At 33.8% G+C, this 72,089-nt stretch overlaps 1 protein-coding gene across 1 annotated transcript; it reads right to left on the minus strand.

Moving 5' to 3' along the window:
• Positions 1-20,729: 20,729 nt before the first annotated feature.
• Positions 20,730-48,244, minus strand: LOC126883562 (uncharacterized). The gene is made up of 2 exons (XM_050649202.1): positions 45,886-48,244; positions 20,730-20,809 (listed from the first exon to the last, which is right to left on the minus strand). Exons 1-2 carry the CDS (start codon positions 48,242-48,244, stop codon positions 20,730-20,732), a joined length of 2,439 nt encoding a protein of 812 aa, XP_050505159.1.
• Positions 48,245-72,089: the final 23,845 nt, after the last annotated feature.

The following is a 72,089-nucleotide window of genomic DNA, read 5'->3' on the forward strand; positions in this document are numbered from 1 at the left end:
AGTGAAAACTTAGTCTTTTGCTAGCAGTTGCCGCTAGGGCATCTATGCCATTTCGTTCGTTGCAATTCGGGACTGCACGCTGGGGTTTGTTTTGGTTGGATCAGGGAGAGCAGCATATGTGCCTCCTGATGAGAGACTAATAAGTTTCGAAACCGGTAGAGGTGCTTGCAGCACTCTCTGATTGGACTGGAATATGGTTCGGCTGTATTTTCGTTTTGCAACGAAATTGAGAATGGTTATTCATTTTTTATTTACATTTACTCTGTGTGGGGTATGAAGGGAACCAGTCTCGTTGGAACTTTACCGCGCTGAGCAGATGGGACGTGAATTGTAAATTGTAGAATTCCCTCATCTTCCTTAGTCTCAGCATCCGTATGGCTTGCAAATTGTAGAAGCCTCGGAGGTGTAACCAGAGAAGGTTCCCATTGTTTTCATTCTGGTGGGATATGCTATATGCCATTAGAGTGAAAACTTAGTCTTATGACATAAATAATTAAAATCCCCAGAGCCGGAAACCAGAGTGGGGAAGGAAGGTAGTTATAAGGGGTCAAATTCTGCGTGGCCGAGAAAGGGGTGGGGCAGGGGTGAATATAAAAAAATGTAAGGAGTTTTTTGCAACCTTCGTGATTGAGATAGTGCACCAAAATTTGGGAATAAGCAGACCATGACATAACTAAGTAATATCCCTAGAGGCAGAAACCAGAGTGGCGGACGAGGGTAGTTATAAGGAGTAAAAGTCGCGGTTTTTATTATTTTTTTTGTGGCGCTCATGATGGAGATAGTGCACCAAAATTTGGGAGTAAGTAGGATATGACGTAACTAAGTAAAATCTTCAGGGGCGGAACGCTGCTTGGGGTACAAAGGGGTGGTAGGCAGGGGTGAGTATAAAAATATATGGGGTTTTTTTTGCCGTCCATGATCGAGATAGTGCACCAAAATTTGGGAATAAGTAGATCATGACATTACTAAGTAAAATCTCCAGGGGCGGAACGCCGCGTAAGGGACAAATGTTGTGCCGGGTCACAAAAAAAATAATACACACTGCGAATTTGGCCCCTTAAAACTACCCTCATCCCCAACTCTGGTTTCCGGCTCTGGGGATTTTACTTAGCTAAGTCATGGTCTACTTATTCCCAAATTTTGGTGCACTATCTCAATCTAGCACGTCGCAGAAAACCCCTTATATTTTTTAAAATCACACCTACCCCCAACCCTTTATCGGCCACGCAGCGTTCCACCCCTGGAGATTGTACTTAGTTACCTCATGACCTACTTATTCCCAAATTTTGGTGCACTATCTCGATCATGAGCGTCACAAGAAAAATAATAAAATCGGCGATTTTGACCCCTTATAACTACCCTCATGCCCAACTCTGGTTTCCGGCTCTGAGGATTTTACTTAGTTATGTCAAGGTCTACTTATTCCCAAATTTTGGTGCACTCTCTCAATCACGAACGTCGGAAAAAAACCCCTTATATTTTTTGTATTCACCCCTGCCCCACCCCTTTGTCGACCACGCAGCGTACCACCCCTGGAGATTTTACTTATTTACGTCACCTACTTATTCCCAAATTTTGGTGCACTCTCTCGATCATGAGCGTCACAAAAAAAATAATAAAAACGTCGACTTTGACCCCTTATAACTACCCTCATCCCCAACTCTGGTTTCCGGCTCTGGGGATTTTACTTAGTAATGTCATGATCTACTTTTTCCCAAATTTTGGTCCACTATCTCAATCACGAACGTCGCAAAAAACGCTTTATATTTTTTATATTCACCCCTACCCCCACCCCTTTGTCGGCCACGCAGCGTTCCGGCCCTAGAGATTTTACTTAGTTACGTCATGACCTACTTATTCCCAAATTTTGGTGCACTATCTCGATCATGAGCGTCATAAAAAAAATAAAAAAATCCGCGATTTTGACCCCTTATAACTACCCTCGGCCCCCACTCTGGTTTACGGCCGTTGGTGAAAGTCATGTACACAACTAATTCAACATATCCCCGTATAGTTTTTCCATATTACTTATCACGCACAAAATCCGCTTCTATCTCTCCGACTATCATAATACAAAATACTAAATTTTATAAAAGTTATACTTTCAAAATTATATCGAAACTAGCCACATAATTAATGAGAATCTAACAATCAGCGAACAATGGGAAATGTGTAAAAATAATATTAAAGACGCAGCAAATAATATTCTAGGGACAGAAAAACCACCATCACGCAATGACTGATTCGATGCTAAGTGTGAGGACATTACAACAAGAAAGGACGATGCATATAAACTAATGCAGCAAAGAAGATCCCGAGAAAAACAACAAACATATAAAGACCTTAGAAGAGAAGAGAAGTTCATTCATAGAAGAAAAAAGCAAATTTATGAAAATAGAATACTGGAAGAACTTAATGCATTAAAAAAGGAAAATCAAACAAAAAAATTCTATAAAACTCTGAATAATGCAAGAAAGGAATTCAAACCAAGGCTAAGACTATGTAAGGATAAGGAGGGGCACATACTCAATACAAAAGAAGAAATATTGAAAAGGTGGGTGGAACACTATAAAGAACTACTTACTATCGAAGTAGAAGATCCAAATCAACCACCCTCAGGAGCAAGCAACAATAAACCATTAGAGCCTCCATCAATTCAAGAAGTACGGGATGCAATAAAACACCTAAAAATTAATAAATCTCCAGGAAGTGATGGTATACTCGCGGAAATTATTAAATATGGAGGTGCTACTCTGGCTAATCAAATATATAAAGTAATACTGAGAGCCTGGAATAAGGAACAAATCCCGGAAGAGTGGTGTATTGGAATTGTTTGCCCGCTACACAAATAGGTGATCAATTGGAATGTAGGTAGTATGAAGTAGGAATGACCCTCCTTAATACAGGTTACAAAATATTTTCGACTATCTTATATGGTCGCCTAAGTGCACATTCAGAGGAGTTTTTTGGAGAATATCAAAGTGATTTTAGGCCTGGTCGATCAAGAACAGACCAGATCTTTGTGATAAGGCAAAAACTGGAAAAAGCCAATGAATTCAATATCACACATACCTTCTTTTCGTAGATTTTAAATCGGACTATGATAGTGTCCTAAGAAATAAATTGTATGAAGCCATGGATGAATTCCACATCCCTGATAAACTAATAAGATTGGTTAAGGCTACAATGCGTAAATTTGTTTGCAAAGTCGAAATATAGGGCGAACAATCACAGGCTTTTGAAATGCATGTTGGGCTGCGACAGGGAGATGCGCTGGCTTGTCTCCTCTTCAACATAGCTCTGGAAAAGGCGGTCAGAGATGCCCGAATAGACAACAGAGGAAATATTTTTAATAAATCACCACAAATTTTGGCATATGCAGATGACGTGGACCTAGTTGCCCGCACAACACGCAAGCTAGAAGAAATGTATACCACCTTCTCAAATGCCTCAAAAAATATGGGCCTACAAATAAACGAGGAGAAAACTAAGATGATGGCATCAACACCCAACAATACAGCCAGAAACATCGGTCACCAATTCACGGTTGATAACTGTACCTTTGAAGTGGTGGACAAATTCACATACTTGGGCTCTCTGATCACCAAGGGAACGTAATGACGGAAGAAATCAAGCGAAGGATAATCCTAGCAAACGATTGCTATTTTGGACTGAGTAGACAGATGAGAAGCAGAAACTTAAGCCAAAAAACAAAAATAACCATATACAAAACCCTTATATGTACAACCAGTGTTGACATATGGATGAGAGACATGGACCATCTCCAAGGCAGATGAAAACCTTCTGCTTATATTTGAACGAAGGATCCTGAGAGGAATATTCGGCGGCATCTGTGAAAATGGTGTTTGGAGGAGGAGATACGAGGAACTACGAGGTATACCACAGATATAAACATACATTTCGTGGTAAAGGCGTAGTATCTCTTATAAGAATAGGAAGACTAAGATGGGCAGGACATCTAGCAAGATCACAGCAGAACAACCCCCTAGAAGAATCCTTATGTCACAACCTGTGGGAAGTAGAAATGGGGGAGGCCAAATCTGAGATGTAAGGATGGTGTAGACGAGGATGGGAGAAAAATAGGCGCAGCAACGGCTTGATGTTTTAGGTCATCTACACATCTCATGTGTGGTCTCCCTCTTTTTCGTTTGTATGTCCATGGTCTCCACTTTATAATAGGGAGTGAATACGATGGTAAAAATGTATAAGTAACAAATAATTGGTTAGAAACTAAAGAAAATAAACCTCTTTTTGTTGTTCCGAACAGATTTTAATAATAATCCAACAGGAAAAAAAATTAAAACACTGATTAACAGTAATTATCTTTCGTAATAAATTACATATGCAAATGCACTCCTCACCATCTCGTATATTTATTCCGGCGGCATTTACTTACACGTTTATAGGTACAAAACGTATTTCTTCTTATTTTACGTGGCAAGTGTCAACGGTGGCAGCGGCTCGGCAAAGCCACAAAAAGGCGCGACTACCTTCATTTGTTCTTATTTTGATAACGACCGTTAAGGCGTCGAGCGTAATTAGCTAAAAAATATTCGGCGGTTAAAAATACACTTCCTGGTAACATTTCTGTAAGTTAAAAGAAGATCCAATTAGTAAGGAAAGTGGTCTTTGATTTTTTATGGTTAAAAGATGTTAAAATTTCGTATAAACTTTTCGTTACTCGAGTGAGATCATGGTCTCACCTGGGAGGTCCCTTATTTTTTATCCTTTCCGTATCTTGTATTAAATAATCTTGTTTTTTCAATGATCCTATCTCTCTCATGCTATTCTATCTAACTAAATGCCCAGCTCTGTGATGACTACCGACTTAAAAGCGTGATCAATCATATCAGTAAAGCGTTTACCAAGAGCATTCATAGAAGAATATGTGATAAATGTGAGTCAAATATTGATCGCAGTTTGGCTTTCGGAAAGCACTTGAAGAGTACAGGGGAAAACAAGGAATGTCACTTTTTCATGAATTTTGGCTTTTCTCGCCATGTGGTAGCAAAAACTGAGTACATACTATCAACAAACCTATCGATTCAGGACAAAAACCAGAAAGATCAGTCTATATAAATTTTCTAAAAATTTGTATCCAGGTGAAGACCCAGGATTGACCGCACGCCACTGAACAAAAATAAGGAAAGTTAGCAGTTTTTTGGTGCATTATTAAATTAATAAGTTAATATAGATTAATATTATATTAAGATTATAGAATACAAACTGCTAGAATTCTGCTAAGAATCTCGTAATAGACCGTTCTTTAACGGTAAAATATTGCAAAACCTCTAAATTTTAAAGAACTGCTTGGATTGACATGAAATTTGGCATACACATAGCTAACAAGTCAAAGAAAAAAAGTGATATTGTGCCGATATGTGCTTTTGCCCTGGGGGTGGTTTTCACCCCCTTTTGGTGGTGAAAAAATATTCGTTTAAAGTAAGTCAGGAAATGAATAAACTGACTAATTTTAAGTAACTTTTGTTCTATAGAGTTTTTTCACTAAGTCAATACTTTTCGAGTTATTTGCCAGTGAATATGTTCATTTTTTCAACAAAATAACCACGCTTTTAGACGGTTTTTCGCAAATAACTCAAATAGTAAGTATTTTGTCGAAAAAACATTTTTAGCAAAAATATAGCATGTAAATAATTTAAAAAAAATGGTGTATATATCACGTCTCTATACCTAGTACAAGCAGAGTTATAGCTAGTGAAAAATAGGTTCATATTCGTCAAATTCCAAATGGAATACTTTAACGTCAAATAACCAAAAATGAAGCACATTTCGGGGAAAACTCATTACTTTTTTAAAGTGTTTATAAAAAGCTTCAATTTTGTTTTATATAAAAAATGTCTAGCGTCAAAAGTAAACAAGTTACACTCAAAATAAAGTTGGTCCCTTTTTGTTTTAGTAAAAAAATCGAGAAAATCACCCCTAATTAGTATCTTAAATGAACTTAATCGTTACGACTTTACAAGTTTCTTGACTCGTGTATGTATTGTTTATATGATCTGTAAGTTTCATTGGTTCAAAGTCCTTATTATTGAAAGGGCTGTAGTTAAAAGGGGTTGAACGAGTAACTGATCACGAATATGTGCAAATTTAGAAACACCAAATCTTAATCAATTTTTGTCTAACATAAAAACACAAGAATACATGATATTCAGAAAAGCAATGCTGACTTTTTTTGTTTTTCGAGATTTTTGGTATCTAACAATTTTTAAGTTATTTTGAAAAAGAGCATATTTTTCAAAATTAAAATTTTTAAAAATTTTATTTTGAAACCAAATTTTTTCAAAAATAGGCACTTTGAATCAATGAAACTTACAAATCGTATAAACACAACATAAGTAAAATAATTTGTGAAGCGGTAACGATTAATTTCATTTAACTTGCTAATTTGGGGGTGGTCTTCCCGATTTTTTTTTGATAAAACAAAAGGGACCAACTTTATTTTAAGCGTAACTTGCTTTAATTTAATGCTAGAAACTTTTTGTAAAAACAGAAATAAAGCTTTTTTCAAACACTTTAAAAAAGTTATAATGGGTTTTCCCCAAAAAGTGCTTAATATTTTGGATATTTCACGTCGAAATATTCTATTTGAAATTTGGTGAATATGAATCTATTTTTCATTGGCTAAAACTCTGGTTCTACGAGATCCAGAGACCACCATTTAACACCATTTTTGCTAAGAACGATTTTTTCGAGAAAATACTTAGTTTTTGAGTTATTTGCGAAAAACCGCCTAAAAATGTGGTCATTGTGTTGAAAAATGAACATATTCACTCGCAAATAACTCGAAAAGTGTTGACTTGGCGAAAAAGCTCTATAGAACAAAAGTTACTTAAAATTAGTCAGTTTACCCATTTCCGGACTTATTTTGTTATTCTTTTGTTCTTTTATGTGTTTATATATTTTTTGTTAATATCTTGCCTGTATATGTAATAGAACAGAAGATACTGAATTTTTTCTGTTGTGGTGGGAAGACTAATTTCAGGGCTATCTTGTGCAGTTTTTATTTTAAAATTTTGTTTATTGTTTGTTTTTTGTAACCAGTGTTCACAGCTATTTGCTTAACGATATTTAATTCTATCTCGAAGTTATTTTTTGACATAGGAATTTCTGTTAATCTATGTTATATGCTATGATATACCAATTTATGTTGTGTAGGATGGGATGCTCGTTTGCAGATTCGCGTAATACATGGAGCTGTAAGTGGGCTTATGGGGATCAGTCATCAAGAACCATCATGTCTGAAGTACTCTACTTGATAATGAGTTGGTATGGAAATTTTTGTCGCGAACTAATAATTTATTTTGCGAAAACAGTAGTTTTTATTCTTTCATTTAAGGGGGTAGGCGCAAAATCTATGGCCAATGATATACAGGGTGTCCTGAAAAGACTGGTCATAAATTATACCACACATTCTGGGGTCAAAAATAGTTCGATTGAACCTAACTTACCTTAGTATTAGTATAAATGTGCTAATAAAAAAGTTACAGCCCTTTGAAGTTACAAAATGAAAATCGATTTTTTTCAATATATCGAAAACTATTAGAGATTTTTTATTGAAAATGGACATGTATCATTCCTATGGCAGAAACATCTTAAAACAAAATTATAATGAAATTTGTCCACTCTATAAAAAATGTAGGGGGATTTTGTACCCTTAAACCCCCCCCCCCAAACTTTTGTGTACGTTCCAATTAATTCATTATTGTGGTGCCATTAGTTAAACACAACGTTTTAAAATAAAAACTTTTTTGCCTCGTAGTTTTTTTTTCGATAAGCCAGTTTTATCGAGATGCGGCTTCTCTTTCAATATATTTACGTAAAAATTTTATGGGGGATTTGTTCCTTTAAACCTCCCAAATATTTGTGTACGTTTCGATTAAACTATTATTGTGGTACCATTAGTTAAACACAGTGTTTTTAAAACTTTTGCCTCGTAGCATTTTTTTTATAAGTCACCTTTTATCGAGATGTAGCTTCTTTTTCAAAATATACCTAAAAATGTAAATTATAAATAAATTTTCAGATTATTAACAGTACTTAACCATATATGTGGTGTAGGTACCAAATATGTGGTAGGTTCGACAAATGTTCAAAATATCTCGATAAACACTGGCTTATCGAAAAAGTACTAGGAGGCAATAAAGTTTTAAAAACATTGTGATTAACTAATGGTGCCACAATAATAATTTAATTGAAATGTACACAAAAGTTTGGGGGGGTTTAAGGTAACAAAACCCCCATAAATTTTTTATGGGGTGCACAAATTTTACTTTAATTTTTTTTAAGATGTTGCTGCAATAAAAATGCCACGTGCCCATTTTCAATAAAAAATCTCTCAGAGTTTTCGATATATGTAAAAAAATCGATTTTCATTTTGTAACTTCAAAGGGCTGTAACTTTTTTGTGTGCACTATTGTACATAGGTAAGTGAGGTTCAATTAACCTGTTTTTGATCCCAGAATCTGTTTTATAATTTATGACCAATCCTGAGAAAATTAATAAATATTTTTGAAAAATTTAAACGCAGAATTAAAGATTACATTATTAATGAGGGCCGAAAGTCCATTAGAATAAACAAAAAGTTACTTTTGAATGAAATATTTGAAATTAAAAATCAACTAAATTTTCTCTTTTTTTCACGCATGTAACTTATTAAAATAAACAGTAGTTTTCAGGGACTTTCGGCCCTCGGTAATAATGTAATCTTTCATTCTGCGTTTAAATTTTTCAAAAATTAGTTTTCTCAGTATTCGAACAAAATAAATGCATTTAAATCGCATTGGACCAAGATTTTGCGCTTACCTCTTTAAAAAAAATTTCTAGGGATTAGAATATTTGTAGTCAAAGAGATCATTATTTCACTGTCACTCTTTAAAAACTTAGTATGTAATTTTGATTCATGTTATATTCACTGTAAGTGCCAAATAATTATTTCAATGCTGTTTTAAGGAGATATTATTTTGATGATTGTATACAGGGTGTCCAGAAACTCTACCGACAAACGAAGACAGGAGATTCCTCAGATAATTTTAAGATATTTTAACCCAATTCACCTAGTCCGAAAATGCTTCCTAAAGGAACTAGAGCTCTTTTAAGATGGCGTCTTGTAAGTAGTTTTTCTTAAATAACTCCAGAATGCTTCTATTGAGAAAAACGAAAATTGGTACACATATTTATATTCCAGAGATAAATCGACTCCATGCATTGCGAATTTCTAGTACTGGTCATAGGCGTCCGTTTTGGGTAGGGCAACAAATATTTTATCGCATAACTTTTTTATCTTTAACTTTTAAGCATTTTTGACTCTGGATTATTAAATTGTGAGATATTCTACAACTAAAAGGTACTCTTGTTTTACGTCGATAGGATACACCGTTTTCTAGAAAAATCGATTTGAAAATTATTCTTTTTTTGAATTTCCAAAAAAAAATTAAAAAAAAAACTATTTAGAAATCTGAAAACTGGTACGTTTAGTTATATTTCAGAGATGAATCGATTTCATTAACTGAGAATTTCTAGTACGGGTCATATGCGTCCGTTTTCGGTAGGTCAACGGTTATTTTATCGCATAACATTTTTGTCTTTCATTTTTAAGTATTTTTTACTCTAGATTATTAAGTTATGAGGTATTCTAATACTAAAAGTTACTCTTGCTTTAAGTTGATAAAATACACCGTTTTTTTGAAATTTTTTTCAATTTTTATTCAAATTCAAAAAACGAAAAATTTTCAATTCGATTTTTCTAGAAAACCGTTGGTCCTACGGACTTAAACGAAGAGTACCTTTTAGTACTAGAATACCTCACAATTTCATAATCCAGTGTCAAAAATGCTTAAAAGTTAAAGACAAAAAAGTTATGTGATAAAATAACCGTTGCCCTACCCAAAACGGACGCCTATGATCGGTACTAGAAATTGGCAATAGAGGGAAGCGATTTATCTATGAAAGATAAATGTACGTTTTTCTAAATTGAAGCGTTCTGGAGGTATTTAAGAAAAACTAATTACAAGAAGCCATCTTCAAAGAGCTCTAGCTTTCATTTTCGGACTAGGCGAATTGAGCTAAATTGTCTTAAAATTATCTGAAGAATCTCCTGTCTTCGTTTGTGGGTAGAGTTTCTGGACACCCTGTATATTTAGTTCCAAGCCGTAAAATATAACCTTATTAACAAACGAGAAGGTAATGTACCAGGAAGTTAAAAATGTATCCTATCCAAAAAACTCGAAAGAGAAAATGTATCCTTTTATTTTCCCAAAGAAACAGAAAGTATTACTTTGAAAACAACATCAAATATAATGTGACCATCAGTCTAACTTGAAGAAAAATTACATAACGTTATTTAGATAAGATCGTTCTAATTCCGTACGAGCCAAAAGATAACGAGCTTGACAAGGGGAGAGAATTTTGGTTTTTGTAAGCACCACTTACAATCATTCAATTATGTCAAGCGCAGACAAGTTAGAGGGCGTTGCGAGTAAAGTTTCATGAGCCACGACAAGTGTCAGCATGGGCGCCTAAGGCGAAAGGAGGAACTGCAGCAACAGAAACTTTTAATAGAACCTTTTAGCCTTCATAAAAATTTGGCAAAAACAAATCACTTAAAATAATTATTTCTCCAGTATTTTGGCACATTATAGTGTTTTGCTAAAAATGGCTTAATAAAGTGAATAATTGATGTTGAAATTTTGAATTTATTATATCACAGGTTAAATTTAGATTTATGCATTATACAATACATTACAAACAGATCTCCAGTTTTTTATATATTATGTACTCTTCGGGTGCCATTACAAAGTCTGTACGTATGTATGCTCCATAGACTTAATACATACATGTCCAAAAGTTTGGAATACGTACAAATATATTCTACGCTTATGGTGGTATTAAAACTGTTGTTGATATTCATTCATTCTAGAGCGTTTTTAAATAAAATTGATAAAAAATTTGAATGGTTTTTGTACCATTTTGGTCACATTCAACTGATTAACGTATTTACACATTATTTCAGTCTTTGTTTAAATTTGAATTAAGCCGTTTAAAAATGCCTAGAAACATCGTGATATCTCAATTTGACAGATCTAGAGTAATTGCTTTGTTACAACAGGGCTTTAGTCAATGTGATATCGTAAATATTGTTGATGTTACTCAGAGTGCTGTATCGAAAATTAAAAAAAAAATTGAAAATACAAATGACGTGAAGGATCGCCCCAGAAGTGGTAGAAGTCGATGTACAACAGCAGCACAAGATAGGATGATAACGCTGATAGCCCGAAGAAATCGTCTGGAGTCTACAAGTGGTATATCCAGAGAAATTGCTAGGCTTCAAGTACTGAATATTTCACGGCAAACAATAACACGCTGACTAAATTCGGTAAATTTGTATCGTAGAAGACCCTTACATGTTCCTAAACTAACCTACCGACACAAAATAGTAAGGTTGCAATGGGCTAGAGAAATGGTGCATCATGGTCCTAACAGGAATAACGTGATGTTCTCTGATGAATCAAAAATTGGCTTGGTTTCTGATTCGCGAAGAACACTGGTTTAAAGGGCCGCAGGACGACCAGCCCAAATTGAAACAGCCCAACCACGTGTCCCATTTGAAGGTGGCAGTATTATGGTTTTGGGTGGTATTATGACTGGTACACGGACGCTACTGCTGGTTCTGGAGAGAAGAGTCACTGGTGGTGTGTACATCGAGCAAGTTTCAAATCCTGTCGTGCGTCTATTCCGAGTGGCAGTAGGTGATGGATTTGTGTTTATGCATGACAACGCACCTCCCCATCGAACAGCAGCAGTACAAAATTTTCTGGAAGAAGAAGGAATATCTACATTACAGTTGCCCTCGAATTCCCCCGACATGAACGTAATTGAACATGCTTGGGACATTCTCAAAACATGCATTAAGAAGCGAAACAATCCCCCTATTACACTTTGAGAACTAAAAGATGCCGCTCGTGAAGAATGGGAGAGAATTGAGAATTCCGCAAGCCCAGCTCGACCAGTTAATCGGCAGTATGCCAAATCGCCTACATATATGCATATAGGCCAATGGAGGAAGTACTGATTATTAGTTTTATTAAAATTTATTTTTTCTATGGATGCTATACAATGTGCAACTTCTCTCACTACTTACATACATTCAAAATGAACAATTTCTCAGGCAGTGAGAAAAGTCGGCCATTGCAGTGAGAAATATTTTTTCTCACGGGTTCACCGCCGGTTTACATACATATGATCGCCATTTCCATGGTAACATGCACAATACAAACACAATTATTTTTGTCAAACAAAATGGGTTCAAACTTGTCAAAACTTATCAAAAATTACCTTTTAAGACTGTTCAACTGTGAATTATAATTTTAAAATAATTAAACTATATAAATATTAAGAATATTAAATACCTATGTGTATATATGTATTTTATTTCAATTTAGGCATATTTATAATATACCTAAAAGCACCTAAATTATTTAATTTTGAAGTTTGAACTATTGACAAAAACGCATCCATAGAAAAAGTACAGTGTCCAACACGAGAGAAAATGACAAATTTCTCTCTCGCTTGATTTGCGGCAACAAACTTCTGCGCTCGTGAGAAATATGTCTTTCTCTCTTGTTGTACAATATACTATTTATCTGTACCAATTTATTTTTGATTAAATATAAGTTGTACATTGTAAGTTTTTCAACCTAAGAGATTAAAAATCATTTTTTGCATATCGTTTATCTGGTTTTGAGATTTATTTAGTAGTGATGAGCATTGAAGCATAATGATGTTTAACTATTCAGAAAAGTTTATATGTATATAAAAATCAATAATAGAAATATTCCAATATTTCAAACTTTTGGACATAGGTACCTATGTGTATATTAACATAGACAGAGTGTCATGTTGAGCGAAGTGACGACGCCATATTTTTTTTGATCAGTGCTGCTTACACATAGTAAAACTGTGACAGAGTCAATCACATCATTTTTAAGTGGGGAGAAGTATGAAGAAGTTAGTTTCTAGATACAATCTGCTAGAAAGAGATAGCACCAAACTTAAGAGATCTTGTCGTCAGGAAGTGCGGAAGGTACGCTCAGTCTATGTTAATATAAAAGTCTATGGTATGCTCTACGTGAGCAGCCTTGCAAGCGGAAACAAACAGATTAGAGATAATCCCAGAAGCTCAATTCGGTTTAAGAGCAGAGCACTCCAGCGAGCTACAAGTACTCAGACTAACTGAGTACATAGCAGCTGGATTCAACGACAAGCAGTACACTGGAGCAGCATTCCTGGACGTAAGCAAAGCTTTCGACAGAGTATGGCATAAGGGGCTCTTATACAAAATGCGAGGTTATGGGTACAGCGGAGCGATGACGAGGCTGATCTCATCGTACCTAAATGGCCGGAGCTTCAGGGTTCGGATAGGACAAGTCCTGTCCGAGCTCTGAAGCCTGGAGGCAGGAGTGCCACAGGGAGCAGTCCTGTCACCTCTGCTGTACACAATATACACCGCTGATGTACCTAGAACACCAGGGACCCTTATGAGCCTCTACGCCGACGATACAGCGATAGCGGCCAAACACAGAAACGTAGACATAGCAGTGACCAACCTGCAAACAGCGTTAGAAGACATCGAGAAATGGAGTATAAAGTGGAAGATAGCCATCAACTCAGAAAAGACGCAAGCGGTACTATATAAGAAAGGAAGACAACAGCCAGAACAGCTGACGGTGCAGGACAACCCCATCGAGTGGAAAAATGAAGCTAAATACCTAGGAGTCATCATGGACAAAGGATTAACCTTCCAAAAACACGTAGAAGCCACATTCCAGAAGGCCAACATCGCGAGAGCAACATTAAGAGGACTCACAGGCAGAAAAAGTAAACTAAGACTAAAAACAAGGTTAAGATTAATAAACAGCATAATATTACCGGTATTAACATACGCATCTCTCGTATGGGGACAAGTATGTAACACCCACAAAAAGAATATTCAAGCGGTCCACAACAGCAGCTTAAGAGAAGCAGCCAGAGTCCCAAGATACGTAGCAGAAAGATTCCTGTTTAGAGAACTTCAACAGGTGAGAGTCACCGAAATGATGACAGATAAGGCAAGGGTCAAATTCGCGGAACTAGAGCACCACCCAAGTCACATACTGCGAGAGATGCTAGGGTATGACGCGTTCCACCGATGGAAGCACAGACGTCCTAAACAGCAAATAGTGGATTAAAGTGAATAGAAAAGTAAAAGTGATAGTAGTCAGTTCGTAGCTCTAAACTCCAAGTGGCGAAGAAAACACGCAACCCAAGCGTAGGTCCAACATCACGACCAGGTAAGCAAACCAGTTAGAAAATAGAGGAAAAGGCGTAAGCCAAACAAAAAAACACAAAAAAATAAAAAAGGCGTAGGCCACCAAAAAAATCACAAAAAAACAAAAAAATCATAAAATTCTTGAGTTCCAAGCCATTGGACTGAGCTCAGTGGGGCTTGGTACAATGACTTGGGACCCAAGCAAGCAATTTTAGTTCCCGCGGATAAGTAAGAAGATAAAGGCATAGAGCGCTTCATGCTGGCCTAGTTTTTGCATTCGATTAGGGTACCACGTTGAAATCTTATTACCCAGGATTCCATTGTGAAGAGCATTTGGCTACGATAGTTGTGCCCCCATCGCGCATCAGCGTGCTATGGGGGGGGGGGGAAGGGATGGCCTGAGGCATTGGAGCGAGGTGGGGTGATCCATGTTTTAAACTCGGGTCAAAACACCTCGCCCCAATGAATTGTTACACCCGAATGTACTTTTTCGATAGGGTGGACATCTCCCACAGGTCGGGTTGAATCAAATTGCTTGCTTGCTACGTGAGCAGTATTGTACTATGTGCATGATTGTCTATCTTGCAGCGCCGCAATCACAAGAAAGCGAGGGAAGTTTATTTCATCTGTAGAGGGAGTCGGCGCATCTTCCACCATTTGTTGTGATTCGATTAATCCTAGAATAACCAAGGAGGGTTAAAAAGTATCCACAACATTGCATTACATTCGATTTTCTAAATACCTTTGTTCCTAAAAATCTCAAATAATTAGTAGTTGTCGACGTACTACTGCCCTATTAGATGGCATAATTAGAATTTCCATAATTTAATTAATTTTCTCATACTTTTATAAAAACTTAACAGTGGACTATAAATAATCCCCTTGAATACCTTCAACACCATCCCAAAATGGAAAGGGACGATATCATTTCATGTGTCAAATTAGCAAAATCTAAAAGAAAAAAGGCCAATAAGTGGGCAAAAACAACCATAGTTTGTTCAAAATGCAAGTATGTAAGTATGCGGTAAGCACAGCAAGAAGTCAAAAATGTTTCTGTATCCTACGATGATGTCAATTCCACTGAAGCCGAAGTCTCCGGTTAAAATTACAAATTCGTATCTTTTAACTGTTCCATTAACGCCTAGGAATAATATAAAATTGTTATTTTTAAATTAGTTTAAATAAAGAAGCACGTTTTTGATTAATTTATGTGTGGATATTTATTGACCCTCCTTGGTCCTCGCTGTATCTACTAAAAAGTTGGTACTGCGAGGGTTAAGGGCTGCCCAAATCTTACGGGGACGTTCAGATTCGGCCAGGTTTGTCTATGATGTCCAGTAGACTATGATAATGCGAATCTGTCATACTTTCCCATTCTTCTCTCCATCGGGCATTTAAGTCAAAAATGGATTGCTGCAGCCCTTGAGCGGATTTTAGGGGAGGTAACCTAGATCGGAGACGGTTTGCAAGAATATCGGAGATGTCGTTGTGGACTAGAAGTTGACGACTGTCCATACATTTTGTTGTTATCTTTAACCAATGCATGGGTTACTAAGGGTACTACCAGTAATAATGAATGTAAAATATAACATTCGGACACCACACTGTATATTGAAAAGACACATTTGTAGTCTCTTCTTTTTCCTACATTAGGCCTGTTGGCCTGTTCTTAACCGATTTTGAGCTTGTATTCGTAGCTGTGATGTTGACTGCCAGTCTCGCCACCTTTGAGAAATCTCTGGCTATACGGACTATTCTCTCGCTGTCCATTCTCATCACATGCAGATTCCACTCTCGTTTTCTCTGTCTTCCCTATTTGTAGTCTGAATTACTTATTCTCAAACAAAAGTGTCGGCAGTAGCAAAAATAAATGAACTAGAAAAAGTATTAGAGTATTAGCTAAAATATTGACAAGATCGTTAAAACAAGCTCGGCTCGTTTCGAATTCAGCTCGGTTCGGCTCAAAATAAAAGTTGATTCGGCTCGAACCTCGGCTCGTAAGAAACAAACCGGCTTGAGCTCGAAGCTCGGCTCGTCAAACAAGACAAGCCGAGTTAAGTTCGAGCTTGTGACCGTGACTAATTATATGTTTTGCTTGATATTGGTTTATAGTCTGGGCTGATTATCGGAGAATAGGCCATTTTTGGGAAAAGTTATTTACCAACAATTTTATTGTTGGAATCGAATCTTATAATTGTATGTATTAATAATATAGATATGCAAAGAACGCGGATAGTGTGCTACTTTTTTTATAAACAAAATGGCGTCCGAAAATCGTGATTTTTTCAATTTTTGCTCTATAACTCCAAAGATTTTAACTTTAGACCAAAAACACTCAAGTAAAAATTCACCGCAATTAAATTCTGCATAGAGACGTGTTCTTTTCGATTTACTTCGACGAAAACTTTCCCCGGAAAAAGCGGGTTTTTCCAACAAAATCTTTAATTTTCAACTAAACTTTTAGATAAGTAGTTGTTAATCAATAATTAAATAACTTAGTAACGTAAAAGCCCTTTCCGTATATATTATAATTCCAGAAGCCGATGGAAATTGAACGAACAGTTTAGCAACAATTGAAATGTTAATTAAAAATTTACGGTCGCTATAATAACGACGACCATAATTATGATGCATAAGAATAACTATGATTTTTTCATAAAAAGACACTATACCTATCTAATGTACTTTACAGAATTGAAATTGGACTATTCAAGCGGCCTCAGGAATATTTTAAAATTATAAACAATTTTTTGGTTTATACACAAATAGAGTATCTCGGGAAATATTAAACTAAATTAAATTGTGAAAACGGTATTCGAAAGACAGCGGCAGGACGCTTCTTTTAAAAGAAAAAACGTTTAATTATGACGAGTGGTTCCTGAGATACAACCAGTCAAAGTTGACCGGAATTTAAGGCAAAGATATAAACAATAGGATAATAATTTTCAAACCATCACCTTTTTATTTTTGTCCTCTTTCTCCACACCAATTTTCATATCTTTAAAATCCTTATAACATATATTATTATAATAAAAACTATCGATAATACGTGTGAAAATTGCCAAAAATAGCAAAATTCCAATCAAAAATTAGGTTGGAGAAAATGTAAGTTCAAAATCGGTATACGTTAAAAAAATGCATTTTCTCGGCTTCTCATGGAGCAATTTCCTTCATTCTTTTTTTGTTCCCAAGTAACTCGAGTAGAGCCATCGAACTAATGCATTATTAAATGTCAAACTTGCTTTTGTTTTGTTATAATAAACTAATTTATTTATTATAACACAATATTTTAATTTGTTTAAATAAAAATTGTTTAAATAATTATACAGCTTTCAAATGAGAATATTTATGTTTTTAACTTTAAAAGGTACACTTGTAGTAAGTTTATCTAAAAAAAAGTCTACAACTGGAAAAAATATGTAATTTTCTGTTTTTATAAATGAATTAATCTATTATAACAAAACAAAAGCAAGTTTGACATTTAATAATGCGTTAGTTCGATGGCTCTACTCGAGTTATTAGGGAACAAAAAAAGAATGAAGGAAATTGCTCCATGGGAAGCCGAGAAAATGCATTTTGTTAATGTATACCGATTTTGAACTTTGAGGGTTACATTTTCTCCAACCTAATTTTTGATTGGAATTTTGCTATTTTTGGTAATTTTCACACGTATTATCGATAGTTTTTATTATAATAATATATGTTATGAGGATTTTAAAGATATGAAAATTGGTGTGGAGAAAGAGGACAAAAATAAAAACGTGATGGTTTGAAAATTATGATCCTATTGTTTATATCTTTGCCGTAAATTCCGGTCACATTTGACCGGTTGTAGCTCAGGAACCACTCGTCGTAATTAAACGTTTTTTCTTTTAAAAGAAGCATCCTGCCGCTGTCTTTCGAATACCGTTTTCACAATTTAATTTAGTTTAATATGTCCCGAGATATTGTATTTGTTTATAAACCAAAAAATTGTTTATAATTTTAAAATATTCCTGAGGCCGCTTAAATAGTCCAATTTCAATTCTGTAAAGTACATTAGATAGGTATAGTGTCTTTTTATGAAAAAATCGGAGTTATTCTTATTCATCATAATTATTGTCGTTATTATAGCAACCGTAAATTTTTAATTAACATTTTAATTGTTGCTAAACTGTTCATTCAATTTCCATAGACTTCTGGAATTATAATATATACGGAAAGGGCTTTTACGTTACCAAGTTATTTAATTATTGATTAACAACTACTTATCTAAAAGCTTAGTTGAAAATTAAAGATTTCGTTGGAAAAACCCGCTTTTTCCGGGGAAAGTTTTCGACGAAGTAAATCGGAAAAAACACGTCTCTATGCAGAATTTAATTGCGGTGAATTTTTATTTGAGTGTTTTTGGTCTAAAGTTAAAATCTTTGGAGTTATAGAGAAAAAATTGAAAAAAACACGATTTTCGGGCGCCATTTTGTTTATAAAAAAAGTAGCACACTATCTGCGGACTTTGCATATCTATATTATTAATACATACAATAATAAGATTCGATTCCAGCAATAAAATTGCTGGTAAATAACTTTTCCTTGTATTTTGCTAATTAGCCCAGAGTATTAATAAAGTGAATTTTTATGATGAAATTTTGAATTTTTTAAATGCTCGTGTTGTAATAGCAAAATTGCTGATATTTCGACAGTAAGTGTATTTAAAACAATGTAAATCGTCTTTGGTCATAAACAAGAACCAATTGTTCAGTCTGTATACGCTACGAATTCTAATGTGTGCGCGATAAGCAACAACCGAGAAAATCGACATGCAGACCACCGCACACTTCTAAGGCCAATAAATTACCGACGTAGTATTTTTTGTTGTAAAGATTTGTAAACAAAACCCTGATATTTAAATGAGCCGGTTCATGTTTGCAACTCGTAAATCTGAATCAATATGCCAATTACCATACGTAATTGGACGATAAAAATTATTTTTTCGTGTATAATTGAAGTTCATTACCGGTTTCATGTCTCGTGCCATTAAATCAGTTAGTGGTTAGGGCATTTCGATTCCGAATCGGTTTTTGTATGATTTTCACTGAATTTATGAGTATGAATGAAGGGGCAAACGAAGTAGATTAGTGTCAACATCCTACAAAGTTCCGGGACCGTAAATATTTGATTATAAAGCTTCTACGCGGCTTACAATCTTACGTTAGTTATTTAGTAGGTATGTGCTATATTATAATATTCTTACAATGATGGTTATTGGAACATAATATGATGATAAAATATGGAAAATGTTTAGTCTGGATAGGATTAGCAACACCCACAAATAACAAACAGGAACGGATAACAGAAGATATTTTACATATTAATGGACAGACGAAGAGCATCAAAAAGAAACAGGTACGAATCCCCAGCTATGAAATGTTGCTAAAAATTGAAGTATTTTATCCTGACTATCTAACATCTCACCTGACCAAGCAATGTACGGTGGACGCCTACGCAGAAATGCACGGCACCTTAAGAAGAAGAAGAAGAAGAAGAAGAAGAAGAAGAAGAAGAAGAACTGCACCCAATGCACGATTTTTTAATTTACATAAAAAGTAAAAAAGTTCACATCGAGTAACATGAGAACAACTTTACACATCACGCTGAACACGGATAGCAAATTACTAGAGTCGACCGAAGATAAACTGAAAGAATGGGGAAGGTATATCAAAGCGCTTTTTAACGTCATACGTGAAGAACCAAGAAGATTGGACAACAACAAAGAAGGACCAAAAATTCTGAAAATTGAAATTATAAATGCCATTAATCAACTCAAAACTAATAAGAGTCCAGGTCCAGACGTCCTAATAAGATAAGTACCATACTAATAAGATGTCCAGAAACGTTGAAAATGATGAGTGAAGAAAACATCGAAATATTTGTCCTTTTATTCAAATTCAATCGCAGTTATGATACAGGAAAAATGCCACAAATTTGGCTAGAATAAATATTCATGCCACTACCGAAAAAGCCAAACCCCCAACACTACTACGAGTGCCGTATGATGAGCTTTATTATGAGTCACGCAGTCCTATTAACCTATGGTTTGTTTTTAAACCAGGAGGAGTAATTCAAATTTACCTCCTCATAATGCTTGTTGTAATTGTTCCAACCGCAGGCAAGTTTACTCCACTGTTATCAAATTTTGGCACTAATGACAATTATAAAATTTTGACAGTATTGGCATTTCATAGGTTAATTAAGATATATTAGAGTTTTTTGTGTTTTCTGCGTTATTCCTTTAATTCTTAGATTTTTAGTCTGCTTCTACATAAAAAGCAGTTGTTTTTAAAGCTCTTTAGCGACGTATTAGTATAATATTATAATATTTATGGATTACTATCGAGGGCCGATATTATCAACCAAAAAAGAGGATGTATTTGGTGATTTTTCTAGTGACTGTTTTAGGTGTGAATCTGTCTGTTTTATTTCCTCCTCCTGGTTTAAAAACAAACCATAGTAACCGAATCTATAAAAAGTGCGAAACAATCATCGGAGACGATCAGTTTGGATTCAAAGGGAACGAGCACATGGAAACGGGAGAAACCCAGTTCAGAAGCCTTTAGATTTAGATAGTTCTGGCCTAAAAATTCTACGGCCAACAGAATGTTATATTTTTATGAAAAAGACTAAGTTTTCAATCTAATAGCACATAAAATAACACCAAAAATATTACTCTGCATCCCACCAGATTGAAAACAATGCGAAACAATCATCGGAGACGATCAGTTTGGATTCAAAGGGAACGAGAACATGGAAACGAGAGAAACCCAGTTCAGAAGCCTTTAGATTTAGATAGTTCTGGCCTAAAAATTCTACGACCAACAGAATGTTATATTTTTATGAAAAAGACTAAGTTTTCAATCTAATAGCACATAAAATAACACCAAAAATATTACTCTGCATCCCACCAGATTGAAAACAAGGGGAACCTTCTCTGGTTACACCTCCGAGGTTTCTACAATTTGCAAGCTTCTTACAATTTATAATTCACGTCCATCTGCTCAGCGCGGTAAAGTTCCAACGAGAATGGTTCCCTTAGTACTACTTAGTATAATTTTATGCTTCTTAGACTTCGAAAACACATTTGATAGAGTAAGAAACGATCTACTATTAGAACCATTGCAACAAGTAGGTTTAGATGGGAAAGACACTATAAAAACTACCTACTAAAAAAATAAACTAGAACCAGAATGCCAGAATTACGATCGAAGGTTCCACGTCTACCATGGGAGCCCATACCCAAGGGAAGGGGGACCGTGGCCCCCCTATCTCTTCAGGTGCTTTAAACTATATATGGTTGTCCAATGTATACAAAATATAATGTGCAACATCTTCACGTCTGCCCCCCCTAAAAATTTTTATATGGGCGCCCGTGACGTCTGCAGAAGTGGAAATTAGGAGGTGAGTTAAACAAGAATGTGTTTTGTCACCCCTGCCATTACTTAAATCTTTATCCCAAGTTTCTATTTAAAGGGGCATTGGAGGACTCCAATGATGGTGTCAAGGTGAATGGCGTAAACATCAACAGCATCGGATACGCCGATGATACAGTGTTGATTGCGAATTCTGACTTGGGTCTAAAACGACTCATCTACAGGACCAACTTAATCTGTGAACAATACGATATGTAAATTAACATTAAGAAAACCAAAATGATGTCAATACGAAAAAACCAGAATGTACCTCCACCTTGTACAATATAAAAGGGCACATTTTAGAACAGGTCAATAAATTTAAGTGCCTGGGGTATTGGATCGATAGCAGCCTAAATGCTGATCTAGAAATAAGATCGGGAATAGAACAGGCCAGAAAATCGTTACAAAAAATCAAAAGACTGTTATGTGATTCTCAAATAGTAGTTAAAATAACTGTGTCGGTTCTGTTTTAACATCAAATATCTCGAAAAATAATTACTTTATCGTTAGAAATAAGGCGCATATTATTTACATAGAAAGTATTCATCATCATAAGAGGCTCGACAATTTGTTGTGGATCTTGGCTTGCTCGCAAAAAAGTTGCCACTCTTGTCCATTTCTGGCAACTTTCTTCCATCTTCTGACCCCTAGAACCTTTAGGTCTTCTTCCACATCATCAATCCATCTTCTTCGTGGTCATACTCTACTTCTTGTGTCCTCTGGTTTTGAAACTGTTAATCTCTTCGTGTATTCGTGATCTGATATCCTAGCAATGTGTTTAGCTCATCTAAGTCTCTGCATTCTAACTAATTTCACAATATCTGGATCGGTGTGTGTGTATAACTGATATAGTTCAAAGTTGTATCTTCGACACCATAGCCGATTTTCATTGAGGGCCCCAAAAATCTTTCTAAGAATTTTTCTTTCAAAACTACCAAGAAGTTTTTCATCATTTTGAGATAAGGTCCACGTTTCAGCCCCATATATCAAAACCGGTCTTATATCAAAACCGGTCTTATTAAGGTCTTGTATATATTGAGCTTAACTGCACCTTTTATATTTTTATTTTTTTAATGTTTCTGGAGACCAGGAACAGTTCTGTTTGCTATTGCTATGTGTCTTTTTATTTCGTCGCTTGTCGTGTTTGTTGTGTTTACTAGCGATTTGAGATATGTGAATTCTTTGACTTGCTCAAAGGTATGGTTGTTAAATTATATTCTCTGTTGGATATTTTGGAAGCTTTTAGAAACCAGCATATATTTAGTTTTTTCCTCGTTTACCACAAGTCCTAATTCACTTGCCGCGTCCGCAAGCCTTGTAAAACACTACACCATGTCTCTCATATATCTGCTCACTATAACTATATCGTCAGCGAATCAATGCAAGAATTTGCGTCGATCTATTAAAAATAGTTTGATTCATTCTAATATTTAATTTTCTGATTGCCTTTTCCAAGGCAAAATAAAATAGGAGATACGCCAGCGCGTCCCCCTGTCTTAGACCATTATTAATATCAAAGAACTTAAGAGTTTTCTCCTTCAATTCTAACGCACGAGCTTACGTTTTGCATTGTTAGTTGGGTCAACTAACTTAGGTAGGATCCCAAAGTCTATCGTTGCATTAAATAATGCAGTTGTTTAACACTGTCATAATCTGCTTTAAAGTCGACGAAGAGATGGTGTGTATCGTTGTTATATTCTAGTAAGTTTTCTAGAATGAATCTGCCTATGCGCTTGAACTTTATGTATAGTTGACTTTGCAGCAGTAAATTCGCATTGCTATTGACCAACAATATCCTTTGTAAAATGTTTAACTCTTTCAAAAAATGCATTACTGAAGATTACATAAAAAGTATTAGGGAATCGACAAATTGTGCTAAAATAACAATTCCGCCAGTGGCTAGAATTTGGAAAAAGGGTCAGCCATTCACTTTCCGCTATCGTACGCCTCTGGTAGTAGACAGAAACGCTTATATTTAGCATAATTTAGTAGGTGTACCTATACTTCCTGCCAAGTATGACAAGGATAAATGTCAAATAGTTTTAAAGTACTGAGTTTAAAACTTAATATTTTGAGCCCATGATACAGTTAAAATATTTCCAATTATTATTAAGAGTAAACAGTAGCGATCAACAGGTAGCAAAAACGCGTTCCAAGATTGCGGCTGTAATTTTGAATATTTTTTCGAGATATTTGGCACACGTATTCGTAATATAATAAAAAATGGCGGTACAGAGCCCAATTTGAAAAATATATTAATATGTGGAAATTACTCTGTAATTAAATACAATATTAAAAAAACGAGCCTGTACCGCCATTAAGAAGAACAAAAAATACACATTCTTCAAATAAACTTTTTATCCGATGCCTAGATTTTGTGTCATTTTGGAACTACTAAAATTTTTTATTTCATTAGTAGTTCCAAAATGACACAAAATCTAGGCATCGGATAAAAAAGTTTATTTGAAGAAAGTGTATTTTTTTGTTCTTCTTAATGGCGGTACAGGCTCGTTTTTTAATATTGTATTTAATTAAAGATTAATAATTTCCACATATTAATATATTTTTCAAATTGGGCTCTGTACCGCCATTCTTTATTATATTACGAATACGTGTGCCAAATATCTCGAAAAAATATTCAAAATTACAGCCGCAATCTTGGAACGCGTTTTCGCTACCTGTTGATCGCTACTGTTTCCTCTTAATGAAACACCCGTATAACCACATATTCTATAGTATGGGCCATTCCACGAACATACGCCTGTTTCGGATTACTTCGACAACGAATATTTTACTGTGCAACATAAGAAGTACGAAAGTAAATGGCGCTAATAATTATTCCAATAAACAACAATGTAATTTGCAATTTACTTTCGTTCTTCTTATTTTGCACAGTAAAATATTCGTTGTCGTAAGTAATCCAAAACAGGCGTATGTTCGTGGAATAGGGTATACAGGCTTCTCACAGTAGCGTCTTAAATCATTTTTGTAAAAAATGTAGTTTAAATTATTAATGTTTTTAGAAACCGTTAAACCTAATAGGGAACTTGCACATTTTTTTATTACATAATAATGTTCATTTTTGTTTAAAAATGAGATTTCCAAAATTTCACGCTTCAAAAACTCATAATAACTTTGAAGTACAAATTTATAATCTTCAGTGTATTTAAACCATTTCAAACAACCCGTGACGTCACATCATTATATTTTATTTATGTTTATGGTTATATTTATATATTTTAATGACATTTATCGTATGTACTGTAATAATATATACCAGTTTGTTGGGAGTTTGACACAATTTTTGATGGAAAGCAACGAAGGTTTACTATGGAAAATAAAGAAAACCACTATAAGTGTTGTTTAGTGTCATTTTGTAAAAGTACAACTATTAAAATCCCCAATAAAATATTTACTGGATTACCAGCTGATAAAAAACGTAGTACAGTAGAACCCCGATTATCCGTGTGCGGATTATCCGGGATGCGGATTATCCGTGCTATGATTTTCTATTACTTAAATTGCATTTTTGAGGTTTTATCAAAATAGCGTCACTGAAAATCACTCGACGGAAACTCTATACGCGGAGAGGTAATGAAAGATTTATTTTTTCTGTTGTCTTTTTATGGTAGGGCTATATGTACATTTACAATAAGAAATAAATCCGTGCCAACGTCCGGTCCCGAGGAACACGGATAATCGGGGTTCTACTGTATATTATTTATTATTCATATTATGTACTTATTTATCTGCTTTATCTTCCCGAACTTCTCCAACGGAAAAATTTTCACCCTTTTGAAAATATGTGGCCACCATACACATATTTACTATACTTACCATAGGTAAGTTATCAGACTGGCCTTTAGAAAAACCCTCTTCGGTCATCTTAAAAAAATTGTCTTAAGTAATAAAAAGACTAAAAATTGTATTAACAAAAACACTCAAATATTAGTCATAAATAGTAACTCTAACGGCCCGTTTCACAAAGTTAAGTTAACTTGTGGTTAAGAGATAACCTCAAAATTACCCCAAAATATGCGTTTCAGTTTCATAATTGTTACCCTTCTGGGTATACCCATAAGGGTAACCCACTCCAACCTCTGGTTAAAAATTCTGTGAGTTAACCATACTTCGCCGTTGACCTGAAACTAAAACGCATATTTTGGGGTAACCTCTGGTTACAATGTTGCCAATCTGCGGATAATTATCCGATTTGCGTACCTTTTTGAGAGTTGTCGTATCTTCTTCGTATCTTTAAATCAATCGGATATTTGCGTATATTTTTCAGTGTATCTACAATCTACTAAAACTTTCTCATCCATATATTCTCAACACCAACAACACATTAATTTTGGTTCCACCCAAATTTTTATACCGGATGAATGTTAGTGACATCCGATAGGTACTTTTCATCTTTTGACAAAAGGGACATGTGCCAATTCTTTTGTGTAGAATTTAAATGCACAAGTGCGTCCAATTAAGGTATACTAATCCAATTCAAATTTCAAAAACCGTCTGCCGTCCGATTTTATTTATGAGTTTTTAGTTTTTAGTCTTTAAGCTTATCAAAGCTAATTCACGCACGATTTAGTTTTATTTTCATTTTATATAGTGCAGTCTAGGGATGGGAAAAACCTACCGATTATAACCTAAAACCGGTTTTTTCTCTGATATAATCGGTTTTTCCGGTTGTGTTTTGTCCCGGTTATAACCGGTTTTCTCTTTTTAAAGTAACAACCGGTGAAAACCCGGATAAGTGAAAAAATACTGAATTCAGAGAAAAAATAGAAAAATTTTTCGCCCCACGCTCGTAAATGAGAAATTTTAAGCTGACTGGAACCTATTGTACATAGGCTATGTCTATAAAAACCGAACACCGGTTTTTGGAACAACCGGTTTTTTTGACCGGTTATAACCGCCAGGTTAAACCTAGGTATTGATTTATTTATTATTTATTTTTCTAGTACCTAGTTTTACCTACCTCTACCGAAAGTATACTTTTCCGGACCTGATTTTAAAAGTTGCAAAGTTGTACTTTTGCTCCCTAGGGAGGAAAAGTAAAAGTGACGTCATGGTATTTCATTCATGAAATTTAACTTATTGACCAATATCTATTTTCTATTACGTAAGTATCTATACATTTTAACGTTTTTTTATAAAACACCCTGTATTTTGCAGAATGGTAAAAACAGTAAATTGTTATTTTGATTTAACAATGTTTACATTAATAATTTGACTTATATTTGACAGTTGACAGTTATATTGTACCTACTTGTTAAGTTTTAGTTTTAATAAATTTTGTTGGTTAGTTACATAAATAAATTAAGTAAAAATGAAAAATTACTTGTTATTAATTTGACGAAGGTGGAAAAGCCATATGTATAACATGGGAGTAAAGTGTATTTTCCTCCCTTGAATGATTACTGCCCTCCGCTACGCGTCGGGCAGTAAACTTCATTCTCGGGAGGAAAGGTAGCCCTCCCTTGTTATACAAATAGCTATTTCCACCTACCTCTACCGAAAGTATACTTTTCCGGACCTGATTGTAGGGAGCAAAGTTGTACTTTTCCTCCCTAGGGAGGAAAATATTTTTCCTCCCTAGGGAGGAAAAGTAAAAGTGACGTCATGGTATTTCATTCATGAAATGTAACTTATTGACGCCCTGTACAATATCTATTTTCTATTACGTAAGTTTCTATACATTTTAACGTTTATTTATAAAACACTCTGTATTTTGCAGAATGGTAAAAAACAGTAAATTGTTATTTTGATTTAACAATGTTTACATTATTAATTTGACTTATATTTGACAGTTGACAGTTATATTGTACGTACTTGTTAGTTTTAGTTCTAATAAGTTTTGTTGGTTAGTTACATAAATAAATTAAGTAAAAATGAAAAAATGACTTGTTATTTGAGGAAGGTGGAAAAACCATATGTATAACATGGGAGTAAAGTGCCTTTTCCTCCCTTGAATGATTACTACTTCATTCTCGGGAGGAAAAGTAGCACTTTCCTCCCTTGTTATACAAATAGCTATTACATACATGAATTAGGTAATCAGCTAGGACACGAGATTTTCATCTATAAGCGAAAAATTTTAAACTGTGAAACAGAGAATCCAGTAGATTAAAGGGCCGGTTGTTCGAACGCTAATCATAAATGGAATCAACTGATCATTATCAAATATTTAATTACTGTCAATGTCAACTTTGATTGGGTTGCTGAAAACATAATTGATTACAATTATGAGATTAATTGATTAATTAATCAATTACGTTAATAATTGTTACGTTAATTGATAATGAATAATTAATCAATCAATTAATTATGTTAATTATCATAATGATAATTGATTACAATCAAATGATTGGCGTACGAACAACGGATTTTGTTATTTGATGGTGGTTAAGGGGAGTAAAAGAATAACATTGGCAACATTGATTTTAATAACAGAATAATTTTTGACCTAGCATACCTTTTCGTGACAAATCGGATATTTTTCGAGCGATCATCGGATAATCTAGAGAAATGCGATTGGCAACACTATCTGGTTATCTCTTAACCACAAGTTATCTTTACTTTGTGAAACCGGCCGTAAATATTTTTAAAACTGTGTCAAAATAAATGCCAAACCTCCGTGACCCGTCAAAATAGCCCCGTCAAAATAGCCCCGTCAAAAAAGCCCCGTCAAAATAGCCCGAACACAAAATAGCCTCGACAAAATAGCCCGCAAACAAAATAGCCCCGATAAAATAGATCGCACACAAAAAAGCCCCGGTCAAAACAGCCCCGGCTAAAATAGCCCCGGCTAAAACAGCCTCTTATAAACAATTACATAATTATTTATACAAGGTGTCCAAAAACTGTTTTTTAATTTAAATTATTTGACAAAAAGGAAGAATGTATTTAATTTTAAATGCATTTTACTGTTGCCCGAAAACGGAAAAAAATGTTTATATCATAAATTAACATTGATTTTCGCTTAACTTAAATGTTCAAACTTCCAAGAGGCAGCAAAGACAGGACTCGAGTTCTCTGAAAAGACAATTTTTATTTAATGTGGTTAAGATAAACATCTGAATAGAGGATAATTACCATTTCCGAAAAAATGTATTTTTAAGGAATTATTTCATGATGAATTCTGAAGGGAGCTTTTTTTCGGGGCTATTTTGTCGGGCTATTTTGTCGGGGCTATTTTGTCGGCGGGCTATTATGCCGCGGCTATTTTGTCTGCAGGCTATTTTGTCGGAGCTATTTTGTGTGCGGGATATTATGTCGGGCCTATTTTGTCGGAGCTTTTTTGACGGGGCTATTTTGACGGGGTACCCCAAACCTCAATTGCCAACAAACCAAAATTTTTAATCGTCTTTAGGAGCCAAACGAAAGGAAAAAAACTTTTTTTTCTTTGATATATGTTTTAAATAATTATGTTATGTTGTTATTTATAGCATTTTTTTCGAATTAATAATTTTATGGAAGTTCCCTATTCTCGGGATAAACTTAATCTGCCATTTTTTTACAAATCATAGGTAAATAATTTTAGCATAGATAGGTACCATAGGTACAATATTAAAATAAAAAAGTCCTTTATGAATACATTGTTGTATTCCTGCTAGGAATGAATGAGAGGCGTGTTGCTGTCACCAGGGCACCTTTTATAGAAGGTCCGTAACTGGATTGAGACTTCTTTATTGTTTAAAAAAAAACATCAATAAAAACTTATACTGTGTTTTATTTGCACCTTGTAGTACAAACTACAACTTGCTACAACTTGAGTAAGTCTCTAACTGAATTGTTTACAACAAAAATTTAGTTTTTATTGTTTATTACTTTCATTCTACAATATTTACATTAACCACAATAACAAGTTTTCATAAACAGAAAATATAATGAAAAATAGGAAAAAACCTTATTCTAGAACGAGAATATTTCGATATTTTAAATAAGGAATCTTTTGTTTATTGTTTTCAATGGAAAATTTATGATAAACAATATTTTAAATGAATTTATACAGTATGAATAAAAAGTATCTAATGCAAAAAAAAAGAATGTGTGTGTACTATGTACGCACGTAAGAAGTTATACTTCTATTATATGATTTCTTAAAAATAAATATACTTTAGACAGTTTGTTTTAATTTTTTTAAACACGAAACTAATTTTGTGCTTACCGCTTTCAAAAAAATAAAAGAAAAGTGTAGGATTGCTCCGTACTCGAACTCAAGACCTCTCGATTTCTGGCCGAATGCTATACCAAATACGCTACGAGGACTGTGTCTGTATCGGTTCGGACGTACCTAATGACAATTCACGGTAACAAACAGACAAGGTGAAGTATAATAAATATACAATAAAATGTTTTAATAATACTCATCTTACTCCTGAGGAAGACAAATCCAAAGACGCAAAAATTATAATAAATATATTTACTAAAAACACTAATATATCCTTTTCACACCTTTTCTTGCACTGATATATTTATACATAACTTGAAAGATTCAGCAACTAAACGCCATACTGTCTGTGTGCGCATGTGCGCAGTATTATGAAATTTTACTCTCAATCGCGCCTAAAGCAGTATAACTTCAAAAATAACTTTATACAGTGTGAATAAAAAGTATCTAATGCAAAAATATGAGATATACAACAACATATTATAATATATTTCTTTTAATGCATAAGGCTTTGTTTTTATTTTTTATGTGTACTCCAAATATTTTAAAAATGTATCAACAACTTTTCTCTGGATATACTACTGCTTATTCGTGTTCTGTTAAAACAAAAATTCGATCCAGTTCCTAAAAGTTTCCTCGACTTTATTTTAAAGTAGATACATGTTAACTGATAGGGATTCATTGATTTTATGTCCATTTAAAACGACATTTTGAATACGGAAGGAATGAAGGGTAAAAGTAAGGTGCGGTTTAAGCCATTTTTACTGACTATCGTTCCTAAACAGTTCCACAAATATAAATTATTTAATGTAATACGTTTTTAATTACTTTGCCTAATGGTTGCATTTATACAGGTGATTAATAATATAATAGCTAGTGAATGTAATGTTTATAGCCTCATCGCATCTATACCGACTGTTTAGTATTTCATAATAGATACTCATATCTAGATACACGGTAGATATTTATGACCTATAATTGACCGTATATTGATCGAATCATTGACATCGAAAACTGTTAGAATATTTTTTTATCAAGTGAATTTTTCGAAAATATGACGTCAATTATTAAATTTATCATGATTTCTAAGAATTTCAACACAATTGAGTTAGAGCGTAGGCGCAAATATTTTACGGCTACCCCTACTTTTTCTTTCTTTACACGGCAAATTACGTATAGTAAAGTTCTCACTGGTATGAAGATGTAAACATTAGTTGACAATGACATTGTAATCATTAACATAGATATGGCTATTTCGTTCAGTTTTTGGATCTTTTTGGATAACCGTTACTTGTTTAATCGTTTAAATAATTAATTCAGTTAATTAATAGCATTCTTTTTTCACTAACTATATATTCAGTGATTACAATAATTTATATACTATACAATAAAAACTAGTAGTCGAGAAAAAGTGATTGTGATTTTAATAATATTATTGTTACTATGAAACGCTTAGATAAATTTTGAACATCTTTAGCAACAAAATTCTTGGATCATAGAATATACCCTGGTGTATTCGGTGCTTGGATCTTCCATAGATAATAAACAATAAATAACTTTTTATTAATTTCAAGCCTTAAATCAATTATTTATCAAATACACTACCAATATTGTTTAATAAACAACTCAAAAATTCCTGAAGCCGTGTCAAATATTGTTAGTAGCTTTGGTTGTCACTGTCTTGTCACCCATTCTGTTAGACTGAGTTAGTTGTATAAATAACAAAGATAGCGAATGTTGGATTTGGAAAATATAACTAAGGAAAATTTGATCATTTTTTTCGAATCCTGGAAAAACAAATAAATGTTTTTGAAAAATTTAAACGCGGAATGAAAGACTACATCATTACCTAGGACAGAAAGTCCCTTAGAATAAACAAAAAGTCTTCTGAATAAGATATTTAAAATTAAAAATCACACTCAATTTTCTCTTCTTTTTCACCCCTGTAAATTATTCAAATAAACATTATAGGAGTTTTCACCGACTTTTTACTCTCGTTAATGATGTAATCTTTCATTTTGCTTTTAAATAAAAAAAAAACGTAATTATCTTTTATACTACCACTAGCTCGTATAATATTACACAACCTTATATTTTTTAAGAAAGAAGATATCAGGAAGGATAATATAATATATAGAAATATATATAAAAATATTTCTATAGAGTTGAAACCACACCGAACCCAATCAATAATGTCAAATTCAAGATCCATATTTAGTTTTACCATAAAAATAGTATATTATTCAACGAGCATGTAATGATGGCTATTACTCACGATGATGAAGTTATTCATCAGAGTGAGTAATAGCCATTACATGCAAGTAGAATACTATACTTTTTCTACGACCTTTTTTTATTTGGATTAGTAGAAAAATATAATTATCAACTACTAACATTATTTAAAAGTTTTCACCCTATTCGAGAACGGAGCCAAGGAAGTTGGTCTTAAGGTCAACGAGGACAAGACCAAGTACATGGTGGTTACGGAGAACCCAAGACCAAGGGTTAGACAAAACGTAACAATTAATGAATACAATTTTGAAGTCGTCAAAGAATTTAAGTACTTGGGAGCGATCATAACATCTGAAAATAACTATGAAAAGGACGTGGCAGCCAGGATTATTGCAGGAAACAGGGCATATTACTCGTTAAGGACCCTACTTAAATCAAAAATATTCTCAAGACCAGCAAAAATAAGAGTATATAAGACAATAATTCGTCCCACAATAACGTACGGAAGCGAAACCTGGACTCCGAATCAGCGGGAAACAACAAAATTACTGGTACTTGAAAGAAAGATACTGCGGACTATCTATGGGCCTTGCAGAGAAGAGACAACAGGAGAATGGAGAAGAAGACACAATGATGAACTCCAGACAATATACGGAGTTGAAAACATAGTACGCTACATTAAATCAAACAGATACGATGGGCGGGTCACGTACTAAGATCAAGTGACGAAAGACTTCTAAACGCCACATTCTGAGAAAGGCCCGATGGAAAAAGGTCAGTTGGTCGCCCAAGAAAGAGATGGAAGGACGCAGTAGCCAGCGATCTACGCAAAATGGGAGTACAGCAATGGGAAATAGCTGCTCAGGACCGACAACAATGGAGGGAAATAGTAAACGCGGCCAAGACTCACATAGAGTTGTAGAGCCAAATGATGATGATGATGATGAACATTATTTAAAACGAAATATTTTATTTTTCATAAGAAAATATATTTTATATAACTATGGCAACACTGTTAGAATTACACTCGTTGGGCTCGTTGGGCTTATAAAACAATCAAACAGTTGTCATTATGTCATGGAATTGCGGTGTTTTTTAAAAATAAGACATATTTTAAGGCAATTACATGAAAAAGAATGTGTGCTCTCAATTAAAATCTATTGTACAATGAACAGTAAGGTAAAACAGAATTCATTAATATGAATTTCATATCCGTAAGACCTTTTACGAAATTAATACCGATTGTTTATTGTTTACCTTTTAATAACGTCAATCTTAAAATGTCAAATCTTGAAATTTAAACGTAAAAAATATACTAACCCATTGTTAAAGTTAAAAATCCTTTAAACATTTTTCAAATTTAATTGTTCACATAAATTACAATGATTATTTTAATAAATAAACAAGTTTAAGTAATTTTATTTGCTAATAGGTATATTAAAAGTGCCATGCACCACTTGAATCTAACTTCAACCCGTGAGTAATGACCCGCGAGTAACTTCAGCCCGTGAGTAATGAATTATTACTCACGGGTAAAGTAATGGTAAAGTTATTATCTATTCAAAAATAGAAAATAATGAGTATATTATTAAACGGTCGTAGAAAAAATATATTACACTATTTTTTGAGAAAATTAAATAAGTCACCCCTATAGGGTTAAAACCACCTCGAGCCAGCCAATAATTTAAAAGGTCAAACCGGCAACTGAGTGTATGTTCTCAAAAAAATTGATAGTGTGTAAAAAATGTTTTATTATCAGCTAAGTACTTTCATCACATAACGTGCCATCATCAGAGCTTCGTCCTCTTATGAAACCTTCATAGGAGAGCAATTGCTAAACGACATAATAATAAACATAGATCCTGGACAAAAGCCACAGATGTCGGGTATAACAACCACTTAAATTAAATAAATTACATCTAATTTCTTTTTTATTTTAAAAAGACATTTAACTGTTCACGTGGGCTTAAAATGGTTTGACTCAGCCATGTTGTCTTTTTAAAATAAAAAAGAAATTGAGATGTAATTTATTCAATTTAAGGGGTTGTTATACCCGATATCTGTGGCTTTTGCCAAGGATCTATATTTATTATTGTGTAGTTTAGCAATTGCTCTTCTATGAAGGTTTTATAAGAGGACGAAGCTCTGATGTTGGCACGTTATGTGTTGAAAGTACTTAGCTGATAATAAAACATTTTTTACACACTAACAATTTTTTTGAGAACATACACTCTGCCGGTTTGACCTACTTAGAAGTGTGTCTTACAGTCTTTTCCAAATAATTTAAAAGTCGGGATTTATACTTGAATTCACCCTGAAATCAATCAAACCATAGATAATTCGGGATCTGTACTTAGTTTACTAAGAAGTGTATAGATATATCGTCCTATTAGAGGTAAAACTCACTAACTACACTTTTCAGAAAGTGGAGAAAAATCGATTTAAAGGTACAAATTGTTTTTTAAATTCACCTCACTTGAACATTGGAATTTTTTTAATGCAACTTTTAAGAATAAATAAAAACAGGTATTTTAAGCCATGTTTCGTCACAGAAACTATGATATAATCAATATTAGATCAATTTTTGTAGTTGATTAGTTTTTCCACGAACACAATTATTGGATATTGATATCCTATTAGAAGTAAAACTCACTAACCACACTTTGTACTTGATGAGTTTTTCCATGAACACAATTATTGGATATTGAGAAGTTAATGAATTTGTCTTCATGAAGTATCATAACGTTTGGATTCAAAATGAAAGAAATAGATAATGAATAAAATGTTAATAAACATAAATAAGTTTATACAAAACAGCTTCCTCTATACAAAATCACATGCGATAGAAACAGAAGTAATGTTATTGTTAAAATATCAACATTCATTTTTAGGCATTTATGTTACCCTTTATGTAAGCTATCTGTTGCAAAGAAATTTAAACTAATATTCCTTTAATCAATCTCCGAACAGATAATGCACATACATATAATATATAGTCTCAACAATAAAATATAACACACAGGTCCCCTGCTTATTCGCAAAGTAGATTATGTTACACAATTTATGTAAGCTATCTGCTACAAAGAAATCATCTAGACTCATTTCTTTAATCAATCGCCGAATAGATAATGCACACAATTAAAAATAATACACAGTTATATTTACTAATGTATTGTTTAAAAGATCACTAAGTACCGATTCGGCACCCCAGATTGCAAGGAAAAATTCACTAAGTGCAATAATAAGTCTTAATGAGTTTTACCCTGAAACCGAAATTCACAATGATGCACTTAGTGAATTATACCATAAATTATCTCAGCAGTTAGAAGGGTTAGAGCCCCAGGTGACTTCTCCAGGGCTGGGCAGTACCGTCTTGAGTTCAAATTGATGAAAATGTCAAAATCTCAAAAAAGTGCACTTAGTGAGTTTTACCTCTAATAGGACGATGTGTATATTACGGTATACCTCAAAGTTACCACTCGCGTCACGATTTTTGATTGACGCCAAATACGATTTTAGTCCTGTCAAAATTCCATACAGAGCGATAAGATGTATTCACTTCAACAATAATAAACATTTTATTATTCATTGCAGTACTGTTTATTTTAGTTCATTTACTCACGGTTTTTGCTATAAATTTGAAAGAACTGCTTGGATTGACATGACATTTATCACACACATAGCTAACATGTCAAAGAAAAAAGTGATATTGTACCGATGTATGCTTTTGCCCTGGGGGTAGTTTCGTCCCTTCTCGGGGGTGAAAAATATACGTTCAAAATAAGTCCGGAAGTGGATAAACTGACTAATTCTAAGCAACTTTTGTTCTATAGCGTTTTTTTACTGTCAATAGCTTTCTAGTTATTTACAAGTGAATATGATAATTTTTCAACAAAAAAAAAACACGTTTTTCACGGTTTTTCACAAATAACTCAAAAAGTAAGTATGTTATCAAAAAAAAACATTCTCAGCAAAAATATACCGTAAAAAAAAAAGATAAAAAAATGTTGCATGTATGAGGTCTGTAGACCTAGTAGACGCAGAATTGTAGCTAATGAAATATAGGTTTATATTCGTCAAATTCCAAATCGAATATTTCAACCAAATCGTAAAATAACCAAAAAATGAAGGACTTTTTGGGAAAAACTCATTACAAATTTTTTACAGTGTATGAAAAAATCTTTATATTTTTTTAAAGTCTCTAGCATCAAAAAATAGCAAGTTACGCTCAAAATAAAATTAGTCGCTTTTTTTGTAAAAACAAATCAAGAAAATCACCCCCTAATAAGCATCTCAAATTATTAACAAATCTATTTGCATCTAATATTAGAACTTTAAACATTATTTACATAATCTGTAAGTTTCATCTGTTCAAAGTGCTTATTTTTGAAAAAAAATTATTTTAAAGAAAAAATTTTTAATTTTTAATTTTGAAAAAAAAATGCATTATTTTTCTAAATATTTTAGAAATTATTAGTGGTACCAAAAATATCAAAGAGTAAAAAATGTAGGTTTTACTTTTTTGAAAATTTTGTATTTTTTTTTCTGTAAGACAATAATTGGTTAAAATATGGCTGTTCAAAATTTGCATACACTCGTGATTAGTGACTCGTTCAAGCCCTTTCAAAAATAAGCACATTGAAGCATTGAACCGATGAAACTCACAGATCATATAAAGAATACATACACAAGTAAAGCTACTTTTGAAGCGGTATAACGATTAATTTCATTTGGGATGCAAATTAGGGGCGGATTTTCACGATTATTTTATATAAAAAAGGACCAACTCTCTTTTCAGGGTAACTTGCTTAATTTTGATGCTATAAATATTTAAAAAAATAAAAATAAAGCTTTTCCTAAACGCTTTTAAAAAGCTGTGATGAGTTTTCCCCAAAAAGTGCTTTATTTTTTGGTTATTTCACGTTGAAATATTCTATTTGTAATTTGACGAGTATGAACCTAATTTTCATTAGCTACAACTCTGCTTCTACTGGTCTAGAGACCTCATGCATGTACACCATTTGTTCACTTTTTTATAGGCTATTATTTTCGCTAGGGATGTTTCTAATGATAAAATACTTACTTTTTGAGTTATTTGCGAAAAACCGTCTAAAAATGTGTTTTTTTGTTGAAAAAAGAAAATCAGATTATCCATTTCCGGACTTTTTTTGAACGTATGTTTTTTCACCCCTGAGAAAGGGTGAAACTCACCCCCGAGGCAAAAGCACACATAGGTACAATATCCCTTTTTTTATGTGACATGTTAGCTATTTGTATGCTAAATTTCATGCTAATTCAAGCAGTTCTTTAAAATTTACAGGTTTTCTAATATTTTTTTCTACGAGCGTGCAAAAATGTCTACTTTCGCGCACGCATTTTAGATTAGAAAGTTTCACTTTTCCGAACGCGTGTTACTTTTCCGCACGCGTGTTACTTTTCCGCACGCGTGTTAATTTAGATATGTTAATATCTAATATTTAGATATTATTTACTAATTTATTTCAAATATATCTTATTGTGTTCCTGTTTTAATGAAATTAACGCGACAATTCGATGAAATAAAATTTTTTGCACGATTGATCATTTTTGACTGTTTACCGTGACAGATTTTACGTCAGTAGGTGACATTTACTAGCAACTCGACGGTAAGTAATCCAACTCGACGGTAAGTACTCCAACTCGACGGTAAGTAATTCACTTACCGTCGAGTTAAAAAATCTCTTAATTTTAATTTATTTTTTGAAAGAATAAAGAAAACTAACGAATTATTTATTAATATTGAAACTTATGGTACAATTTGTTAAATTATTTAATGAAATCCCACTTGTTTGGGCTGTGGTTTCACTTCTAACAGAAACTCCTGCAGAATCGCATACATTAGTAGTATCCAACATTTTTTCTCTTCAAATACGCGATCAAAGTTGAAAACTTGGAAATATCAATGCCATCATAAAGAAAAACGGTGGATTTAATCATTGAATATTCTGCCCAGAGGCTTCCAGGAGCTTTCAACTACATACGTCTTTGAACGAAATATGCCAATAGAGTCTGATCTTCGATTCTTAAATTCTTGCCTTCGCACCATTTTTTAAAACTTTGGTAGGTATTTTGATAACGGATTTTGGATTTTTCGGGAATAATTGCGGGACACCCTTCTTCCCAAGCCCGTTCAATTTCTTCAAATTCACTTTCGCTCATATTTTAATTTATAATAATCAAAATTGTACTTAAAATTATTGACAACTAAATAAAAACTCAATTCTCCATTGTTGTTATGCACCCTAGTTACTACCTAACAACCAAAGTATCTATTTTGATAAAATGAATGAAACTAGTCGATATGACGAAAATGTTTAATTTTATAATTTATAATGGTATCAATCGTGCAAAAAACGTTATAAGCATGTCGAACGTTAAGGGTAACCGATCTCAGACAATAATTGGAGGAGGAGCGGAGCGACGACTTTGTCTTCGATCAATTGTCTTCGATCGGTATAAAACCCTTACCGTTCTCCATACTTATATACTAATTTTGACATAATATTCGAAAGTCAAATCGGTAGACAATAACAGTCGTTTTGAATCATCGTCATGGAAACCAAGATCGTCGTCATGCTAACTAATTATATTGAAAGTTTGATTTTGACAACCTTGTCAAAGAATTAATTTGTGTATGTATTTTCGTATTAATTAAATTAATTGATTAAGATTTGGTAATTTTTTAAAGACTCTTAGAAAAAATATTGTTCCTAACTCTTGCAGAAAGTCTCTTTTCCGCACTCGACTGCTTGCCGAACTCCCGCTTCGCGTCGTTCGGCAAACTGCAGTCGCGTGCGGAAAAGAATGACTTTCTGCACTTGTTAGGAAAATAACTATACTGTCAGTTAATGGTCTATTTTGCCGCATACTGTAATTAGGGAAGTAGGAATTCAACAATATAGAAGTTTCCTATGGCCCGTTTGACGATTCGCCACCCTGTATGTAGAAAGTACCAGTTTCTATTCTAAATTGTTATAAAAAAAGACTAAATATCCCCAACGAATTCCACCGTCAAATATAAAACGGTATAGGCATTATAAAAAACTACCCTTTGCACTTTATAATGCTCTGACTTGAAAGCTAAAAGCTCCATGCAATAACATTAGAAAAGGATTATTTCCTGTTATTTCCTATTGAAACGGTGGTTAATCAGCATATAAAAGTCTGAAAGCAGAAAGAGCTTCATAGGAAAATGCTTTGGGACTTTTTGCTGTCTACTGAAAAACGACACGGGCACTAATAGAATTTTTTATTGGACGAAACTCCGGGATTAACGTTTAATCGGTTTCACTGCTACTTTTATTATTGGAAATGGTACAGTTTTATATTGTGTAGTTTTAAAAGTTCAAAATTGTATGTCATTGATAAGAAGACAAAACAATCTATTGTTAATCATTTTATCAGAAATGACCTGACTATCGCCAGTTATAAAAACAAAACAAATATACAATGTTTATGGAAATTGTAAAATACGGCGATAATTTATTTATTTGCAAATTGATATTTTTAAAATATAATATTTTTATAGATAATATAAATGCTACAGGGTAGGTTTTATGTCACTTTAGACGTATGTGAATTATAAATTTGAATTCTGATGTTACGGGTTTCTGATTGGACCACAACCGCAGGGCCCCCGCTACCATATGTGCAAAGTGTGCAATGTACACGGGCGCCATCCTTGGGGGGCGCCAAAACCCAGGGTCACAAATTGAAGAAAAAAAATTGCAAAAAAATCATTGTTAAACAAAAGTTGAGGAATTAAATAGGATTAGGTATCTATTATCTATAAATATACATGAAACATATTTAAATTAAGTGACAACGATCTTTTAAAACGTTGTTTTGTTAATAAAATTTTTAAAACGTTAATAAAATCATTTTTAGGTAAAATTGTGGCTTATTTCCCATTTGAATATACTTGATTATAAAAATGCCACAAGAAAATAGCTTCAGAACAACGTTGTTTTGTTCTTGAAGAACGACTGACAGATCAGGATAATAAGGATATAGACTCCAATCATTTGTTTTGAAAATAAAGCGTTAAAGTTATTTTCATTACTTGGTGATACTGACCATTTAAATATATTACCATATATTATATTTGAAAACAATTTTAATCTCCACCGTTTCAAACGTATGCATTTCACTAAGAATTCTTTTGACATTTCCTAATCTGTAGCTTTTGGCGAGGGATCTTTTTCAAAGTTAAAAATCATTTAACGGCAATTCTTCAAGAAAGATTGCCTGAGCTAGCAATATTAGCAATTGAACAAGAAATTTTTGATGGTATAAATTTTAGCGATGTAATTAATGCATTTGCAAAAGCAAAGTCTCGGAAAATATCGCTACTACAATTAAGAGCTATTTTTTATTTTTCTATTGTACCTATAGCCCAGTGAAATATAGCGATACCGTATAATTTTTAGGGTCACAAGGTAATTGTATGAACATTTGGATTTAGGTTCTACTTCCCTTCACTTCAAAGTTTGACTTGTGCCGTTGGTTACTTTTGCTTGGGAGGTGAAAGTTACCCCTTTTCGGGGTGCAAAAAAATATAGGTTTAAAATAAGTCCGGAAATGGATAAATTTACTAAAACTGACTAAAATTCTAAGCAACTTTTGTTCTATATAGAGTTTTTTGTAACTAAATCAATACTTTTCCGAGTTACTTGCGAGTGAAAATATTTAGTTTTCAACAAAATAAAAAACACCTTTTAGGCGGTTTTTTTGCAGATAACTCAAAAACTAAGTATTTTATCGGAAAATATTGCTATCAAAAATGTAGCTTATAAAAAAACGAAAAATATTGTACCTATATTCATGAATTCTATAGACCTAGTAAATTCAAAATTGAAGCTGATGAAAAGTACATTCTTATTCGTTAAATTGCAAGTCGAATATTTCTACGTGAAATATTTTAAAAATGAAGCACTTTTCGGGGAAAACCGATTAAAACTTATTATGACTTCTAAAGTTCAGTTTTTTGCCTTATTTCAAGCACCTACCAAAATACTAACCTACCTTCAAAGAAATAAATAAATAAACATGAACCAAAATGCCTTAAGGGGCGACAAAATCCTTTTTTGCACACAGGCGCCAGGAGCCCTTACGGGGGCCCTGCACAACCGAATAGCAACGGCACGACAGTTAGTCTTGGTCGTCCTTTGAGAAAGTCTCCAAACTGTCGTTACGATCTTTGTCGTGACGACCAAAGTCGTATGGTGTGAAAGGAGCTTTATTCTTTAAGTGCCGTCTCCCAATCGGTGGTTGGATATCATCATCACTATCTTGACTCTATCTACCGCCGCTCTATTTTATGGAACTGCATTTAAACCAGTCCCTTTAATTTTTTTTAACCATGCCACTCTCCTTCTTCTTATATTCTTCTTCTTATAGTCTTGTACCAGATATTGTAACTTTCTTATTTTTATTGTGATTATGATTTCGTGTTCTTTGCTCATTTCTCGCTATTCTTCCGTGTTTGTTTTCTTCTGTGTCCATACTAAGCATCTCTCTGCAACACCACAATTCAAATGACTGTAGCGTGTTTTTGCTTCAACATCAAGCTTTCAACTTGAAAGTTGAAAGTTTCAAGTACACATTTCAGTACTGAAAACGTGTAGCATCTGCAGTGTTGCCAACCGCTGAGTAAGCTTTTTTCTTCAACTTACCTTAAAAATTCCCACTTTTTTGAAAAAATGCCCTCCTTGTTTACAAAATTGGAGAAGATAAATGTTGAATAATATTCAAATATTTTGATTTTTTAAAAATATTTTACAATTTGAACTGGAGCAAAAATTCTCTTTTGAGTAAACTTTTTCCCTTTTTTTACTATTTATGTTGAAAATTCCCTCAAAAAGGGAAATTTCCCTCCGGTTGGCAACACTGAGCATCTGAGAGCTCGTACTCTCATTTCTCATCTAAGGTCCTTATAGGGCTTTTCATTCACAGTCATTTGTTTCGAGCTTCTGTCATGTGTCACATAATATTAATATATCTACGTCATACGTTATCGCTATATACCAATGATACAAACCAAAGACGTATGGCGTAGATATATTAATATTGTGTGACACATGACAGAAGCTCGAAACAAATGACAGTCGATGAAAAGCCCTATTGCAGAGAATTGGCTTCATTTTTACAAACTGATTTCTTGCTGTCCGTACAATATAGATACCGTTGCACGTCATTATCTACGTCAGAGATCTAAGTTAACATTGTTGCCCAATTACAAAAAATTCTTGAATTCGTTTTAAATGAAATAAGTGAAATGAAGTGGATTTACACAACAAAACAAATTAATATTCAACGTAAATAAATAAAAACATTAGAAATAGAAAACCAGAATTAAATTAAAATCTTTCTGTAAAGTAAATAATAAAAACAATAAATATAATAAAACAAATACTATAGTAAAAAATAAAAATAAATCTGAAGTTTCATCACCGCAACTGTCAAATAAATGCCAAAATGTCATATTTGTTCGATCGCAGTTAGAGTGTAATCCGAACAAGTGTGCTTTATAAAAACTCTTTATATTCCACTTATACAAATTAAATGAAACAAGTTATGGTATGTTTTTCTAAATTTAAATTACTGGAAATCTTCCAATATATATGTGTTACGTAGGGATGTCCACGAGTTACTTCACGCAAAGATCCCTGGTTCGAAATCAAATTAAAGAAAATAACTTTCGTTTACAGAAAATTACCCCTATTAAAAATACGCAAGTGTAGCTTAAAATAAAGTTTTTATTTGGATGTTATCCGAAGAATGTTACAAACTCGACTGACTTAAAAACATAATATCCAATATCTACACATTCCTTAAAACTGCAATACATTCTTATCGTTTCAATCTCAAGTGGGCAGGCTAGTAAGCCCATCATCCCTTCACCTTAAAACAACGAAAAACAAACCATATGGCTCGCCGTATGTATAAAGCAGAAATATCTTTTAAACACGGACACTGCCATATTTTATAATGACTCGACATTCTCCCACCTTGGGGAATTTGACAAAATTTCTCAAAAAATACAGAGTCACGAAAAATTACAATAAAATATCAAATAAAGTAAAAAGTAAAATATATCAAAAACAAACAGAGTCATGAAAAAATCAAGTCAAGAAAATGTCACTTGAATCTTACAGGAGTTTTAACTACCCGGCCACTTCGCGTACATCTTTCATTTAGATCGGGTGCTCTGCTTTTTGTCACTCCCGCACTTATTTCACTTGATTCTTCCTCAGCCTGGAGCTGACAACCGTTCTCTTGAGGCACTGTCTTTGGAGCCGCATCCCGTAGGGTAATGCCCTGGATATTCTCGCCAGCAGTAACTGCCTCCACGACTTCCACTGGGTAAAGCCTTTGCAACGGTTTCAGAAGTTGGCCTTGTGCTGTCGCAAGACGAACTAACCGCACCTGATTATCTCTACCGGGTAAAAGTTCAATAACTTTTCCTAAAGGCCACTGAAGACGCTTGATGTTTTCGTTGCCTACTAAAACGACATCCCCGATAGACACTTTAGACACTTTCGTCTTCTTCGTTCCCGCTTTGAGTTGAGCCAGATATTCAGCACGAAATCTTTTTCGCAAATGACTTCTCAACTCTTGCAAACGGCGTATTTTGCGTGTGAGAGAATTCTGCTCTAGCAAATCACAATCCGGCAACTCGTAACTGACTTGCTCACGTAAAAACATACCTGGCGTCAACGCGGCTAACTCAGTAGGATCATCCGAAATATACGTCAATGGCCGCGAGTTGACTATACTCTCACAATCACACAACAATGTCAATAAGTCTTCATAATTGAGAGACGCTCGACCCAAAACTTTTCGCAAAAGTCCTTTCACAATACCTATTAATCGCTCCCAAAATCCACCCCACCATGCAGCTGTAGGGGGGTTGAAACGCCACTTAATACGTTGTGTAGAACTATATTCCGCGATCATGTTCCAGTCCAATTGCTTAAGCGCGTTCTCAAGTCCCGTAAAATTCGTTCCATTGTCACTATAAACCGTTCTCGGGCGTCCACGCCTGGCAACAAAGCGACGGAAAGCTTGAATAAATGCATTTGTTGACAAGGAGGTAACGAGTTCCAGATGAACTGCGCGATAAACGGCACAAGTGAACAAACAAATCCATGCCTTCTCGCCCGATTTCAAGTAAAGAGGCCCAGCTAAGTCCACCCCGGAAATCTCAAACACTGCAGCATCTCGAACTCTATCGGCCGGCAATGAAGGCGTTTGTACTTCGAACGATTTCCCATCTTGTCTCTTGCACACACCACATTCTTTTAAAATGGACCGCACAATCCGTCTACCCCCTAAAGTCCAATATTTTTCGCGGAGCAAACTAAGCAGTCCCTGTGTACCAACGTGACAAGAGTTTTTGTGTAAGCTCAAAATCAACTTGCGCACTATAAAATGTTCACCCGGAAGTAAGATAGGCAGACGAAAATCTTCCGTGTCAATTCTCTCGGTAACGCGAGTTTTTAAACGTATAAGTCCAAATTCATCGACAAACGTGTTTAGCGAGGAAATTCGTTTCGTATCTGAACCGAACGCTTCTTTCTGCGCTAACTTCAACACAAACATTTCGGCTTTGTCGATTTCCTCCGCGACCAATTCGCCTGTAAGTTTTCCATTTGAATTTCTCGTATTGTAACAAAATCGTAGCGTCCAAGCCATCATTCTTAACAGTTTTGTGTACTGAGAAAAGTAACGCAGGTGCCAATCGTCGGACGTCATATTCAATAGTGACGAAATGGCTTTTTTCTTTTTCTCAGTGCCGACTTCTTCTTCATCAACCTCTACTTTTTGTTGGGGCCAATAATTTTCGTTTCTGTACAACCATTCCGGGCCCTCCCACCATCGAGATTCGAACAATTGCCGAACACCACAGCCTCTTGATGGAAGATCGGCAGGGTTGAGAGAACCAGGCACATATTTCCAACACTCAGCATTGGCTAAATTTCTAATCTCCTGAACTCTATTAAAAACAAAAACAGACCAGTCATCCTTACGTTGAATCCAAGAAAGAACCGTAGTGGAATCACTCCAAAAATAAGACTCAACATGCTGAGAAAATTGTCTTTTGACTGACTGATAACGTCTAGCACCAATAGTGGCTGCCAACAGTTCCAATCTAGGTATAGAAATCTTCTTCAAAGGAGCCACACGACTCTTAGCTGCTATAAGAAAAATCGAAACACCATCATTCCGAAGAACTCTCAAAAACACTACGGCTGCATAAGCTTTCTTACTTGCATCTGAAAAGGTGTGCAAACTCCAATGGTCAGCTTCAATGGGCCCAGCCTGGATCCAACGTGGAATCTCAATACTCGACAGTTCAGGAAGATGAGTAACCCATTGACAAAATTCCTCAGCCATGTCATTCTCGACTGGTGCATCCCATCCCAGGCGCTTTTCCCAAAGTTTCTGCAGCAACAGTTTAGGGAACAGAGATACTGGACAGGTAAAACCAATAGGGTCAAATATACTCTGAGCTACAGAAAGCATCAGTCTCTTAGTTATGGGTTCTTTTCCGACCACTCCCTGAAAAATTTCACCATTGATTTTTAGTGTGTCTCTTGAGGAGTCCCAGAGAAGACCAAGAACAGGGACAACTGTTTTTGTACTACCAGAAGACTCCCACCCTCTCAAATCCATCTTAGCTTCCTCCATGATGGCAGTTGCTTCTGATACGAACTTTCTCAACTCATTCTCATCAGTAACACTAGTCACACAATTATTCTCTTCGGGATTATTTACTATTTCGATCACACCCTCGTTCAACCACTCATTGAATATTAAATTATACGATTCAAACAAATTTGACTTTTTCAACTTATTTAAAGTAGTATCTAACCTTCTTCTAGCGACAACTAAATTATCTGAAATTAAAGGATGCTTGTTCAACCAAGGTAACATAACCTCATACCTACCTTCGTTGTCACATCGGATAGTCTCATAGAAAAAATTCTTAGCCTCCTTGGCCGCCACCTCTCGTGTCAATTTTTCTACAGGATCGGTTATCCCAATAATATCAAGCTCCCAGAGTTTCGCCACAGAAGAACTATCAACAAACAACGCAATCGACATCATAGATGTGCTGAAATTAGAAGCAACTGCCGGCACCTTGCCCATAAGAGTCCAACCTAACAAAGTTTCAACTGCTACAAGACCACACTGTAACTGATATTTCCTTCCTGTATACAATTTGCCTACAACATCAGCTCCTAACAAAATCTCAATTGGTGCTATATGTCCGACATCGCTGAGCGAAATATTCATGTCACTAAGTTCCTCAACCCAAGGGCCGTGATAAACAGGAGAGACATCTGCACAAATTTTTGGTTGATCTAAGGCATCAAATGAACAAGAGTAAGCTCCTTCACTCGCAGTTACCTTGTATAATTTATGTCGTTGTTCAGAAGTACTTTTACCGCCAAATAACGTATGTACGATATTTTCCGTTCCTTTAGCAGAAAAACCCATTTCTTGTGCGGTACGCTGTAAAATATATGTTCTCTGCGATCCAGTGTCAATAAGTGCCCTTACTTGTTTAGTACCATGTGCACTTCTTATGTTTACTCGCAGAGTTTGTAAAAAAACCTGTGTATTATTCAAATTCGCAAGCGTCTGATCCTCAGTCCTATTTTCTTCCGAGCGGCTGATACTTGAGGTCGATGTATCAATTTTGTTAACAGGTAAATCAGGACACATCAAAACAACATGGGATTTACAACACAAAATACAATTCAAACGTGCTCTACAGTTCTTCGAAGAATGTCGCACCTTCAAACATCGAAAACAGGCTTTCTTCTCTGACAATGTTCGTCGTTTCTGTTCCATAGACAATTTTTGTGCTTTAAAACAATTGATACTGTCATGCTGTCCTTCGCAAAAAATACACCTGTCAACCTCATAATTTACCAACCCAGCCGCGGTCGCTGATGGCTGATCAGTTCCTTGCTTTGGTAATTTTATATTCTTCTTTTCAACCAGGTTATTGGATTTATATTTATTTTCAGTCGATAAACCAAAACCTTCCGTTGCTAAATTAATTTTTTGTTCATTTTGAACTTCATTTTGTAGAAAACTCATTAGCCCACTTAATCTGGTCTCCAAAGTTGAAACTTCTGCAGATTCTTCGACATTGTGCATGGATACGGAACCAGAAGGCCTTAAAAACTGTGAAGATCTATGCCATAGTCTGATCATATCCTCCGGTAAACATGACTCAATAAGGGGATACAATATTGCCGCATATTTGTCAGCAGTTATGCCTAAGGTCTCAAGTGAACGAAGTTGACTCTCTATCATATCATATAGTGCAGAAACATTACAAGAACTACTAGAAACTCGACTCAAAATTAACTTTAAGAGTTCCCTAATATATACTTCAATCTGGAGATCCTCTCTGCCAAACCTAGACTTTAAACTCTTTATAATTTTTGAGTAATTATCGGCTACTGCAGGAAAACTCTCCACTAAACGTCTGGCCTTACTACCGTCTACAGTGGCTTGTCTCAAATAAGCTATTTTGTCGTTTAAATCAATCGATGGATCATCATGCACTACTCTGAACTGCGACCAAAATGGAAGCCAATCTATCAAGTCCCCAGAATATTTCTTGAATTCGATTGGAGGTAATTTAAAACTGCGCTTACCTTTTAGTGATGACTCTGAACTTATTAAACTGGGTCTGTCTTCAAATTTGTACTTCAGTTCATAGTAGCGTGTGCTGTATCTATCCTTTGCCTCCATCTCACTGATTAATTCTGCTTCGGAAGCCTTTTCGACCATAGCTTCAAATACCGCACTTTCCACGACACAAAGCTCATTGTACTTAACTTGTAAAAGTTCCCACTGTACACTAGTTTGTTGCCAGGGTCGAGTGTCCACCGTTTCAGATAACAAATTGTCCAAAACATTAGCAGCTGTCGTAAAAACAGTACGAAGCACTGCTCGACGTTTTGTTTCTAATTCTAATGCCATATTTCTCGCTTACAAGGGTAACAACTTCGGCCGAGCCTCACGACAAACGAATTTATTCGCCGGAAAAAAGTTTACACTAAATAAGCGGAAACAACTAACTTTTAAGCACACCCGTATATATTTAAGTCCTTATCGCGGTCGCCAAACGTAGGGATGTCCACGAGTTACTTCACGCAAAGATCCCTGGTTCGAAATCAAATTAAAGAAAATAACTTTCGTTTACAGAAAATTACCCCTATTAAAAATACGCAAGTGTAGCTTAAAATAAAGTTTTTATTTGGATGTTATCCGAAGAATGTTACAAACTCGACTGACTTAAAAACATAATATCCAATATCTACACATTCCTTAAAACTGCAATACATTCTTATCGTTTCAATCTCAAGTGGGCAGGCTAGTAAGCCCATCATCCCTTCACCTTAAAACAACGAAAAACAAACCATATGGCTCGCCGTATGTATAAAGCAGAAATATCTTTTAAACACGGACACTGCCATATTTTATAATGACTCGACAATATGTCTAATGGCTGTAATTCCAGTGTACTCGACTAAACGATTTTAAAAAGGAACAGACCTACCACTTAAATATTTCGTGTTGGTATCATGTGACGTCACGTACTATGACGCGGATGACCTGCAACGGTATCTATATTGTATGGAGTGTATTTCTAGCCTGGTCCTTATTTCTATTGTTTGATCCATTGGGGAGAACTCAACAAACATTAATTTTTAGTTTTAAGATTGTCATTTAAAAGATTTGCTCGTTAGTCTGCGACGATAATATAATTTTATCGTCTAGAGTACGCCAAAGAATTAAGTAAAACGTGTTTTTGTACCGTCTTGGACGATATAAAAGTCGGATCGAAAAGCCTAGTTGATTATTATTCTTGGAGCGTTGATCAAAGAATAATAAACTACAACGACGTATAAGAGGTGAGTTTATGTAGGTAGTATTTCCGGACCATTTTCCGCTGTCGTTTTGGCGAGCTGAGCGAATCCGACAGTTTTCCTCTTACCTATCTTTTTACATATCCTTATACGAGCGGTGATCGTATATCCCTAATATGTCTTTTCATCTGGCGAGCTGAGCGAGATTCCCTTTCTTCTCTTTCCTTATACATACATGTCGTATTAATAAAAGCAATTCCTATTTCACGCGATCGTCAAAATCATTCATTCATGTACAAAATATCGTCACATCGGCCCGAACAGAAAGCTCGATGCGTAGATTATAAATATATTTTATTAACGAAATTAACGAGTAATTAAGGCTAATTATCTTATCTTTTGAATGTTTTGATTCCAAATAAAAATGTCTTAAAAAGCGAATTTTTTTCTTCGACTGATTTAGTTACCTGCAGCAACAACGCGTTCTCGTCACAAGTGTAATATTTTGTGACTAGTTGTAAATAACCAAAGCACCGCCTCGGTGTTGTTTAAAATAAAAAACATATAATACTAGATACTTTCAACTACGTATCCGCAAATTGTCATCATTCCTTTATTATTCCACAAGGAAAGAGTTTTCCTCTAGTTGGCTTTATACAATATATTACAAAAACGACTAAAATCATTTATAAAAGGTATCACATAACTAGTTTTCAATCCAAAAAATGCGTATAACCTGATAAGATAATGCAAAGTTATTTAAATTTTGCCTACGGTTTTATAGTCCAGGGCGCATCTGTTTTGAGATGGACGTTGAGAGGTGCCTCAAATTTTTTTGCAGAAATTACTTGAAAATAAATCAAATAATAATATTTGAGTTATCCTCCCTCTCAAAAAGGTCCAGAACATTGTTTAAATAATCAAAATGTCAAAAATTGAAGGAAAAATTCGATTTTTTTCTTCGTTTTTTGATTATAACTTTAAGAGTATTCATTTCCGAGAAAAGTTGCACTGGCATAAAAGTTGCGTAATTAAATTTCCTACAATATAAAATTGGTTAAAAATTTAAAAATAGTTACCCTAGTTGCAAAATAGCAATAATTGCGAAAAAACCATACAAAAACAAGTATTCGCATTTTACGTTTTTCAACCATTTATGCTACACTTAGAACCTTCATATTTCACCCAGAAAAACTATATGATACAGTTAAACAGTACTGTAAATTTCATTAAGATCGGTTCAATAGATTTTGCAAAATACATTTTGCCATCCAGCTTTCGCAAAAAAATTCATTTTTTCAAAATGTTACAGGACTGAAAATAAAGCAGATAGCAAGTTGAATTTTTGTTTCCTTATAGAAGTGTACTGTATCTTTCATTTGCAATTTTCAAAATTAAAATCGATTAATTACCACGGCGTCAGAAAATTTTTGAAATAAACAATAATTTTTGGTGCTACGCGCAGGACAGCGGTGTTTGATTCACACAAGTTGATTTCCACCAAAATTTCTTCCAATCTTTATCTAATATATTATTTTCTTACTCTATATTTTGTTGTATTTTAATATTTTAATTCCACAAAAATCAAACTAATTTTATTATTGTTTGTGAAATATTGTTTAAACAATTGCATATGTTTAAAAATAATAAACTGTTATTATTTAAGTTAAAATATATTAACAAAGAAAGTTTTTGCTAATAAAAGTGTTATTTCAAAGGATAGAGTATGTGTTTTTATTTTGCAATAAACAATTTATTTATTTATATCCAAATGTAATAAAAATTAAAATGTATCAATCATTATCAAAGGTCATTGGAATGCCCAATCAAAACAAACTATCCGCTGTCCTGCGCGTAGCACCAATAATTAATGTTTATTTAAAAAAATTCCTGACGCCGTGTTGTTAATCGATTTTAATTTTGCAAAATTGCAAATGAAAGGTACAGTACACTTCTATACGCAAAAAATTTTCAACTTGCTATCTGCTTTATTTTCAGTCCTGTAACATTTTGAAAAAATGATTTTTTTTACGAAAGCTGGATTGCAAAGAAATATACAGTATTGTTTTACTGTATCATATAGTTTTTCAGAGGTCCTAAGTGTAGCATAAATGGTTGAAAAACGTATAATGCGAATACTTGTTTTTGTATGTTTTTTTTCACAATTATTGCTATTTTGCAACAAATGTGACTATTTTTTAAATTCTTAATCAATTCTATATTGTAGGAAATTTAATTACACAACTTTTATGTCAGTACAACTTTTCTCGGAAATGAATACTTTTAAAGTTATAATCAAAAAACCAAGAAAAAAATCGAATTTTTCCTTAATTTTTTGACATTTTGATTATTTAAACAATGTTCCGGACCTTTTTGAGAGGGAGGATAACTCAAATATTATTATTTGATTTATTTTCAAGCAATTTCTGCAAAAAAATTTGAGTCACCTCTTAACGTCCAAATGTACTAATATTTTTACAGATGCGCCCTGGTCTATTAAGAAAAGCTATAGGTTATACTCACGTGTTCTAACATGCTAACCACCAAAATACAATACTATAAAAATATATGGGTAAAAACCCTTAAAAATTGATCCGTCATGGAACTATAGATAAAATATGTGTACTTAAAAATGGATGTTCAAAATATTCCATGTAATATGCTCCAGGTACCATCTGAGCTCTAAATTGACTTGTTCACATGTTGACTGTATAGTGACAAGTGGGAAAGATAGCGGGACTCCTGAACGATGACATGACAGAAGTGACAGTTCCACAGAAAGTTGAAAAATTTAACCTGTCGATTTTGAAGACTCTGGTGTAAAGCTTGTTAAATTAAGAACAGTAACGACAATCACTCCACTGTGATAAATCATCAATTAAAATAAAATAAACTTGATGTTATAGTTATGAAAATGTATTCAAGTATGTTGTCAATGGAGGTAGTAGGCAAACCACATTACACCAAAAATAGAAAACTACAATCGATCATAATAAACCCTATTGTGATTAGACCCAGGATTCCTTTATTCTTTATTGAGGTTTTCGTAAAGTTTTTTTTCTTTGATCGGGCTAATTAGAGGAATAATCCCTCTAAAACTATTTCCCTTTATTTAATACTATAAGATAGTCATTGCTCTACAAATTTTCTTATTTGGTAATGTTAATTTCTCATAATTTATGAATTCATTAGCTGAAGAGAGTCGGCCAATTAAGGAATATAATCAGAACACGCCGCAGAAATAGCGTCGAATTTTTATTGAACGACCGACGGGTACTTTGTGCTGAGAATCTCTGTGCATGCAATTAAAGAAATGTATTGCATTTTCTGAATCCAAGAAACGAGTTTACATGTACATTCCGCTTTCTTTTATAGCATCGTAAGAATTAGGGACTTGGTTAAAATTTAAACGGAACATTTTTTTCTTAAATATCTACATGTTACAATTATTTAGTTCGAGATTAAAATGTTCTATTGATTGTATCGGTTTATCAATAATAAAGTAGAGCATTTTTGAGAGATCAACAACAGATGCAATTTTCACTATAAGGCAGTTGATGGAAAAATACAGGAGTAAAGAAACAAACGCTCATATGGTATTCATTGATCTTGAGAAAGCATATGATAGAGTTCCTCGAGAGATTCTGTGGTGGGCACTCAATAAGAAAGGAGTCCCTGGTGAATATGTAAAGATTGTGAGGGATATGTATGAGGGAGTAACGACTAGTGTTAGGACAGGTGTGGGAGAGACTGATAAATTTCATGTGAAAGTAGGATTGCATCAAGGTTCTGTGCTTAGTCCGTATTTATTCTCATTAGTTTTGGACCAGATAACAGCGAAAATACAGGGTAACATTCCATGGTGCTTAATGTATGCTGATGATGTCGTGTTAGTAGGAAATAGTGAAAGAGACTTAGAACAAAAACTGGAACAGTGGAGACAAGCTCTGGAGGAAAAAGGTTTAAAACTTAGTAGGACAAAAACAGAGTATTTGGAATGTTCATTTAAAGATGGAGCTACTACAAATAAAATGGTATCTTTGGATGGTGAAATGATTGTAAAAAGCAATAGTTTTAAGTACCTAGGATCGGTATTACAGAGTAATGGAGAAATAGATGGAGATGCATGCAGTAGAATTAGGGCTGGATGGATGAAGTGGAAAGAAGCGAGTGGTGTGTTGTGTGACAGAAAAATTCCAATGAAGCTGAAGGGAAAATTCTATAAAACAGCCATAAGACCAGCTATGATGTACGGAACTGAATGTTGGGCAGTGAAAAAGAAAGAGGAACAGCGAATGCATGTGGCGGAAATGAGAATGCTTAGATGGATGAGTGGAGTGACAAAGAAGGATAAAATTAGAAATGAGTATATTAGGGGAAGTCTAGGTGTGGCACCAATTGATGCCAAAATGAGAGAGCATAGGTTAAGATGGTTTGGTCATGTTCAACGTCGAGACGTTAACCACCCAATACGAAGAATAGCTGAAGTGCAGATTCCTGGAAGGAGTAGGAGAGGAAGACCAAAGAAGACCTGGGGGGAGACGATAAGGCAGGACATGTTGGTAAAGGGGATTAACATTGATATGGCCCAAGATAGAATTGTGTGGAGAAATGCAATTAGGGAAGCCGACCCCGCATAGGGATAAGGCAAAGAGAATGATGATGAAAGTAGAGCATTTTTGAAGTAATAACTTCTAGAGGGAAATATTAGAGATATAAGAAGAGATGTATAAGTAACAAAATGATAAGAGTAATTAAGAGTAAGTAACATTTACAACAACAATGTGAATTATGTCATCACTCAAAACAGAACATCAAAACCATTTACTACAAACGAGGGTCTGAGATAAGGAGGAGAATTACGTCCAACATTATTTATAATTTACATGGATAAGATAATTAAAGAATGTAAAGTAAAAGTGAAAAACATGCATGTGGGTTATAGAAATTTAGAGAGATAACTTCGTCATATTAGCCGAAAATGAGAAACAACTACAAAGAAATATAGAAATATGGAATAAAATACTAAAAAATATGGAATGAAATACTAAAAAATATGGAATGACAATTAATAAAAATAAAACAAAAGTTATGGTCATGGGGGAAAATGAAGAAAAAGAAAAAATAAACATAAAAATAGAAGAAGTAAATATAGAACAAGCACGGGCATTCCAATACTTAATACTTAGGAGTAGAATTAGACGACGTTCCCATTGTTTTCATTCTGGTGGGGTGTAGAGTAGCATTATGTTGCTTTATATGCCATTAGAGTGAAAATTTAGACTTTTGATAGCAGTTGCCGCTAGGGCATCTATGCCATTTCGTTCGTTGCGATCCGTGACTGCACGCCGGGGTTTGTTTTGGTTGGATCGGGGAGAGCAGCATATGTGCCTCCTGATGAGAGACTAATAAGTTTCGAAACCGGTAGAGGTGCTTGTGGCACTGTCTGATTGGACTAGAATATCGCGGGCTGTAGTTTCGTGTTGCAACGACATTGAAAATGGTTATTTATTTTCGTTTTTTTTTTACTTTGCAATAACCGGTTTTACCTGTTGTTTTTTTGTCTCGGTTATAACCGGTTTTTTCTTTTTAAGGTATAATTAATTCTGGGCTTAACGAGTCACCTTGTTTGACTTTTTAAAAATTTTACTGGTATAAACTGTGTTAGTTTCTCATTTATCTTTGCCTGTATTCGAATATGGAAGTAAATTCTTTCTATGGTTTTGTATAATATTGATTGATATAGTTCTTCTATATAGTAGGTGTAAGACGTCTTCGACTTGGATGCGATCGAAAGAATTTGTCAGGTCTATAAAACATAGATATGCTGATTTATTGTACTCGATGGCCTTTTTGTGTTTTGTTTTAGTACAAATACGGCGTCTACGCAGGATCTTCCGGATCTGAATTATTGTTGTTCATCTGATACAGTTGTTTGATTTTGTTGGTTAGGACTTTTGTGGTTAGCTTATGTGCGGTGTTCACTAGATTTATACCTCTATAATTATTGGGGTATTCTTTGTCTCCTTTCTTGTACATTGGCATCATTATGCTGTTTCTACATGGTGAGCCAACCAAAAAATGTTTCCTAACATGGAACCGTTTCTACATGTGTCTGGTATTTTGCAGTGCAGTATTAATTTTTGTATAAGTTTTGTCATCTCTAGGGTTATAATTATTTTTAGGAAAGTAATCAAGTTAATTAATTTTATATCTTCGTCATATTAAATAATTTCTGCCCTAGTAGTTTTGATATAATTCTAACTGAATTTCTTTATATTAATCCATTCAAAATACCCCTTCTCCGTATAAAAATATCAGGAAGCAATAAAAACTGCTGGTGGCTTTAAAAGTTGGTGTTCCCGACTTGTTATCCAATTTCGCTAAAGATCCAAACCGCAATACATCTCGAAAAGTCTTGCAGTAATTTACTGGCTGTCGAAAAATAGGTCTTTCCTTTTAATTGGACATCGAAACCCATGTTCAACTCTCGGCAGATAGCAGTGGCGGGGCAGTCATTTATTATTCTCTACGATTGATTCAATCAGGAATGCAGAAAGTGGTTTTCGACACGCGAATATCCAAACCAAATTCCGAATTAATAGCAATTTAGCATTTATAAGCATGCTTTTCATATTAAAGATCTCTTGTTGTTAAATAGTTGTTTGAGTGGTAAATTAATTGTTTGTTTTTATGTACATTTTATAGTCTTTAATTAATTAACATAGTATGTATAATAATTAATTAATATTAATAGTCTTAATTTTAAATCGAGATGTAAGAGCATATAAAAGAATATATTTAGATAAAAAATAAGTTAGATAGATAAAAATTGTTAGACTAAGGATATATTTATTTAATATGATTATTCAGTATTATCAGTAGCCATTAATATAATCAACATAACTTCCAAAAATAATTATGAATTGAAAGTTCTAAAAATAAAAATGTATACCATTTTTATTCAGTTGCAATGCGAAGGCAAAACAATCTTATTTTTCACTTAAAATACGGAGCGCAGTCCAGCACTCTGAATCGACGATTTTCGACTCTTGTTGGAGTCTCATCGGAGAGACGTAAGCCTGCTGCTCCATACTCTAAGTGACCACCACCGAGAGTTTATCCCCCACACCGCAACTGACGTGAATGGATGAGGTGACTAGCGTCATCTGGCAATTGAAAGGTAAGGTAAAGTTTTCAATCCTAATAGCGACGTTAATAATATTGAAAATCTTTTAGTAATATTTTTCAATATTATTAATGTTGCTATTACGATTGAAAACTTTATTTACACCTTACCTTTCAATTGCCAGATGACGCTAGTCACCTCATCCATTCACGTCAGTTGCGGTGTGGGGGATAAACTCTCGGTGTTGGTCACTTAGGACTTAGAGCAGGGGTGGGCAAAAGCCGGCCCGCGGGCCGGATCCGGCCCTTTAGCTTACTTTATCCGGCCCGTTGAGAAATCCAGCAAGCAATTTTTTTTAAGAGCATAGGCGCAATGCTTTTTAAATGCATTCATTTTTTTCGAATCCTGAGAAAATAAGTATTTTTGAAAAATTTTAACGCTGAATGAAATATTAAATTATTGCCGAGGGCCGAAAGTTCCTGAAAACTTCTATGTTTATTTTAATAAGTCACAGGGGTGAAAAAAAAAGAGAAAATTTAATGTGTTTTTGAATTTCAAATATCTCATTCAAAAGAAACTCTGTTTATTCTAAGGGATTTTCGGCTCTCGGTAATAATGTAATCTTTCATTCTGCGTTTCAATTTTTCAAAAGTATTAGTTTTATCAGGATTCGAAAAAAATGAATGCATTTAAAAAGCATTGGTCCGAAATTTTGCGCCTATGCTCTTCATCTCTTTTATGCGATTTTGTTGAAATCAACAGTATTAGTGTTCGTAGTGTTCAAAGAAATGAATCTCTATCTTCTGCTTTTCTTAAAAGATTTTCTGCATCTATGTTTAACACGGTCCAGGCGCGAATATTTTTCGGCCAGGGTATTTGTCGTCTACCAGGACTCTTTTCTTTCGATTTTACCCTAATCAGCTTCTGCAACAACTTACAACAGCGTACTTATATTTCTAAGTATTTGCCCTTTCTCTTTCTCCTTTTAATGATTTCTCACCATTTCGTTCGTAATATAATTCGTAATATAGTTCGTCTCAATAAACGAGAATAGAGTGAACATACCATTTTTATTATTATCCCGGTTTTTTTATAGGGTTCTCTGCCTTCCAGTTCCCAGTTTCCAGCTTCGTTTGTCCATCGTTGCGTTCGCCAGGGTGAAGGTTCCTTTTTGACATTACCTTCTGAATGCCACAGACCTAGGATTGTTTCGGCCCTCCTCTCTTCTTTCCCTTGGCGTCAATTTTAAAATTTGTTTTGAAAGCCTGTCGTCGTCCATTCTTTTTACATGACCACACCAGATCAGCTGAAAGAGCAGCTGTCTCCTTTGAATTTCGTCGATGATGGTTGACTTGGCATAACGTTTTACCATTCGATATCAGATTTGCAGATTGAATCTTTGGTTACTCAGAAATTTCCTTATATTTATAAAGGCTGCTCTTGAATTTCTGAATTTCATTTTTTATCTGGATCCTTGTTATGGCTTAATATAATGGACCACATTAAAAATTTCGTAGTTTTCCTGGGAACAAATGGTTCGCATGTACACACACACTTAACTATTCAATTTATTATTAGTATTATCCAGTGCTGTTTTTGTGACGGTACGCGCCGGTACGCCGTACCGGTACCTTTTGGGACAAAAACAAAAAAATATTGTGTTGGTAACTTTTAAGAAACCACAAGTTTGATAGGAGTAAAAAAAATCAGACAAATAATCTTTGTACTCTTTTTTTATCATTGATTTAGCTAAGTAGGGATAGAGATTTTTTATAGAGTTCAGGAATTTTTTCTTTGCTCCCAAATAGCTTTAAGTAGGGATAGCGGTTGTTGACAAAAAACCGGTTTCCGGTTATACCGGTTTTTTCACTTACGGTTCAACCTGGCGGTTATAACCGGTCAAAAAAACCGGTTATTCCAAAAACCGGTTTTCGGTTTTTTTAATCAATAGCAAATACTCGGTAGGGTACAATGTTACATTTTTATATTGCACTTTAGTTTGCTCAATTTTCCTCCTGAAAAATTCCCCAATCATTTTAACGTATAACAATTTTCCCAGGCGCTTTCACATTACCCTAAAATTGGGCCAAAGTACCCAAATCTGGCAACTCTGATTCGTCGCTCGTTAGTCGTTATAGACGGCGTCGGCGTGTATTGCGTTGTCAATTGGGATATTCAATTGGGAAATATCCAAATGCACTTTTATTTTACTTAAAAATAAATTTGATAACCCAATTCATCTTTTACTTCCATTATCATCAAAAAAAATTTAGTAGTATTTTTAATCTGTTTGTACATAATAATGCCTTTTAATTCCTAAGAATTAAACATTACAAATGGAGATTCCTAATCGGGTTTCGGTATTAACAATCATAAGACGTCCACTATACTGCTCGCGAAGTCAATCAGCGAGTACGAGAATGTAGACAAGCATCTCATGCGACTTCGCTGTGTCTCGGCCTACTTCCATTCGGTGGCGGTTTTTGCGACCAAGTCAAAGGAACCGAAGTCCTTATTGCCCGGCGTGAATGTGTTCCACGCGAAATAGAACGAGTGTGTAGTGACGGGTACTTCGGACTTCGCTTAACTTTCCCGAAGTAACTTCGCGAGAGTGTGGTGCTCGCTTATACAAGAGTCTCAAGTACTCAAGTATAAACAATTATTATAGATGATGGTTGGAATATCGATTTCAAGCAGATCACTTACAGTTTTATGTAAATATTATCATCTAAGCACGCACCACACTCTTGCGAAGTTACTTCGAGAAAGTTGACCGAGGTCCAAAGTACCGTCACTACACACTCGTTCAACTTCGCGAGAAACACATTCACGCGGGGCGATATCGACTTCTATTCCTTTGACTTGATCGCAAAAACCACCACCGAATGAAAGTAGACTGAGGTGCAGCGAAGTCGCATGAGGTGCCTGTCTACACTCTTGTACTCGCTGAACTTCGATCGACTTCGCGAGTAGTATAGTGAGCGTTTAACTATTTCCAAACTATAATAAAACTTGTTTCAAAATCTTATGTTTCACTTTCGTCCAGTTCTTTATTAGTAAATAAATTTTGAATTATGGTTGCTTAGGTTAATTACTCCGCATATTATTTATAATATGTACATATGGTTGGCATCAAAAAGAGATAGAAATCTCCTCATTTTTTCTCTGAAATAATTATTTTTTTTTAGAGGTAACTTATTCGGTTTTTCACCGGTTATTACTTTAAAAAGAAAAAACCGGTTATAACCGGGACAAAAAAAACAACCGGTAAAACCGGTTGTTGCGGTGGATTAAAAATCCGGTTTTAGGTTATAACCGGTAGCTGTTTCCCATCCCTATTAAGCCCTATTTGAGGCTTAGTTTAAAAAGTTTTCCCAGGGGCGGACCCCTTATAAATACCCCCCAGTTCCCCCGTAACATTGCGTACCGGAACCTATATTGTTACAAAAACAGCACTGGTATTATCTATTATTAACAGTCAAATGTCTTTGTCCAAATTCTTTAATATGATACTTATAGTATTGTTGTCAAAAAAATTTCTAGGGCAGAGAAAAACATCCACCAAAAACATTAGCGTGTGTGCAACGTACATACTGGGTATCTCCGGCCCGGGAAACATTTTGAAAATTTCATTTTGGCCCGCGCTTAAAAGTAATTGCCCACCCCTGACTTAGAGTATGGAGCAGCAGGCCCACGTCTCTCCGATGAGACTCCAATAATAGTCGAAAATCGTCGATTCAGAATGCTGGACTGCGCTCCGTATTCTAAGTGAAAAATAAGATTGTTTTGCCTTCGCATTGCAACTGAATAAAAATGGTATATGTACATTTTTATTTTTATATTAGTATTACTCCTATAGAGTAACTAGGTCCATTTTCCGCTGGAACTTTACCAAGCTGCAGACGGGGGTTGTGAATTGCATAGTGTAGAATTCCTTTCCTTTTGTCTTCACTGCAGCATCCATTTGGCTTGCATATTGTAGAAGCCTTGGAGGTGTCACCAGGGAAATGGACCAATAAGTTTTCGATTTAAAAATATTTTAGAAATGTTTTTATATTTTTCAATATTATTAATGTCGCTATTAGGATTGAAAACTTTACCTTACCTTACCTGAAAGTTCTAAATTTTGACCAAGTAAAAGTACAACCCAAAACGACTGATATACAATAATCACAAAAGCGTTAATGAAGAAAATAATACTGAGTTTTAATAATAAAAAGTACTACCAAAACACGTAGAAAAAGATACATTGATTGACTATCTAAAACAGTTTTATACAGAGGAATAACAAATAACACTAGAACCGGAAGCATCAGAAATTACTACAATACTCTGGGCTAATTAGCAAAATTCATGGAAAAGTTATTTACCAGCAATTTTATTGCTGGAATCGAATTATAAGATCCTATATATTAATAATATAGGTATGCAAAATCCGCAGATAGTGTGCTACTTTTTTTATAAACAAAATGGCGCCGACAAATCGTATTTTTTTCAATTATTGCTATATAACTCCGAAGATTTTAACTTTACAACAAAAACACTCAAATAAAAATTCACCGCAATTAAATTCTGCATAGAGACATGTTTTTCACGATTTGCTCCGACGAAAATTTTCCTCGGAAAATGCTGGTTTTCCTAACAAAAACTATAATTTTTAAATAAAGTTTTAGGTAAGTAATTATTAATCAATAATTAAATAACTTAGTGACGTCAAAGATTTATTGGTATAGATTGTAATTCCAGAAGCCGGTGAAAATTAAACGAATATTTTAGCAACAATTCAATTGTTAATTAACAATTTACGATCGCAATAACAACCAAAATAATCATGATACATTGATCAAACTTATAAAGAATATAAAGATGAGATGCTTGTTTAATATTTTATCGACAAAATATAAATTTTTCTTTTTTATGCATAATCTTTAAATTTTGAAAAAAAAATAGTTATAATACGTTGGTCTAATTAGTAAAGTACAAAGAAAGGTTATTTACCAGCAATTTTATTGCTTTAATCGAATTATAAGATCCTATATAATATTAATATAGGTATGCAAAGTCCACAGATAGTGTGCTACTTTTTTTATAAAAAAAATGGCGCCGACAAATCGTATTTTTTTCAATTATTGCTCTATAACTCCGAAGATTTTAACTTTACACCAAAAATACTCAAATAAAAATTCACCACAATTTAATTCTACATAGAGGCATGTTTTTCCCGATTTGCTCCGACGAAAATTTTCCTCGGAAAACGTGGGTTTTCCCAACAAAATCTCAAATTTTCAAATAAATTTTTTGTGCCAGTAATTATTTATCAATAATTATATAGCTTGGTGAAATAAAAGCTTTCTTGGTATAGATTATAAATTCAGAAGCCGGTTAAAATGAAACGAATATTTTAGCAACAATTCAATTGTTAATTAACAATTTACAGTCGCAATAACAACCAAAATAATCATGAGACATTGATCAAACTTAGAAAGATTATAAAGGTGTGATGCCTATTTAATATTTTGTTGACAAAATATAAATTTTTCATTTTTTTTGCATAATCTTTAAATGTTTAAAAAAAATTGTTATAAACAAATTAACATTTCTTAGAAATTGTTTATTATATTCTAATTTTAAAAAATACTTAAAATGCGTATTTCATAGGTCTTGAAAATGAATGCGTTTAAAAAATTTTCCAACTATTTGCAAAAAAGTTAGGAAACAGCAAAATAAATATACGATATCTCCATTGTTTATAATTTGTTTTAATTGTTTCAAAGCTTAAAAGTGAGTATATGGTACAATCTAATTACTCACAAAGAATGTCAAAAATTAGTGCAATGGTTATATTTTAATCAAAGATTAAAAATACTTTTCTTTGTAATTTTTAGCGCGAAAGTAGGCTTGATACAGAGCCGGAGATAAAATGTTCACTCAAAGCGACTGACACGCTTAAACTCACGCGAGTTGTGTATGTGGGCGGGTAGCTACGGTACTGTATTATTCTACTTTCGCGCGTGTAAATTACAAAAAAATATATTTATAATCTTTAATGAAAATATAACCATTAAGCTGATAATCGATATTGTTTTATAAATAATTAGCTTGTACTTTAAACTCACTTCTACGCTTTGAAAGAATTAAAAAAAATTATTAACACCGTAGTAATCGTATGTTTACTTTGCTGTTTCATAACTTTTTTGCAAATGGTTGCAAAAAAGTTTTAAAGCATTAATTTTCAAGATATTTGAAATGCGCGTTTTAGCTATTTTTTAAAATTATATTATAATAAAAACTTTCTGAGAAACGTTAATTTGTTTATAACTATTTTTTTAAACATTTAAAGATTATGCAAAAAAATAAAAAATTTATATTTTGTCGACAAAATGTTAAATAGGCATCTCATCTTTATAAGATTTCAAAGTTTGATCAGTGTATCATAATTATTTTGGTTATTATTGCGACCGTAAATTATTAATTAACAATTGAATTGTTGCTAAAATATTCGTTTAATTTTTACCAGCTTCTGGAACTATAATCTAAACCAAGAAAGCTTTCAAGTCACCAAATTATTTAATTATTGGTAAATAATTACTTATCTAAAACTTTATTTGAAAATTAAAGATTTTGTTGGGAAAACCCGCATTTTCCGAGGAAAATTTTCGTCGGAGCAGATCGGAAAAAACACGTCTCTATGCAGAATTTAATCACGGTGAATTTTTATTTGAGTGTTTTTGTTGTAAAGTTAAAATCTTCGGAGTTCTAGAGCAATAATTGAAAAAAACACGATTTTCGGGCGCCATTTTGTTTATAAAAAAAGTAGCACACTATCTGAGGACTTTGCATACCTATATTATTAATATATAGGATCTTATTATTCGATTTCAGCAATAAAATTACTGGTAAATAACTTTTCCCAAAAATGGCCTATTCTCCGATAATCAGCCCAGACTACAAATGAAGATGTTAATTAAGTATACAGGAATTTCGAAAACCACTTCAAAAGCTGAAGTGCAGAAAAGCTAAAGGTAAAGAGGGAATACCAAACAAATTACCGAAATATTGTGGAGCAGCAATGACAGAACAATTATAAACATTAATGAAGAATGGAGAACGAGCGAACTAATTTTACTGTTTAAAAAAGGAGATAAAAAGCAGCCAGAAAACTACAGAGGTGTCATCTTGTTAAATACTACCCTAAAACTTACAACTAAAATTCTACAGGAACAAATCAATCAGAGGATAAGTTTAGCAGATAAACAATAGGGTTTTCGTATTGGAAGATCATGTACAAATACAATATTCGTCATAAAGCAAATTAACGAGAAATCACTAAAGTATAATAGACCAGCATTTCTATGTCTGATTGACTTGAAGAAAGCATTTGACAGATTAAGACTCAAAGATGTAATCCATCTTCTGTAAGTATAATACGGTCCCCCTAGCCCCTAGGTATCATAAAAACTATGGAAACCATCTACCAAAACAACAAAATGAAAGTTAGAATAGATGAACAACTTACAGAACCTGAAAAAAAATCTTAAAACACATAAATTAATTTTTCCCTCTCCATTATTGTCACTCTCATTGACATGACAGCGCAAAGTAGTAGATAGGCAGGCATGTTCCGTCTTAAAAGACAAAGATACCTAGAGAGTAACAGAGTATGAAGTAGGTTCAGTATGATGATTTAGATGTTAGATGAAAAGAGATAGGAAATAGAGAATAACAGAAGAGGGCCCCAAACAAGTTTTTAACGGGAAAACAAGTTAAAAAAATACAGAAGATAATTATTAATAAAGTATGTATTAAAGAAAATTAGCCCAGTAAATGAACGGGAAATTCGGCAATACCGTGTAATTTTCAGGGGCAACTCCGAATTGCATGAAAATTTGGATCTAGGTTCTACTTACCCTCCACTTCAAAGTTGAAATTGTGCCGTTGGTTGCTTTTACTTGAGGGGTGACAGTCACCCCTTCTCGGGGGCGAAAAAACATACGTTCAAGATAAGACCGGAAATTGATAAATTGACTGATTTTGAGCAACTTTTGTTCTATAAAGTTTTTTTCCTTAGTCAATACTTTTCGAGTTATTTGCCATTGAAAATGTTGATTTTTCGACAAAAGAACTACGTTTTCAGACGGTTTTTCGCAAATAACTCAAAAAGTAAATATTTTATCGAAAAAAATATCCTTAGCATAAGTGTAGCTTATAAAAAACACAAAAAATGGTGTATCACTAAAGTCTATCAATCAAATAAAAACAAAGTTGTAGCTCATGAAAAATACGTTCTTATTCGTCTAATTCCAAATCGAATATTTCAAGGTGTAATCACCGAAAAGTTAGCACTTTTCGGGAAAACCCCATTTAAACTTTTTTAAAGTGTTTATAAAAAGCTTTGTTTTAATTGTTAACAAAAGTTTTAGCATTAACAATAAGCGAGTTACGCTCAAAATAAAGTTGGCCCTCTTTTTTTTGTAAAAAATCATGAAAATTTCGCCTTGTTTAGCTCCCCAAATGAAATTAATCGCTACCGCTTTACAAACAATTTACTTACCTATCTATTTTTTATATGATCTGTCAGTCTCACCGGTTTAAAGTGTTTATTTTTGAAAGGGTTATAATTGAGAAAGCTTGAATGGGTCACTAATCACGAGTGTATGCAAATTTTGAACAGCCATATCTTAACCAATTTTTGTCATACGGAGAAACAAAATGAAACTAGCATATTTATAATAGCAAAACCTACATTTTTTTTACTCTTTAAGATTTTTCTTATCACTAATACTTTTTAAGTCATTTTGAAAAAACGAAATTTTTCAAAAATTTTTAGAAATTTTTTTTTTACTATAAAACCAAATGTTTTTTAAAATAAGCACTTCAAACCAATTAAACCTAGAGATCATATAAACAATACACATACAGTTAAAATATATGGTAAAGCCAAACGATTAATTTCATTTAGGGTGCTAAATAGGGGGAGGTTTTCACGATTTCTTTTACAAAAAAAAAGGGGCCAACTTTTTCAGTGTAACTCGTTTATTTTTGATGCTGTAAACTTTTGTAAAAACAAATACTAAGCTTTTTTTCGATACTTTAAAAATGTTAATAAGGTTTTCCCAAAAAACTCTTCTTTCTTCGGTAATTTCGCGTTGAATTATTCGATTTGGAATTAGACGAATAAGAACGTATTTTTCATAAGCTGCAACTTTGTTTCTACTCAATTTGTAGACTTTACTGGTACACCATTTTTTTTCGATAAAATATTTACTTTTTGAGTTATTTGGGAAAAACGGTCTGAAAACGTAGTTTTTTTTGTCGAAAAATCAACATTTTAAATCGCGAATAACTCAAAAAGTATTTACTTACGTAAATAACTTTATAGAACAAAAGGTGCTTAAAATAAGTCAATTTATCCATTTCCGGCCTTATTTTAAAGACCCGTTTTTCACCCCCCGAGAAGGGGTAAATGTCATCCCCCAAGTAAAAGCAACCAATGGGACAAATTCTACTTTGAAGTGGAGGGTAAGTAGAACCTAAATCCAAATTTTCATGCAATTCGGAGTTGCCCCTGGAAATTACACTCCAACACGGTCATTTATTGGGCTAAATAAAATAAAATTACGTATTTTTATGGGAAATAAGCCACAATTTTACTAAAAAATGAATTTATTAACGTTTCGAAGCCCAAATAGGGTTTCGTTGTCAAAATACAAAATACTATTGTATAGTATTTTGTATTTTGTATTTTGACAACGAAACCCGATTTGGGCTTCGAAACGTTAATAAATTCATTTTTTAGTAAAATTGTGGCTTATTTCCCATAAAAATACGTAATTATAAAAATGCCACAAGGAAATAGCTTCAGAACAACATTAAAATAAAATATTTAGTTAAAAATATAATAGCAAAGATGTGACGTTTGTAACGTTACAACGTCACACATTAGTTAATTCTAACTGCAATTTTCATTACGCCACTGATTATGGCTCAATCCCATATAAACATAATGGTCCAAGAGCTGTGAGACATTTTTGAGTAGGTATTTTAGGCAACCTGAAAATTTTTCAGGTGACTCTTCCATGATAGCCTAATACAAAAATGCCGGTCTGGCTGGAGGGCAGCGGTTATTTTCCCCAAAAATCCCCCCCAAAGTTAAACAAAAGGGTAAAAATTGTTATTACAAAAAATATCGTTGACGTGACTTAAAGTAAATTTAAATATTCAAATATAAAGAAAATAAACAGGCCAGGCGATTTGAGGGCTATTTTAACTCTGCAAGATACTTGCATGGGCGCCCCAGGATTATTTTCAGGGGATGCATCTGAACTTCAGAAGATTTCATCTGAATCTGTACATACTAATAACGAGTATAAAATACACAACTATACATGCATAACTATGTACATTCCTTCCGGACAGGGAGGTGCAATTGTTATTTTAACGGGGTATTTTTTCATATTAAACATAAACATTCTAAAAAAGACAGTTTTTTTGGTGAAATTTTTCAACTGCCAGGTGATCAAACAAATTACGCGTGCATATAAATAAAAAGCGCTATAGGTAAGCAGCAGTGTGAGAAAGAGCGTATACCGATAGCTGTTTGCGTCCTCTGTTGTAGCTGAGCGAGTCCGTTCGATCGAGAAAAATCACGTGACCTGGCGATATCCATGTTGTTGTTCCTCAAAACGTTAGAGTATTTATTATAATATATTATAGTTTTTTAAGTAACTTTTTCTTAATTAAAGAAAAATAATACGTACTATACAATAGATTTTGCAAGTATGATAGAAAAAGACAAATTTATTATTATAAATATACAGGTAGAAAAGTATAAAACTATAAACTAAATTAATTCTGTGTCCGAATCTTGTACTTCTTCTTCAAACTCCTCAGCTGAGCTTAAATATTCATTCTCTTCTTCCTCGTCAGACACCCCTCGAGACTCAGATTCCTCTTCTACATGATCTGTAAATAGTTGTAATATGTACCTATTTAGAATTAATTAAAAATTAATTAGTAATTAACTAGTAGAGTTGCTACATATTCTCCGTCCTTTTATACGGAGTCAAAGCCTGGACAATCACGGGCGCATCTGAAGAAAGACTTGCCGTTGTTGAGATGTGGAGTTATTGAATAATGTATCGATGTTGAAAAATACTCTACACTATGAAGGAAAGAAACATGAGCTACTTTGGTCATACCTACACTAAGAAATAAAAAATGTGATGTGATTGGTTATATAAGGAAAAGTATTAAGCATTGGTAATTTTTATGAATATTTATTTTAGCTCATTTTTCTTTCCTTCATAGTGTTCAAATTTCTTTTGCCTTTTTCATCTTTCTTAATGTTTTCTTGTTTTTTAAGTGTTGTGTCCATGATATTTTTTACATTATTCGATAACACCGCATCTCAACAATGGTAAGTCTTTCTTCAGATGCGCCCGTGATTGTCCTTCTCAATTAATTAATCACTGATTAATTTTTAATTAATTCTAAATACATATTACAACTATTTACAGATCATGTAGAAGAGGAATCTGAGTCTCGAGGGGAGTCTGATGAAGAAGAACAGAATGAACATTTAACCTCAGATGAGGAGTTTAAAGAAGAAGTACAAGATTCGGACACCGAATTAATTTAGTTTATAGTTTTATATTTTCTACCTATATATTTATAATAACAAATTTGTCTTTTTCTATCATATTTACAAAATCTATTGTATAGTACGTATTATTTTCCTTTAATTAAGAAAAATTACTTAAAAAACTATAATATATATAATAATTACACTAACGTTTCGAGGCACAACAACATGGATATCGCCAGGTCACGTGATTTTCTCGAGCGAACGGTCTCACTCAACTACAACAGAGGACGCAAATAGCTATCGGTATACGCTCTTTCTCACACTGCTGCTTACTTATAGCGGTTTTCATTTATATGCACGCGTAATTTGTTTGATCACATGGCAATTGGAAAATTTCACCAAAAAAAACCTGTCTTTTGTAGAATATTTATTTTTAAAATTAAAAAATACCCTGTCAAAATAACAATTGCACCTCCCTGTCCGGAACGAATGTACATAGCTATGCATGTATAGTGTATAGTTGTATATTTTATACTCGTTAATAGTATGTACAGATTCAGATGAAATCTTCTGAAGTTCAGATGCACCTCCTGAAAATAATCCTGGGGCGCCCATGCATGTATCTTGCAGAGTTAAAATCGTCCTCAAATCGCCTGGCCTGTTTATTTTCTTTATATTCGAATATTTAAATTTACTTTCAAGTCATATCAATGATATTTTTTGTAATAACAATTTTTACCCTTTTTTAACTTTTGGGGGGGATTTTTGGGGAAAATAACCGCTACCCTCCAGCCAGACCGGCATTTTTGTATTAGGCTATCATAGAAGAGTCACCTGAAAAATTTTCAGGTTGCCTAAAATACCTACTCAAAAATGTCTCACAGCTCTTATACTATAATCTACCTCTTTCAAAATATTTCAGTGTAGATTGTTTTATTAGGATAAAATTGAGAATGTTTAACAAAAAGAATTATGTTAATAGCTTTCTAGAACCTGCATTTATTAGCGCAAGCACGAAAGTAAAATGTGGAACTTTTAATATTTTATGAACCATTTGTTCTCTCCAGCTCAACTGCTTTCCATAAAATTACACCCAGAACTTTCCGAGAAGTAATTCGGTGGCTGGATTGCGATATCGGCGTGTCCATCGTGCACTCCGCTGCAAAAAATAAGCTATAAAAACAGTTGAAGGCTTTGTTGCTTGGAACTTCTCGTACTTTACAGGGTTATTGTCCGCTAGTTTTAAAAGTTTTTTAGCTGAAAACAAAAAAATGCGACAGTCACGGGACGCCCGGCATACGTAACAAAATTGATGGTTTATTGAAATAGATTATAATTAAGGAAAGTCGAAAAATAAATATGCACTTAGAGATTTGTTAATAAAGTTAATCTTTCTTCTTCTTCGGGTGCTATGTCCGTTTATCGAACGTTAGCGATCATGTTGGCTATCATAACTTTATTCACAGCAGATCTGAAGAGCGATTCCGAAGTGTTACCAAACCATTGCCTCAAATTTCTTAACCAAGATGTTCTTCTTCTTCCTCGACTTCTTCTGCCTAATATTTTCTAGACTTTATCATTTTTACCAGTTCTCTGCCTTTCTTCATCCTGCTCAGAATAATATCATTACGCACCCTGTCCATCCAGCTTACTCTCAGCATTCTTCGATAGCACCATAATTCAAAGGATTCAACCATCTTAAGCAGTCTTTCTGTTAAGGTCCATGACTCAACTCCGTAGAGAAGAACGGAAAACACGTAACACTTTAAAATTCTTGTCCTAAGACTCAAATTTATGTATGTATGTATGTCAAAATAAAGTTAATACATTGTTTTATTGTTCGTAATATTCTAATTTTTTTTATTTATGTAAACTAACGTGCATGTGACATATATGCTCATTAGCACGAGTTACAGTTTACATGGTAATATATTGTTATGATCTGCTTCTTATTAATTTGATATTAATTATTATTTATTTGATTAATTATTTAATTGTCGCAAATCATACATAAAAAATGAATAAAAAATCTCAGGGTGCCTTTTTATAATATTAAAAAAAATCTAAATTATCTTACGTTATACTTATCTTCTCTCATGGGTTCAGTATCTCTTAGTTGATCATAATCGGGATAAAATAGGAAAAAGAAATAAAGCAAAAATATAAAATAAACATACAGAATTGTCTTTTATTTATCAAAATCAATACTCTAAAAATCTATCAAATCTAAAACCTGTGGACACAGATGTCCGAATGAAATTTTTACCACCTAAATTTATTCTAGTTAAAAAAAACAATTTATCGGTTTGTTCCCAATGACTTTGGTAAAACAAAATAAACAAAACCAATTTATGTATTCGCAAGATTAGCTATACTTCCTATTTACTTTTTGAAATATTGGAATTTTAATTCCTACGCTTTTTACTCAAAATTTTAGTTTCCGAACATAAAAATATCTTTCACATAAATTGACTGACCTTTTTCTTCACTCACTCTGATGTCTTCTCGTGACCCAAAACAGCTCTCCCTCGTTGACTATGTTAAAGGCTACTCATCAAAGCCCTCTCAGTTCTCCAGCTTCAAAACTATCAGCATACCAGCACCAATTCTCCAACAAGCCAGGCCTCTTTTGACCAGTACTCGATTCAAACAGAACTCCAAAAATTTTCTGCTCTCCTTCTCACAATAATACAGAATCAAAGAGGTATTTCGTCTCAATTTGATCTGTCTCTCGTTCCACTTTTCAGCACTATTCTCCACTATCAAACAACCACTGGTACTTGCTAACTATCTATCCACGAAAACGTCGAACTGCTCCTCAGCGATGCCAATAACATACTGCCTTCTTTTTCAAATTCACTCAACATTCCAACCACTTTTCCCCTTCCAAATTGCCAAGAATCAGAAACGTTTCTCTTTTCCATTCGACAAACAAACAGTCATTCTTTCAAAATTATTCCGACCATCTTAATTACTTTCGGGGAACTCTACAACATTTACTCGGGGTGAAACAAAGATATTGAAATTCCAAACTTTCTTTTAAACCATTTTTCTAGAAAATGATAATTACCTCTACCTGTAGATTCTACAGTTCCCGTAATAAACAATCTTTTTCCATTTTAAAACTAAATACATCGTCCTTTTCACTTTAATTATTCACAAAAGTCTTTAATGGTTCATCGGAAAGCTCATCAAAATAGAAATCCACTTACATCCAAACTAAATTCTAATAAATATTTACAGATCAATATACAGGGTGTATCAAATGTATGTGCCCGCGTTATTTTAAAAAAATTTCATTTAATTTTTATTTTGCCTTTTGATTGATAAATTGAAAACACAATAATATATTATAAATTACAAATAGTATAGTTAACATTATTTAACATAAGTAAAAAAAAATCAGTTAACAATAATTATATTTTGTTTAACATTTGATTCTTCTCGAGGAATTTGATAACCTTGTTGATTTGGTCTGTGCTGTTGAGGACATCTTTGAAGTTAGGACTGATACTTGGTACGAAGCTGTTGACGTTCATTGCCATAAAAAGGACAGTCAATAAGTATATGTCTGATTCGGAGAGTAGTATTGCAGTGTTGACATTTTGATAGTGGAGATGATGTCATCAAATAGCCATGTGTTAGACGGGTATGTCCTATACGCAGTCTCCGTATGATTGCCATGTTTTTCCGAGATAAACTAGGGCAGATAAATAGGTTCACTGAGGGCTTAATTTCATGCAGTGCTGAAGTAATTTTATTCCAGTGAATTTGCCAGGTGGATAGATTGTGCTTCTTCAGTCTGGCTTTTAGATCATTGCAGATTTGTACATTAAGTATGGTATCCATCGATGATGCAGCTTTTTTGGCAAGGCAATCGGCTTTTTCGTTACCACTAATCCCAACATGGGATGGTACCCATAATAAAGTGACTATCTTTAAGCACAAGTTTGAGCAAAAACTATTGGAAGATGTTAAAACAATGGGCTAAAATCTTATTAGAATATTTATAATAAAACACTCTGTATCTCGGTAAGGAGGAATATTTTATTTAAGAGTTTTAGGTTAAATCTTCGTATTTTGTGCTAAGGTTTGCAGTAACTATATGAACAAGTCTTAATGCAAGACCCTGTATATAGGAAATAACTTCATCTTAGTGTATGATAAGACATGGCCTCCTCACGATTCGCATATCGTCAGTTGCAACAAATATTAAAGATTAAAACCGTCTAATTTCTTTGT

The sequence above is a fragment of the Diabrotica virgifera genome, chromosome 4 (genome assembly GCF_917563875.1).
Source record: "Diabrotica virgifera virgifera chromosome 4, PGI_DIABVI_V3a".
Lineage (NCBI taxonomy): Eukaryota > Metazoa > Arthropoda > Insecta > Coleoptera > Chrysomelidae > Diabrotica > Diabrotica virgifera.

What these genes read in the sequence shown, in the direction of transcription:
- LOC126883562 (XM_050649202.1), bottom strand. Translation starts at nt 48,244, where the DNA reads ATGGCATTAGAATTAGAAACAAAACGTCGAGCAGTGCTTCGTACTGTT. An exon ending in GAGAGGGTGGGAGTCTTCTG is followed by an intron (nt 20,810 to 45,885) that starts GTAGTACAAAAA and finishes TTTTTAAACCAG; the next exon opens with GAGGAGGAAATAAAACAGAC.